This window comes from Manihot esculenta, chromosome 18, assembly GCF_001659605.2.
Source record: "Manihot esculenta cultivar AM560-2 chromosome 18, M.esculenta_v8, whole genome shotgun sequence".
Lineage (NCBI taxonomy): Eukaryota > Viridiplantae > Streptophyta > Magnoliopsida > Malpighiales > Euphorbiaceae > Manihot > Manihot esculenta.
In genome coordinates, this window is record NC_035178.2 from 5,410,244 (window position 1) to 5,463,720 (window position 53,477).

Sequence of the window (53,477 nt, forward strand, 5' to 3'; positions counted from 1 at the left end):
AAGCTACTTAATTTATTATGTCAATTTGAAAACTCCTTCATTTTCTTATAAGTGAATGTTTTTTTCAAACGAAGTCTTAATATTTTTTTTTTACAAATTAATATAAATAAAATTCTTTAGTTCAATGTATTTGGCAAACACAGCATTACATAAAAGAAGAGGTGTGGAGGAATCCTCTGCTTTACATCTCATATTGTATAGGATTATTGATTAAAGCATGGGTGATTAATGCTCCCTCCACACCAAACAAAAGGGCATGAGACTATGCATATTATTATCCCTTTAATTAATTATTGCTAAATTGGGTATATATTAATTATTATTATTATTATTATTATTAGAGGCATTAGATCTTCTTACCTGTTATTTAGATCTGCTTCAGGTGATTAAATCATGGGTTTGCTTTATTTATTATTAATTATTAATTATTAATTTGTTGTGTCTTTTGCCATGGCTCTTAGCTTCCCCTTTTTCATTTTTTATTTTATTTTAAAGTTTGATTACTTTAAGGCAATGGATTAAAGGAGGGGACACTGCCCCTTAATTTTGATTATTTTCCTTAAAGCAGATCCATCAGTATCTTATTGTTTTATATGCTACTTTTATGACTCTACTTATTTTTTTGTTCATAGGAAACCAACACATTTAATATTTAATTAATAATTAAATTATTAATGTTTGTCTCATTAATGACTTCAATTATTATCTCATTCATTTTTTGAAAAAAAAAAAATCTAAGTAAAAAAGAAGTAGCCCTCTGCTATGTCATGCTCTATCGAATGGCTCCCTCTAATTTACACTTGAGCCCACAGAGAGGGTAGAGCTTAACCCACTAGCCAAATGAGGAACATGAGAGACTACAAACAAGCATAATAAAAGTGGAGACATGAACTCCGAGAACCATAAGAAGAAGTGAGAAAATTTCTGCCTCTAATTTTAGAGAAAGATGTAGGAGTATTAAGTGCAGATATGAAGTGATGTACTCAATGCTTACCGAATGGGGTCCCATCATCTTTCTATAATCATACGGTTTGAATGGTCAAGCATCAAATTGTTGGTCTTCATGTTTAACATAGGATACTATCCTATTCATTTCTAATAATCTTCATCAATCCCATTCTCGTTATCCTTCTGCAAAAAGTAATTTTTGCCTTCTTTATGCTTAGAACAATCTTAGAAAAGCACATCAATTTATCCATACCATACAACAACTTCGGTTGTCAATATTTTTATTTAAAATAAATTTAATTTGAAAAAACAAATAAATAGTATTTATAAAATTATATTATCAAATAAATAATATATTTTCCAAAAATAAAAAAAAATTCAAATGCCATGGCAAATATAAAATAGATTTTTCAGAATTATTAAATTAGTTGAATACTAATAATATAAAATTTTAAAAATAAAATATACCTTTTTTTTTTCTTTTTAAGTGTGGATCATAATAACACCCATTTCCATGATAAAGGTGATAAGACATATGGTAAAAAAGTATCATAGTATTTCCATAAAATTGAAAGTAATTATTTTAAAACCAAAAGATTATCTTTTTGCCTAAATCTTTTTTGTGCCATTTGCACTTTTTTAACTAAAAAAGTAGACTTATTGGATTTCAACAGTGAAAGGTCCAACCAATTATAGTTTCTCTTTTTTTCTTTTTTTAAAAAAAGAAAGATGAAACTATAAGTTTTTATATAAATAAGAAAAGAAAAGAAAAAAAAAGAATGGCATGATGAAATTGGTCCGGAATAGGAGGTACAAGTCTAATTAGTCCAAGTAGATTAACTAACTAAACCAGGGTCTATGGTTGGATTCGAACCCAGATCAAACCAAACCCAAGGTCAGAACTCATAATTCTACCACCCCACACGGAGAGAGAGAGAGGGAGAGAGGGGTTATGTTACAGTGCACCATCATTGTACACTAATACCTTGCGTGCACTCCTCACGCACGCACGCACGCACGTATGTGACTTTCTCTTTTATTTTGTTTTTCCTAATTTTTCTAAATTCAATTTAATGCTTCCCCCACCATCGTTCCAGGCTCAGGTCATTTCCGTCAATTTGGTTTCTATATAACCTTAGCTTCCGTGCAGTCCCATTATTTCGACTTTGACTGCTCTCTTTCTCTCTCTCTCTGCAACTGTGAAAGTTAAGCGTTTCTTCAGTATATGCTGGTGGTGTTCGATCTAGATATTTGGTTCTATACAATAGGGTGACTTGAAGATTTCTTCTTTGATTGAATCCGGTTCTGTTTTCACTGTAAGTTCCCTTTATCTCTTTTCTTTTTGTCGATTTGTGTGGTTGATATTCTCTTTTGATGATTTTTCCCCACTGCAATCGTCCTTTTGGCTAATGTGTTCCGATTTGAGTTTACTTCTGCTCTACTTTGCCGTTTCCGTTTTCATTTTGGTTCTCTACCTCACTTTTGGTGATTTCAGCTTCAATTTATTCGTTTTCATTTACCTGAAATTATTTATGTATTGCTCCTTCTCAACTACTCATTTTCTTCTGGATTCCTGTGTACTTTCCATGCTAATTTTCTGTAAGAAGTTCTACTTGTGTTCTTTTACTGCTTTGGTCCATAATCTCATCTCGAGGCTATTGGGTTTATTCTAAATATGAATGCTTAAGATTTTCCTGCTTAGATTCTATCTGCTTTCTAATAGCTGATGTGGTGAAGATGGTTTTGCTTCTATTTCTTAATTCTGTTTTGATAAATACCGACTAATTTTCTCATAATAACTTGTGTGTTATTTATGGAAGCCGTGTAGCTTCATTATACACCGTTTATGTTGTACGTATTTATTCTGGTTGCCAAACTTGCTTGTTTTGACTTATTCCTCAATCACAGAAATAAGATCTAAGATGGTATTTTCCAGGAAAATGTGCATGAGATATGTTTCTGATATGAAAACTCTATAGCAGGGTCCTTGAAGTTGTCTTGGTGCAAGAAACAGCAGTGGCGATCGTTCGGCGAAAAGGAACAGTATGCGGTGGTTTTTGAGTCTTTCTGTTGATGTGCATAGGAAAGTTATCTCCTTGAACCTCTATTGCAGAGTAATCCTGTAATTTCGTTTTCCAATAACGTACCCTCCAATTCTGCAGCTTTGTCATTCAGTCTAGTTTCCATGGGATCCACTTTTTTCATCGTTATTCCCTGCTATGTCCTCCAGATTAGCTGAATAAGGGAATCCATCTTGTTATCTGTCAAATCGTCCTCATTCTCTTGCTTGGGGTTAAATCAGAGTGATTATTGTATTTTGTTGGTCTCTTCTTTCCGGTTTTTTGCTTTCGCATTGTTGTTTATCAGTCTGGTGTTCTTTGGTTCGATTAATATTTCCTTGACTACTTAGCTGCAAGCACTCAGTTAGTTATCCCCAGGAAGATCGTGTTCTTGTTGTTTTTATTATATCGAAGGGTTGGGAAGTAGTTATGGTGTGCCAAGCAGCGAGTCAAACAAATTTTCGGGCATTGAAACACGAAAATGGGATTGCTGGGAGTGCTACCATTATAGTTAGAGTCATAGCATGCTTTCATCCTCTTCAAGATTGCCAGGTTAGTGAAAGATAATTTTATTCTTGAATTAGTCTTTTTCTACAGGAATCAGATGCGCTAGTATATGTGTTGCATCGGTCAATTAATATTCTCTTATTTACTTAAATTAATTTATGAGATTCCTTGGTCTTCTCTTTGGTTTGGTAATGGTCGAAAGTTTATGCTATGCTTATCTTGTGCTGATTTTCCCTTGGATTTTCCTTTCCCAGGCTGAATATTTCCGTCATTTGCTTAAACCTGTCACGTAGATTTACTTGTTGCGCCACTGTTTTCAAGTTAAGCTGGAGCCTTTTGTTTTTATATTATTACTGAAAGAGAAATAGGGAGTAAGCAGCCAGTTTTACTACTGCAGAAATCTTTCTGGTATGTTTGATTTGTCTAATTATGTAGAAATCTAGTTATGTTTCTTTGGATTTTTATAGTACAAGCTGTAAAATCATTTTCTATCTTGCATTATAGGTGATTGTTTTAGTTGGATGGGCGAGGACTGGGGATCCTGGTTTCCTCAGCAACAATTTAATTGGAAGCCCCCCAATTTGAATCATTTGGGTTCTCCATATAATTTTGAGCATCAGAATACAACCCCTTCATTTATGAACGCTGGTACTGAAATGGTTTCTATCAAGGGGACTTTACCTGTATATCCATCCCCAGAGGTACCTCACCCGCATATTGGTCAAGCAAATGAGCCTCATGGCTGGTTTTACTGCTTGCCTCGTTTCCGACAGGCATTCAAACCTGCTTTAAATTCTGGTCTCAAAGAGATATCTGCTACTGCCCTTCGTGGCAGTCTTAACAAGGACCTTACACCCAAGGAAGAATCAGTGTGTCCTCAGAAGAGATTCCTTGTATTTGATCAGTCAGGTGATCAAACAACTCTAATGTTTAGTTCTGGAATTGGGACTAATATCCAGTGCTTTTCCTCTTGGGGTCCAGATCCAACTGCCACATATAATTTCAAGAGGAAAGATCTTGGGGTTAAAGAAAATCTGAATGTTGATTTGGGGGCTCTTGCAGCTGACCAATTTGGAGAAGATTATGCTACTGAACTGCAAAGTGAGATGCACGAGGACACTGAAGAACTGAATGCCTTGCTGTACTCAGATGATGAAAGTGATTCCTCTGAGGATGATGAAGTTACTAGTACAGGTCATTCACCTAGTACAATGACATCTTACAATAATGAAGATTGGTTTGTTGGAAACTTGGAAGATGTTGCAAGTAGTGATGGTTCAACTAAAAGGCGAAAACTGTTTGGAGGATACAGTCATTCACCTGCGCTAATGGACACTGCTAGTTCTATGAAACCCATCAGAAGCTTTCCATGTGACAATGATGCTGAATCTAGGTGTGAAGATGGCTTGAATGAGGCCTCAGGTGAGATGGGTTCAGAACCGGCCATCAAGAGGATAAGAAAAGAAAAAATACGAGAGACTGTGAACATTCTGCAGAATATAATTCCCGGTGGAAAGGGCAAGGATGCGATTGTGGTCCTTGATGAAGCTATTAATTACTTGAAATCCTTGAAGGTCAAAGCAAAAGCTTTAGGACTTGATGCTCCATGAGAAGCAAAACTTCATCAAGTAATATTAGTAGTGTCACTAGGTTTTATCAGTTTAGTTGTTAATTAGATGATGTGTGTGCAGAATAAGGCAGGTAAACATGAACTGGGCATGATCATAGGATTTGCTCAAGACAGAAGAGTTTGTTGCTGTTGATATGCAAATTGGAAGAGAGATCATGGAACCTCTACTGTAGTCTGTAATCAATGATTGATTTCGAAATCAGCAAAAGCTTTGGTTGTCAATATCTTCTATAGTTCCAGTAAAGAGGAAGGCAAGTGCAGCATAGTATGTCCCAATAAAGGAAGATATTGAATGATTAAGCATGTCTTAGGGCTTAGATAAAGTAGCACTCACACCTGGGCGTGGGAGAATGGCTGTGTGAATGAGAAGACTAGTTATTCTAGAGGGACCCTCTTGGAAGGAGGATGAACGCATGCTGCTTGGGACCCAACTTTCACTTTCCCCACCCGTTTTTTGTGTTTTTGACATGTTTTTTTCACCGTTTCCTCTTTGGTGGGGTTACCACTTTCTTGATGTGTGACATTGCACGAGCAAAAGGGTCTACATATTTAATCTTGTCAAACCCCTGGGGCCCCTGATTTGCCATTCCATGCTTCTTCTCAGCACTGGGCTGGCTCATCACAGCCGGTGGACGAGCTTTGTTTTTTTACTGGGTATTGTAATTTGATTATTGAAGAACATCTAGGTTTATCTACTTGTTTCTATATGGTGACCCTGGATTTGCTGATTTGGATGGTTGGATTTAATTTAAACTGTGCTTGGTTTTACTGTTGTCTTTATGTCTGTGTACATACATAGCATGCACATATTTATTGTATGGAGACAGCGATGTTAGAAAGAGGGTGTGGTTCCCTTTTTCTCCGTGGAATGGTGCAAAAACTTTCTCAAGTCCCTCTGGAAATGAGTGGTATTTTCAATAGGGGACCACGGCGTTGCATTATTTGGGAGAGGAAAGAAAGATAAGCCCATGTGACTTTCGGGTGCTATGGCTTTTCTGCTAACTCTACACTCCACTGTGAAATCTGGGAAAAGAAATTTAACATCTAGGACATGGTGTGTGTTCGTGTCTGTTTCTTTGGCTTTTAGATAATGACCTTAAGTAAAATATTTGTGGTCTAGACCAAAACATAAATAAGTTGATGATTTTATGAAAAAAATTAATTGAATTCACTTCAATATCTTTTAGGTTGAGAAATGACCTTTAGAATTTTCTATTACCTTAGATTAGTGTAAATGCCTTATGTCCATTGAAATTATTGGACTTGGAAAAAGAAAAATAACTAAAAATGGAGGACCTTATGAGGACAAAGTATTGAGGTGTGGAATCAAACCACGAGATGATGTAAAATATATGGAATGGATTTGAGGTTTAATTTCTGGGATTCCAAACAGAAAAGGGAAAAAGATATGAGAAGGGGGTTGGAGGGAATATATTCCTCACTGTTGAAGATAAAATGTGATGTTAGTAAATATTGTATGAAAATGTTAGGTATTGTTCCTTGTTAGGATAAGAACAAGGATTGCTTTTCTCAACGTTGAGGCTTGTTCCAACGGGATAAGCAAAAATATTCATTTTAAAGAAAGAGGTCCAAACAACTTTTTCATGTTCCGATTGTGTATCAACCTCAACTCTCTGAGTTGCTAAATAATTTGCCAATCCATAGCAATGCTCGAGTGGTCCCTCAGTACAGTATATCTTTTCCTTTTCTTAAAACTTTTTTTGGGGGATGAAGGAAAGAAGAAATATTTGGCAAACATCAAAAGGTATTGCTTATCTGGAATGACTGTTCTGAGGCCCAGGATCGCAGGCTCAAATACTGCAAACCTTTTTGTTCTTTTGGGCAACCAGTTGTACGTTGTTTTAGCCCAACCCACCAATGACCACATCAAGTTTCACCACCTTTGTTTATGTAATTTAAGACTTGCACAACTGTTGTATTCTCTTTCGGAAAGTTCTTGATTCACTCTGTCTGTAGTGATCAGTCACCTTGAGATTGTTTTGTTTCTAGTAACTAAGTTATTATTCTTTGTTAGGATAGCTTTAGTTATCAAATATCACTCTCTTATCATATTGGAATAACACGATTGCTGCTTTTGATTATCTTGTGTAGTGATTCTTAAAATTGAAACTCAATTTTTTTTTTTTTACTATTGAGATATTGATTGATCCTTTTTCTAAAGATTTTTAAGTACATGATTGTTATTAACCCATCAGCTGTTTGCCTGATTTCTGGTTTCCTTTGTCTTTGTTTTGATTACGAAATATATTCCTTTGTTCCTTTATCTCCTTTTTTTTTTATTTAAAAAAAAGAAATGGAATTTTTTTTTTTGTCTGAGATATGATTATTAAGTCATTGAATAAGCCAGTGCAGGAAACTACAATGATTTTTTTTTTTAAAAAAAAAAAGCTGATAATGATTATAGCAGGTTTCTGTTTTGTTAGCAGCACGTGCAACACGTGTTATTGCCTATAGATAAATTAGAGGAAAATTATGAGGTGAAGAGGGAAAGGCACGTGTTATCCGTGCCAAATAAACCAAATATTTTTGTCCACTTGAGTTTTATCTTAAATCCTTAAAAGTGTAGTTATTAAACCTATAAAAAATTTAATGAAGTTAGAGAGCATATAAATTTGATTTACGCTTAAGAACTCTCCATTTTATAATTTTTAAATTTTTATTATTTTAAAATTATATTATTTTAAAATTATAATAATATATAAATCCACTGTTATAATAATAACAGTCTAAACTAATCTAAATAATCTAAATAATTTTTAAATTTATTTGGTATTTAATTTAAAATAATTAACTCAAATTATTTAAAAAATTCGTATCGAATATTATATACAATTTTATTTTTTATCGCAACTTAATCAAATTATTAAGTCATATCATTTCAAAAAAAAAATTAAATCAGAATTAAAATTTTAAATATTATAGTTCATTAGTATTTTGGATAGTTCTATCTCATTTTGCATGATAGCACTTTTTTCATAATACTAATTATGCATAATTTATTTCAATTAATTTTATCTCATTTCACATATATAGTATTTTTTTCACTGGTTCACTAATTATGTATAATTTTTTAATTCATAATAACCTTTGTATCAATTGTAACAGCTGTTTTAGATTAATTAAATAACTGTTTTTTTAAAGCATTAATTAAATAACTTTTGAAATTACTTATTATTTAACTTAAAATAATTAACTAAATTCATTTAATAGTTTTTTTTAATTATTATATATAATTCCATTTTTTTTGTATTTTTTCAATATGAGAATGGTTTAATAATTTTATTTAATTTTATTCTATTTTTTAAAAAAATTCAAAATATTTTTTAATATTCAATAAAATTTAATATGAATATAATTAAAAAAATTAATAAAAAATATAAAAAATAAAATAAATAAAAATTATGAGATGGAGAGTTGTTATATTTTTATAAAAAATAAATATTATACATTAACTATAAGATTTTTTTTTGTAGAAGCAAGAGCTGAGAATTAATTTATAATTTGGACTTATATAGATATTTTGCAAATTTAAAAATTATTAATGATTTTATTCATATTTATTTTAAACTTTTTTTTTTTCTAAATCTTACATTGATTGTATTGTGTGCAAGCAACAAATTTTTATGGGTTTTCTTCAGCTCACTCTCAATAAAAAATGTCTACGCTTCTATGCACCATCCGATTTCCCCAGTAGCAAGAAATTTCCTTTATGGTATCATACGACTTCGTTTCTGCACGCATATGCGCGTGTAATTATAGTTGTTCAAATTTTTTAATCATATTACGATATAAAATTTATTTTGTTCTACTTTCTTATATTACAATCTTGCTAAATCAACAAGGTTACGTGAAAGGCTAAGTTATTAAAATATTAAAAAAAAACTATATTCTAAACATGGTTGAGTATTAATTAATTAAAATTAGACCAATAACGAGCCTAAGAGTTGACCTAAAGAAGTTCACATGCCAATTTAGGGCAATGGCATCACTTGTCTTACCTAAATCACATTATTATATTTCTTTTGAAACACGCCACACCTGAAATCATTTCCTTATATATTAACGTTTGCCTTTGCCCACCATCCCTCCTGTTTTTTATTTTTATTTTTTTCTTATAAAGTTGTGTGGCAGTGTGCCCAACTCCATCACCACTTCTCTCTCTTTATCTCTCTCTCAAACTAAAAATATGATCACCACGCCCAAAGGAGCCATTGCATCATCAAATCCAAGCCCTGAATGCTGCATGTGTGGAGATTTTGGCCTTTCTTATGAGCTTTTCCAGTGCAAGCTTTGCCAATTCAGATCTCAGCACAGGTACCCAACTGCTAATATGCTAATTACAGTTCAAATTCTTTCTGGGTTTTATCACTTTGATCGCTCAAGATTAAAACTTTCTTTCTTTCTTTTTGTTTTTCAACATGGGAATTCTTTAATCGCATTGGATTTTTCACAGATACTGTAGTAATCTTTATCCCAAAGCCGAGACCTACCAAGTCTGCAATTGGTGTCTGAGCCATGAAACCAAAGAAAAATCACACAACTCTTCGAATTCATCATCATCAAACAAGAACAGCAGCGAAGACGATAGCAGCAAGAACAAGAACAAAGGAGGTACTCTAAAGAGCCAAAGGGGTAGTCTGCAGTTGCAAGTAAATAGCCCCATCAAGAAACAAAGGTCGCCAGAGAGATCACCGGTGACCCGAAGGAGACTCATCACAAATGGTAGATTAGAAGAAAAGCTCATCAGAAGGACAAAATCTGAAGAGATTTCAAACAATATTGGGATGACAAAGCAAGTTTTTAGAAATAAGGTGAGAAGGTACAAGCTTCTTGAAGAGGTTTCAAGCTGATGGGATCTTAATTCATCAGTTAAATTATCGCATAAGATAAGAGTTGATATGGCGTTGTTGATCTTGTGGTGGAAATTTTGTTAAAAAAGTCTGGTTTCCGATGAAGCAATTGGAATGGTACCCACTAGTCTACCGAGCTGAGATTGGACATTAATGGAGGGGTCATCTTCAAACTTGTTTTTCTCTATCTTTTTATTTTCCAAGAAGAATTTTCAAGTGCCAATACCATATCTTCATTAACAGTAAATGCCAGTCATCATAATAAATCGAACATGAATCATCATCATCTTCGTCGTTACCATCAGAACTATATACAACGCCGATGCATATATGTTTCATGCTGTGACCAATCACGGAAAGGTTAGGAATGGTTACTGTTGCGCTCTATATCATGTAGAAATACTGCTCATTCTCTTCCCTACGAAATATATATTTACGATGAATAAGATAATTATTTTAGATTGGATTTACATAGAATTGAATTATAAAAATTATAAAACCCATATATTTTTATTATAAATAAAAGTTATTATTTTCTAGGGGAAAAAAATTAAGATATTTGTGACCCCTGCGATGGTGTTGACTGTTGACCCGAGTAGAAGTCCAGCAGAAACATGACTTTGAGGTAAACTTCTGTTTTTGCACGTTTTCCCCTTTGTTTTTTTATATTAATATTGAAATATTTTAATATATTTCAATCAAGACTGAAGGCCAAATTAATGAAGTTGAAAAATCATCTCCTGACAATCTTCAAAAAAATTAAAAAATTTTAAATTATTAAATACTGATACGATATTTATTAAAATTATATATATATGGGCAATTATTATTTAAATTAAGTTTATATAAATTTATAATTTAAATATATAAAATTTGATTTGGACAGAGTATTTTCTCGATATGTAAAAGAGGAAACACTTCCTAAATGAAAAAGCCAGGGCATAAAAGCATCTTTTAAGGTAAACTTTGATGAGTGGCTGAGACAAAAAGAAGTTAACAAGATATACGAATTAATTCTCGTATCCAACATAACTTTTTTCATATTTATTTAAGAGATTTTTTTTGGATTTTGTCTACCATCACCATGTCTGTAGTTATAAAAATATTATCATAGATGAAAGAATCTTATAAAGTATAAACAAAATAATTATAGAAAAAAAATACTAAAAAAAAAGGAGAAAATTCTCTTTGCAGCCTTCATATTTTTATAAAATTAAAATAGATTAAGATACCATCTCCTAATTTTGCGATTATACTTTTTTTTTTTTTAACAACATAAAAAAATGAATTTATATTTTGATAATTGTTTAATAATTTTCCTTCGTTACTTCTGATTCCGAGCAAGGAAAGCCATGGGTTAAATTGAAAAGAATTCTTAGGGCCCAAAATCTGCTAATGGCTACGAAAGTTGAACCCACCCTCACAGTCAAACCCAAAATGGGAAATTTTGAAGAAGGATTTTTTTAAAAGGATATATTAATTATTATTAATATTTAAAAATGTTTTAAAAAAAGAAAATTAATCTAAACAATACTTTTTAAAATTTTAAATAATTTTATAGAAATTCATTTAATTTTTTTTTTAAAATAAATCATGCGAAATGAGAAAAATAGATTTTACTTATAAATTATTTTAGTGACTTTAATTAGTTATACCTTAGTAGGACAAAAAATTCTCATTTATAATTCTTAGTGAAGTATGTAGAAAGTTTATTAAAAAAAAAAAAAAAACACTAGAAGGTGGATTCTCAATTTGCAGAATCCATTGTATTTCATGATATTTAATGCTTTCTTGTCGTTTTAATTAACTTGTAATTATCAATTTGTAAACTACTACTCGTCTAATGTTTATTGATTCGCAACGTTTGTCCATTCTTTGCTTCTCCTTTACGGCAAGACTTCTTCATAAATGTTCATTTTTTCTCAACAAAAAATAAAACAAATTTATCAATAAAAGTAGATTGATTTATGAGCTTTATAATTGTGGAAGTTTGCCAATAATGTAAGTGTGGAAGCTTTCATGTATTACCCTTCTTTCGTGTGAGTCATTTATAGTTATATAGTTACTATTATTTTATGATTTGTCACATGTCCTGTCCTGTCCTGTCCATCATTTGGAATAAGAACAAAATAAAACACAATGGAGTTATATAATTAAAATGGAATGATGAATAATGCACTGTGGAATAATTAATTAAAAAGGGTTTTAATTGATTATTAATGCCTAATATAAATAAATAATCAATCATCCATACTTGATGGGATGGAGGATTAGGGTTTTAAGTTACTTCTTGTTATGTACAAGCATCTCAACTTCCAATCAAATAATATACCAAGAAAAAAATCTAAAAATTATTTTGGGACATCATGGACAAAAGTTAAGCATTAATCATGATGCTCCAATAATCTAAACAAGTTTCACAAAATCCAAACCTAAGATAACCTATAATATTAGGTTAGACCGAAGCATTGAAGCTTATAATATGGCCCCACAATTTCGCTTCCATTTATATTCAAAATTTTAATAGTTGAGATATGAACAGCGTAAATTATATTTTATGATCGTAAATTTAATTAAGCATGAAGTGAGCAGCGAGTTTTTTTTTTTAAATTATCTTTTTTAATATATAAATATATAATATTTTATTAATATATTTTATTCAAAAACTCATAAATTTTTTTTAATACTATTAATATATTTTATTTGAAAACTCATAAAAAATAAAAAAATTTTGAACACTATAGACTTAGCTATATTAGTGAATTACTGTGTGTGAATTAATTTTTATATTTATTTTTTTAAAATTATATGATTGTTTGATTTTTAATATTAATATTTATAATTAAAATATACTATCACATATTGATAGTATTTTTATATAGTTATTATCATCTTATAATGGTAAATTATTATTTTCCTAAATACATTAGCTAATAAAAAGCTGGTTTAAATTAAATGAATGAAATAAAAAGTATATTTTTATGGGATAAAAATTTAAGATTAAATAAAATATTTTAAAAGTAAAGAAATTAAATAATTAGTTTTATTTTTATAAAATAAATTCCATAAAAATGTGAGTATTTAAAATTAAATAAAATAATTATAATAAATATATATATATATTTTCTTTTATCAAAAGATAAAACTCACAACATGAATCGAATGTCAGATGAAATTTTAAAATTGAGATAACAGTACAGGGCATGTTCAGAGTGAAAAGCTGAAAAAAGGCCCCATCCTCTCTCTCCACTCCCAAAGTGGGTGGGCTGTGCAGATTATAATTTCAGATTTTCAAAATTCCAAGTGCCGGTTATGCAGTGCCGTTTAAGCCATTCAAAGGTTGCTTGTTCAGTTATCTTCCACAAATTCAGTATCCAATGAAACTTTAATTAATTAAAATTAACACTTTGCAGTTATATATTTTAATTACTTTTTGTACTCTGTCTCCTCTAATAATAAAAATTAAAGAATCTACACCAAAATTTAACTACTTCAATGAAACCCATCTCCATTTGGTTTGAGTCATGAATGTACTCACCCCATTTTTTTAACTTTTGGCTTTCATTTGTAAGATAAATATTTATTTTATTCCAACCAGTTCTTACTATTCTTATCCCTTTATTTATATATTACAACCGAGTTATAGCCATCCCATTATTTCTTACCAAATATCTCACCATAACATTAATCAATATTAACTTTTTTATTTTTTTAGGAAATTGGAAATATTTGAATTTGTGATCTCCAAAATAAATAATATATCCTTATCTTGGATCAAGTATTAACTTTTACACTAATATTCGTTGTAAATATTTTAATTTCAATATAATATATTCACATTTATGCATATGTTAAATAATCACGATACTTTAAAAAAAGAAAAAAAGAAAAAGAAAAAGAAAGCATGGAAAGGAAAAGTAAAAGTAAAAGTGAAAATGCAACCCCTGCTTTGCTTTGAGCCAAGCCCGAGAAATTCCTCTCAAAGTTGCACGCGTTTGCATGTAAACACTATTATACAAATCATAGACAACGCCTACCCAACACTTCCATTCAAAAATCTCAAGCTTTGAATTTTCATGTCTAATCTCTCTCTCTCTCTCTCTCTCAACTTGTAAACCAGTAGACGCCTTTACACTACCCTAACCACACCACCACAGTAATGGCTTTTGCCGCTTTAGTTTCCCACCTCTGCTCCTATTTCAATCCTTTTCTCTCTCTTTCTCCCTCAAGAAACTATCCTGAATAATTTATACTCTCTTTCCCTTTCTTTTTTATTTTTCTTTCTAATTATTGTTGTTATTATTATGGGTTATCTCTCTTGCAATGCAGAATCTGCAATTGCCACCTGCGATCCCTACTACTGGGAATGCAAGAGGAGGAAAAACAAAACCAACAGAAACAAACCCAATAAGCCCATTAAGATCAGAGATTTTACTTACCCGGAGCTAGTAAAAGCCACCAATGGGTTCTCCGCTGAAAGCTTTCTTGGCAAAGGCAGCCACGGCACAGTTTACAAAGCTTCTCTCGACGACGGTAGGCTTATAGCCGCCGTGAAGGCGGCCTCTCGAAACCCATCAATAAGCATCCACAGTAACTGCACCTCTTGCACAACTCCTGCAGAGAATGAGATTGAGATACTCTCTAGAGTACAGCATCCGAGGCTAGTCAACCTCATTGGTTTTTGTGTAGATTGTAAAGACAGGAAATTACTGGTTGTAGAATACATGCCAAATGGTTCATTATACAGTCTTCTACACTGCAGCTCCAGACCGCCCGGTTGGACCAGGCGTGTGCGATTCGCTTTGCAAATTGCCAAGGCTGTTCAAGCTTTGCACTCGGCCAACCCGCCGGTTATTCACAGAGACATAAAATCGCCAAATGTGCTGATCGACGAGAACTGGAACGCGAGGCTTGGAGATTTCGGGCTCGCCTTGCGAGGACACGTCGAAGATGTACGAGCCAAGTGCACGCCGCCAGCAGGGACATTAGGATACCTCGACCCTGGCTATCTCGCGCCGGGAGATTTAAGCACCAAGAGCGACGTTTTCAGTTTCGGGATCTTACTGTTGGAAGTGATCAGTGGCAGGAATGCAATTGATGTCAACTATAGCCCACCATCTATCGTCGACTGGGCTGTACCGTTGATAAAGCGGGGGGACTTCTCCGCTATTTGCGATCACAGAATCGGGTCACCGGTGGACCCGGGAGTGATAAGAAATCTCGCAATTCTGGCGGCCAAGTGTGTGCGATCCACGGCGGAGAAGCGTCCCGCAATGACAGAGGTAGTTGAAGCGTTGAAAATGGTTCGCAAGAGAATTCAGGCGCCGCACATATGGAACAGTTTGAGGAGGCGCGTGGGACTAGTGGAAGAATCGCGGTCAAATGAGGAGGCAATTGATTCAAATAAAGAGATTGTTAACGCTAACAAGACGACTAGAGTGGGGAACAGAAGAAACAGGAAAGTATCCAATGTAGAGTACGGAAATGAAACGATTGGATTTGCAGGGGAGCGGGTAAGCAGATCAAAATCGGTTGGTTCATTCAGCGATACCAAACTGCGAAGGTCTGATTCAAGAAGAAAAGCAGGTGTAGCAGTGAAAATCCCGGTAGTGAAGCTGAGCAAGTCAAGGTCGATGGGAGTACTGCAAAGAAGCTTAGACATAGAAATGGAGGGAGTGATAAATTCCAGAGAAATTGAGGCCTCCATGTCTAAGCTGTTGATAGAGTTGGACGAAAAGTCAGAGCAAGAGATGCAAGAGAAGCCATTGGTGATCTCCATCTAAGAAGTCTGTTGGATTTGTTGTGCTTTGATGAATTTTGAGTATACGATCCAGATGGGTTTTGTTTTTGGGATTCATCAATCTACAACAGAAATAGATAATCTCTGTATGAGATGGATCAAACAAAATTCCAAATTCTTTTGCATTGGATTTTAATATTTTATACATTTAAATTTGCAATTTCTTCTGGGATTATTCAGTGCAGTTACAGTAGAATTTGCATGTCAGAATTTTTAGCCGTTGAATATTCATTTGTGCAATGGGAGAGTAACACTTGACATTGTGAACTGAGCTTTCAACTCACCGTAACAATCAGACAAAAGAATATAGTGATTGAGTAAGATAAAAGAATAATTTGGAATGAATATCATATAGTTGAAATAATATCTTGGAAATGAACAAAAAACGTGTAAATCTAAAATCTCAGTTTGAGGAGAGTTTGTAATTATGGGGAAGAAAATTGAGAAGATGTGGTCACTGGCCATCGCGAACCCTCAGCTGAACCCCACAAGAGAAGAGTGGTGTTATCACAAACTTTCAAAAACATTAAATGCAGGGAGCTTATAGTTGAAAATGACTCTACAACTTGATTGAGCCAATATCAGCTCATGAGTGCCATATATCCATTGTTTGGCCTCTTAACATATAAAAGGAAAATTTTCAAATTCATTTTTGTTTTTTATTTAATTTCAAAGGCACTCTTATTTTTTGGTTGTCTAGCGCCGTGAAATTTTTGTCATTGGGTTCGTATTGGATATGCTTATGGGTTTCGATGGGCTCATAAGACCACTTTTCAGCAGGCAGGGCTTTGCTCTTACATGCATTTATTGACCATAATTTTATTATTTTATAAATAAATGTTTACTTTATCAATCATTACCATTGAATAGATCGCTAACACTGAAGACTAAATATATTCAATTTATTTAAATTTTTCTTACAATTAGAAATGTTTTTGGCCATTTTAATTTATGTGTAAAGAATTCTAAAAAAATGGTACTATGCCTATCTCATAATTTTTATTTATTTTTTTAGTTATTTTAAAATTATTTTTTATATTATAATAATACATAAATTAATTATTATAATTTTATTTTATTTTATTTTTAAATTTTTTATTATTTAATAAATTTAATGTCTTTAAAATAATATAATTAAAAAATTAATAAAAAATTATCTACTGTATATTACTGTACCAAGTAGTCCTGACAAATCCGAAACGGCATTTGGTTGACTAATCAAAAGCCTAAATTTTCTTTTAATATATATATTTCAGAAAAATTTTGACAATTTGAAGTTTGTGGTTGACCTAAAAGAAAAAGGCCTTGGGCCAAAGTCCAAGTTGTAAGAAGATAGCCGTTGCGAGTTAGGTAGTGTTTGGACCGGTAACTCAATCTCAACCTGAACAGTGTGGTCCACGTCCAACACTAATTTCAAGCAGAACTCATGGATCCTGTAATTAGCTGGGAATGTACTTTGAGTTGGAGCTGTGTTGGGCATAATTGGATTGAAATTCCAGATATCTTGACTTTAAGCGCTAGAATCCATCCAAAACTTGGGTCACCAATTGAGCGGGGATTGGTTGGTGAAGGGTCCACTAAAGAGAGATTGATAGATAATGCATTGCATGTGTGATTACTAGGGTGCAAGTCTTAGCTCAACAAGGGAAAAATTGAGACAAAAATCCATCATTAGAATTAGGAAATTATTTTAATTTATAAAAACTAAATAAAAAAAAGGCTGCCAAAAGGAATGGAAATGAAGATGAAGATGAAAATGATGTGGCAGGTCCCTTCACCACAGTGGCACACTCCTTTTGCCAGTCATGTCGCAATCCTTGTCTTGGCCCCTTTTCTCTCGTCCTGCAACTTCAATCACAACAAACAAACAAAAGAATCTCCGTTATTGAATAACGTTTTCTTTTTCTTTAAACATCATTTGCCCTTAGACAAAATAAAACGCCTATAAACGGAACGTTAAATCAAGACATTTACACTACAGCCACACAGGCCCTTGTATAGGGCAGTGGCAGCTAACACACTGATCTCTCTCTCTCTCTCTCTCGCACGGGGTAGTTGGTTTCCTGCCAGCTGACAAAGAGAGTGACAGGAGTACGGAGTCAGCGCGTCGCGTCAGAATATATATGCAATTTATATTTATATTTAAAATAATAATAATAATAATAATTAATTATTTTAGCTGTGTTTGGACGCTGTTCAAGTCCCAAGGCATATAACCTCCTCCTCTCAGCAATGCTTTTATTTTAGGCGTTTCGCTTTCGCTGGCCCATTTCTTCCCTATCAGCTTCAAGCTTTGAGCAGATACCCCGCTGTCTTAAATTTGATTCAGGTTTAATTTATTTTAAAAATTAATTTAAAAAAATATTTATAATTCATATAAGAAGTATATTAATTTTACTTTAAATTGACATGGGATTTACCATCTTTTTCTTATACATTTTATATAATTTTATGATTTCAAATTTTTAAAAGCTTTACAAACACTCTCAAAGTGCACATGAACATATTCATAAAGGAAGAGGAAGTGGGAAGTGCGATAGATAATGTTGTTACATGTCCGCGAACACTACCTTTCTGGTTCATGCGTCAAGTTTTTATGTTGACGCTACCCACACGCTACCTCTCTGCCATCTTCCTTCCCCAACCTTAGCTTAGCATTTGTTATTTCTGGCTTCATTTCCACTATTGCTTTTACTTTTACTGTTCTACCAGTCATCACATATACACAAACAAGCAGACAACAGTGCACGCCACAATCATCCAACTCCTTAATTGCACTTCTAGCTTTTGAAGGAAAATGAAACCCCGACCTATAATTTTTTCCTCTAATTAATTTTTTTTAATAAATAAGGAGAGAAAATAGGAAGTATTTGAGAGGCTTTTGAGTAAAAACACCTCCTTTGTGCAGGCCAGGGATTCATGGCCCTCTTCTTAATCTTTTTATCTTCTCTAATGAGCCCTCTTTTATTTTCTTGATTTGGTTTTCTTTTTAACATTGTAATCCCATATCGATAGAGGATTTAGCTGGGTTTCTGCTTGATTATATGGTGGATCTGTTAAAAGAACTGGCCATATAGGAGCTTCCCTGTCAACTAAAAGGAGGGAGAAAGAAGAGAGGAGGAGGGAATGGATTTTGATGAACACGAAGACCAAGAGGAAGACATGCCCATGGCGGCGTCTCCAGTTTATGACACTATTAGCGACTCATCTAGGCTAAAAACGGGTCCAGCTGGTGGAGAAGGTGCGCCAGCTACGGCAACAGCAAACACGAGAAAATCCGCAAGCTCGGTTAGATATAGAGAGTGCTTGAAAAACCATGCTGTGAGTATCGGTAGACATACGGTGGATGGGTGTGGGGAATTCATGGCGGCGGGCGAAGAGGGTACCTTGGATGCACTCATATGCGCCGCGTGTAACTGCCACCGAAATTTCCACCGCAAGGAAACTGATGGAGCCTCGGAGGGAATATATCACCACCATCAGCAACATGCTAAATTCTCTCCCTTATATCGGGCTCCGCCACCTGCTGGGTACTTACACCTGACGCCGGCCCCGCAAATCAGGCCATTAGCTCTACCCGCAGCATCTGCTGGGGGTGCCGGAGGTGCTATTATTGGTGGTGGGTACAGCAGGGAGGAGGAGGATGTGTCTAATCCTAGTAGTAGCGGAGGAGGGGGCGGCGCTTGTGGGAGTTCAAAGAAGAGATTTAGGACTAAGTTTACGCAGGAGCAGAAGGACAAGATGTTGGATTTCGCAGAGAAGCTTGGTTGGAGAATCCAAAAGCATGATGAGGCTGCAGTCGAGCAGTTTTGTGCAGAGTATGGAGTGAAAAGGCGTGTGCTCAAGGTGTGGATGCACAACAACAAGCACACTGTTGGTAAGAAACCCTAATTTTTAGAAAACTTACAAGGATAAAAACAGCAACAACAACAACAATGGAGTAAGTGCCAAGTGCAAAAATGAGGAAGGAAGCTAGAGAGCTTAATACCCAGAAGTGCAATTGATATATTTTCTGAAAGCAAAAATGGGAAAGTTGATTGTTTGTGATGTGAAATTGGTAAGAGTAGTAACACAGATTAGGGTTCTTCAACTATTTTGTCTCTTCATTTTTTGTTATTTCTTTGCTTTCCAATTTAGTTTTGTTTCTGAAAGTAGGAGGGATATTGGTGGAGTTGATGATTATGGTCCTGTAATTTCTTGAAATGCGTTGTTGCTGGTATGGGCCATTTGCTAGCTCCTGAATTAATCAGCATCTCCTAATTCAAGCTTACTTCTTTCTTTATTTTTATTTTAATTATATCACAGAGAAAACCTAGGTTTGTTAAATTTTTTACTCCCTCCTGGCTTATAAAAATTTAAAGCAAATTGTCCTGAGAAGCAAGAAAAGCAAAACTGAAGCTGTGGAGATGATGAAAAATTCATCACAGAATTGAAGTCATAGTTTTGAATCAAACGTGTATAACATGCAAAGCTTCATTTTTTTCGGGTCTCTTCACAACTGTCAACTTCTGCTTCTTTTTCTCCATCTCACCGCTCTAACTTTACTCATTTTCCTCTCTCATATTAATATCTTTCAGCCTCTGTTTAGACTGAAGAGTAGTCTCTACACACTTCTCTTCTAACTGAATAAAGCACAAAACCACCGAAAGGTGCATGGCATGTCGACAAATGTTTGCTTAGGAAAGATGTGGACTTGTACTCTCCTTATCAGTTCATTTCTCCTCTAACCTCGTCCTCCACTGCAAATTCTTCTCGCTCTCTCGTTTTGTAATCCTTTCTTTCACTCTTCTTCTTTCTTTTTTCTTTGTTATCTAGAAAGAAATCTAAGGCTGCAGCAGCACTATTACTGCAAGCAGTAAAGACTCTTGAAGCAGGAAAATTTATTCAATGCAACCGTTCTATATATAACAGTTACATGTTAACTATGGATCTACATAGAACTTACTTTAATCAATAGTTACAAGCAACCATAACAAAGACTTTGGCATTGCAGTAGCAGCAACAGTCTAATTTGCAGTTTCTTGCAGGCTTTAAATAAAACTTGTGATCACATGTAAAGCAAGCTCAAAACTTAAATTCCCCTCCAGTTTTTCTTTTATTTTTGACCTACCTAGCTATTACCATACAAAATAGCTAGTATTTTTGTTGACTGTACCACAATTTCTTACTGTTTGATGATAAAATATATAAAAAATAATCGAAATCATACCGTGTGATTATTACTTAGAATCAAATGTCACTGAGAAAGCTACTCATCCGCCCAAAACGCTCCGTTTTATATTTTAGTAGCTACTAAATTATATATTGCAAATTAAAGAACTCATATAATCAAAAAAAATTTTGTTGTTGAAAAAGGAAATTTATAAAATAAATATAAATGAGAGGGAAAAAAGGGATGAGGGTGGTTGCAACAAGTATATGTAATGTAAAGTGGAAAGCCAAAGTAAAAAAGTAGTAGACAGTAGCAGATGTTGGAGAAAGGCAAATAATGAATAGCATCAAAGGAGCATTTGAAGCTGTCGGAAAAATGATCTCAACTTCGGTCTCATGTTGTGTTGCTTTGCTTTTTATTCTCGTCCGTTGAGAGACATGTGGGCTCTGTTTCTATTTTTATTTTCTTTTAATTTTATAATAAAAAAACAGAGAGAAATCGACAACAATAATGGACTGACATTACAGTTAACGTGAGTGATGCTGAGGTGCTCGTTTCTAACCACAGGAGAAGAAAAATCAAATCTTCTTTCCTTTGTGTTTGCATCAACCTATCTATCTTCTGAAGTCTGAACCTAATTAAACTGGTCTTGTCCAATTTCTAACACTAATAACAAGCACCGACAGCTACTGCTTGTCTACTATCCGAACCCCTCTATAGATTTTGTACCAGCATTTGTCTAATTTGATGCAAAGCAACTCTCCATTACGTTATAATTACTCGATTCTTATTAGGGTTTTGGCTCTTCTGCATCACTGCATGGGACTATATACATGTAAGTACTAGAGGAGAGTATATCTTCATGTTCAAGCCTGCGATGATGGTTAAGATACTAAAAAAGTTACGCGCTTTCATAACGCTGCCGCTTCTGGGCCGATGTGATGCTTCTTACCAGGGGCGATCGTCTGGAAATTACGAAATTTTGCTTGGTAGAGGTTGCTCCTGGTGTTGAAGCTGCTCCTCTCCTTGCTTAGATGCGGCTTTCTCTCACTATGGATACATTTACGGCTACTGGAGGTTCCACTAATTGTGTAAGGCCTTCCGGATGGTCAACTTGAGCTGAATGCTTCCGTAGCTGTTGTGGCTGCAACACGCCTTGGCCTAGTTCTTCCAGCGGCAGCAGAAGCTTGCTCTTTTGTCACCATAGCTCTATAATTTTCCTTTTGGGCCATGGGCCTTTGTATTTACAAGCTTCGCCTTGGCCTAGGGGTTTTTTTTATAAAAAAAAAAAAAAAAATTGCTGTTCGTCATGAGTCTTGACCCCTCTTAAGTAATGTCCTTTAAATTCTGTAGTGTCTTACATAATTAATTCCCAGTTTAATTTGAAATACCATTATTGATAACAAATACGAAATTATTTGCAACTAAGAAAAAAAGGTAAGAAAAGCACATGAGCATCAGAGATGGATGGATATAGCAGAGAGGTATGGGTCTGCTCTTCAATTTCATAATCATAGCCCTGCACACTTGTCTTACATATTTCTGAAACAACATGTGAATTCTCTCTCTCTCTCTCTCTCTCTCTCTCGCTCATGATGATTCTTAAGAAGGGAATTATTGGATGTGATTTTTCAGGTACCTGATGATGAATGGACAGAGAGAGCAATCAAAGCAAAGACACACTTAAAAGGATGGAGATTAGTGGCTTATAAAAAGAAGGGAATTGCTATTCTTGCAAAGCTATGCCTGCATTGGATGCTAAAAAGTAATAACCAAAAGCTATTGCCAATCACTTCTTTCTATATATGGGCTGACATGTTACAAGATGCCACCACAATTAACTCTTAACTCAAGTCTTCTGTTCGCCAACCCACCACCACTTCCCATTCCCAAATCCCAAAGTCAATTATTCGTCTTCTTCTTCTCTTTTTTTGGCAAAGAATTATTCGTCGTCATGATAGAATTTCAATATATTAGTTTCTTCAGGAGAACTATCCCAATTGGAAACAGAATTAATTTATTTATTTATAAGAAAGAATATGATACCACAACTGCTCAGTTCGCTCTTAATTAGAGTTTGAATCACAAATGAATACATAACATTATCATTAAAATACACCAGTTTCACTATAACTGCTGAGATCTTATATAAATTCTATCATAATAAACGATTATGATTCACCGAGTATACATCAACTCCACCAAATTTCAACCAAAAGAATCCACCAAATAAAATTCCACATAAACGCCATAAACAAATGCAACATCCATTTCTGTTTTGAATTAGGATTATCTACACACCAACTTGCATTACCAGATGCTACCTTTGGATAGGGATTGGGAACTTGGTTATTGACACATCACAAGCTGCGGTTCTGCAATACTCCTTGAAGGTTTTTGACAGCACTGTCGTAGTGTACAAAGCCCATGAACCAAAATTCATGATTGTCCACTGAGATAAGCTGGATGTATTTTTCTCCAGGTTTTGCTTTGCTTGCTGAAGGGTTGACAGCCTTCAGTTGGTGTAATGGAAGAACAACCTGTGCATATGGAGAAGGAAAGGGTATACTCCAAATTGTAAGTAGCATGATAAGTATATTAGGGGGAAAAAACACTTCATTCTAAGAGATCGCATGGAAACCACAAACCAAAGCATTGCTTGTTTGTGTACTTCAAACATATATTTTACTGCCTCAACAAACCAAATCCCACCACGGGCAATGTAAGGGAGTTGGTCTGGGACAAAGGACCCCATTAGCAACTTAGTGCATGATTTTTTGCAACAGAAAGTTTCCAAATTTTCAGCTGGGGAAGACTGACAACAGAACTCTCAGCAGGCGTTAAAAGTGACACCCACACCATACCCCAACCCCACCCCCCCCCCCCCCCCCCCCGGGCCAAAAAATGGGGGAAAAAAACACTCCTATGGTGGTAGTAAGAAGGGACTTCAATTGAATGCAACTCATCATGGACCACGGCTCCTCCCTGCTCATTCACTGCTTTAAAATACATTGTCAAACCAACAATATCTCAGGCTTGCTTGGGGGTGCTTGTATCACTTATTTATCTTACTTAAAGTGGAATAATTTGGCAGTGCTATAAGGACCATATTCTATCTCAATGTGATAGAAAAATTATCAATTTTGAAGCTTGGGTGTAAGTCATGATTAACTACTTGACATCCCATCCACTAATGACCTTGTAATAAAATAGTCCAAGGATTTGTGAACCTAAGGCTCAAATTAGATGCATCAAAAATCAAATGCCTAATGCCATGTTCCAATGGATGAAGAATGTTTACACTGTAAACAGGATTTCTATACACACATATTCCTGCATCTCGCTATCCTCCCTCTCCCTCCCAAAGAAAAAAAGAAAAAGAAAAAGAAAAAGAGAAAGGATATGTACCCTAAAACAAATATCACAATCACTGCCGTTATTGAGATGTTTTTTTTTAAAAAAAAGCATAATAATAACTAAAATGATTACCACAATTTCCATTGACGCCAAAAAAGAAGTTAAAAGGACTTTAGAAAGTCCATGCCATAGCAAGACCATGTGTTGCTGGCACCTAGAAATTAAAAATAGCGTGAAACTGTTTAAAAATGTTGAGAAAGCATGAGAATACCTTATAATAGCTCCATTGAGTTTGCTCACCAACTTGATAAGAAAGAGGATTGTCGCTACAAAATGCGAGCTTTGCAGTAGACAAATATAAAACTCCCATAACTGGGCCAGCAGAGGTGGATAAATAGCATGCATATGTCTTCTGAAGTTGTTCCTCAGGAACAGTGTCAAAAGTTTGTCGAAAGATTTTCTCATAACCTCCTTCTGCAAGAACTTTAGTTTGCTGAGCAATTCTTCCCACAGCAGCATCAGCAAAACTAGGGCCTGTTTTCACTGATCAGAACAAGATATATTTAGTGTGTTTTTCCCCCTAAGAAGATACTAAGCCTGAAAATATTAAAGCATAAAAATGCATTAGAAGATTTTTTTACACCAGCTACCTTCAAAATAAGTTTTTCTTTATATATATATATATATATATAAACTACTACTAGCCCTAACAACCATGAGCTCAGCCAATGGACAGATGCAATACTTGTTAGTCACAAGTGAACTTGGATGATAAATCCAGAGGTATAAATTAAACTTAGACAGACAACACGAAGTGGATTAATAGAAATTAAAACATCCTACCTGCCGGCTATAACTGCTAACACTGGGCTCAGAAGTAAAAAAATCTAAAACTGGAGAAAATTCCATCCACATTACACGCTCAGATATGTATTTACAATGCAGAAGCAAGTATGATATTGAAGCCACTAAATTAAAGAGTGAATATCTATCATCGAATTCCGCAAAGCACTTAAACAAAAGCCAACATCCGCCTATATTGAATAATGAACAACAGCAATGCATTTAGCCAGAAAAACTAACAAAGTAAATAAAATCAGATGTGCCGATACTTACAGTGTTGCCACATGTTTCCAGCAAGGTCTTCGGCCTTCTTAGTTGCCTCCGCAGCCTTCTTTCCCCATTTCCCCAGCACATCCTTCACCGCTTCCATCTTATCTGCTCAAATTGAAGTCGCATATTTATTTAAAAAGGAACGAAAATAACCCACTTCGCTCAATTCAATTCCAGTCAAATATAAACCCATAGAAGCATATATCTACAGCTAACGAAGCTTACTCTTGGAGGAAGATGATGCAACAGGCGCCGGAGATACGTAGGGGTTAGACTCGGCAGGCATAGTTGTGGCAGCAGCTCCAGCGATCGGAGCTGGGCCTTCAGCTGGAGCAGGGTGAGACTGTGGTGAAGGACCCATAGATGCGTTACCGAAATTCTGAGGAGGAGGAGGAGCGACGTCGTTTGGATCGAGCTTTGGGTAAGGAGCATATTCGGAGGTGTGAGGATTCTGCTTCTCAGGTATCTGGGACTCTTGGGGTTGTGATTGGGTTTCGATGGTATGATCGGCCAGATGCTTATTCTGATTCTGATCCATGATTCCTTCAGCTGATTGGATCAAAACTCTTGAACCCTAAGTATAATCTATAGAGAGTATCGAACAGAGGGTGAAATTTTCGTTGCTTTGGCTTGGACTTTGGAGTATTAAAACGTTAATGGCGATGAAGATGAATTCCAACGGATAAAAGATGGCTTTGGACAGAGTGTCGTTGGCGTCAAAACGGTCAAATTCGTTTTCTAGATTATTCTATTGGGCTTGGAGCTTCGAATTCGTGATCTACATGTTGACCTTTAAAGCCCATAAACCAACCCAAATATTTGAAAGCCTAATTCGGAATTTGAGCCCAAATTGTCTAGTAAAGATAATCCAACAGCAACCCTAGGGTTTAATACTAATTGGGTCAGATTTAATTGATCTTCTCATTTCTTTTTTAAAATTTTTTAGTTAATTATGCATTACTCAAATTAAATGATTTTAAGAATTCACTATTTTATATCTACCTAATCTAGTCAGTCTTCTCGAATTTTTTAAAGATAATTTTGAATTTTCTCATTATAAAAGTTGCAATCAGAGGTCCATTTGATCGTTTTGTAAATAAATAAAATGTTATCTAATGATTAAGTGATTAGGAAAACTACAAAGAAACAAAAGGGCCTTTGGACCATGGCAAAAGAAAATGGGAAAGGCTATAAATCTAAGGCAATGAACCTATCTAAAGAGCAACAACCCCTCTAACAAGGGAAGCTAGCAAAATTTTTTAATTTTTTTAAATCTACCCAGAAAGGATGAGTTGCAAAGTGAGGTTCTTTTCTAGTATCCTTTGTTTGTTTCAAGCTTTTTTGCTGTTGGGCTTCTGAAAATCATATTGCTTGTTTAGCGGAAATCAAACCATAAAAAGAGGAAGGCTCTTTTATTTGACTCAAGAGAAAGAAACCTTCAATTGTATATGGACAAAACAACTCTTGGAAAAAAAAGGCAACCTCGCATTCCTTAACTTCTGTTTGCTACATGTATTCTCATGCTCCTCCTGTCTTTTCTTTATTTTAACACAATTTGGTATGCCCCAAGTTGGAAATTTTCACCGAGAATTTATGATGAAAAAGTCATTTGGGTTTTCTTTTTTCAAAATTAAATTTAATATTTTTAACTTCTGATATATAATCATGGTAAATTTGATATTTTAGTGGAAATTTTTTCTTCTAATTTTCAATCTATTGTCACGCACCGTTCCTAGCATAAGCCCAAGAACTAAGGGACAAATCTCTTCATACTATTGTTTTTCTTATTTCATTTCTCTGACAAATTTTAGATGAATTTTGGGTTTTAAATAGATATTTATTTTTGGATGCTTTGTAGCTAGACTATACACGAAATCAGAAGATACCCATTTTTTATTTAAGATTTATCACATATTTTAAGTATAAACAATAAAAAAAATTATTTTTTTTAACAAAATTGATACTTCAATTCTTGTATTCTTTCAGTGCATAATTCATTGAGAATGAATATAATATATACAACTTGAAATAAAAAGATTCCCAAAGAAGAGATAAAAAAAAAGGTAGTTAGAAGTACCAAATCAATTATTGAACCAATGATTTTAAATCTTGGTTTGATTCCACCAGTGTTGAATTCATGCTGGAATTATTGATTAACGCTGCTACAAGGAGAGGTAATTGAAATTGGATTGCAAGTGTCCGTTACTTGTAATTGGGATTTTTACAAGGATAGTTCTCTTGTAGCTTAAAATTGAACATAAGGGCATTAGAAAAAATTTTTAAAATAAAATTTATTTATTATTTCTTCCAAGTTTTAACAGATTGATGAGATATGATTATTAAGATTAGCAATCATTTTAAAGGTATGGAAAAAAATAGGCTTTTACCAAGTTACCAAAAGAGTGGAAAAAAATAAGAAAGGTTTAAACTTCCCCATAACCCAAAAAAAGGCAAAGAGGATCTCTAAAAAGAAAAAACTCACAAGCCTACATCTTAATAATAACAATAATGCTTACAAGCCGGTGAGCAATTGATGCCAGTATTTGGCCAACAAACCCACTAACTCACCAAGGTTTACATAAAAACTTATAATGTTTGATTGAGTAAATTTCACATTACAAATCAGATCTAATATTAAATCCAAAATCTATATGTTACATCAGCAACCCCACAAACAAATAGTACATGCCTAATTATTTTTTTTAAATGTTTAATTTTTCATGTATATTGTTTATTTTTAAATTAAATAATATAATAATTTAATTTTATTCAATTTTTTTAATTTTTCTTACTTGATACGAGTCTTTAGTTAATTTAAATTTTTATTAAAAAAATTGAAAATTCAGAGTCTGATGGCCCGGCAGCCACTCTTTACCTAAAATAATCACGGGGAAGTGATCTCACGCCTCACGAAGAGTTTTTGGCGCGTGAAGAAGACAGAAATCTGAGAGTGCCATGTAAGTGTGTCAGCTTTGCTCAGGCGTCAAAGTGAGCCCCATCCTGAAAAGCTTCAGTAAGTACTGGGGCTTTGATTGGACCGTGCTTTTTCTACTTTCACTTGTAAAGCGTAGAGATAAATCTCTCAAATATTCTTTTAATAATTAACAAAATGATCCTTGTCAAATTTGTCCTTTCATTTTCGTTTATTGCAAAGTAAGCCCATTTCCTAATTTAAAATTTTACGTTTTCACCCAATGCCAAAGGGAAACCTAACCCTTTACCAATGGTCCATTTTTTCACTTCACTTTTAAGCCATCTCATAAATTTCTTTTACCAGATGATGAGTGCCATCTCCAATAGTTACAAATCACTCATCTCTTCTCCACTTTCTTTACTTTTACTACTAGTTAGAAAAAAAAAATATTGATAATAAAGGGTTTTTTTTAATAAAAATAAGATGAAATTCTATAAAATGTTTTTTTTATTAGTAAGATAAGGACAACCGATAACATAGTGTTTAATATATTTTTTGATTCTCCATTGACAGCAAAAGTTTTGAATCTGACTTGATCATGACCTCAAGTAAGCCTTTTTACCCTAGAGTCAATGGCATGAAGCTGAACAATGTCAACTAGGTTTTAGCCAATTTATGCAATAAGCCCAATAAAAAGTAAAAGAGTTTGAGAGTGAGAATGATAATGGTAGATTCCAAAAACCACAATAGCTTTTGCAAATTTTTAACAATATGAGGAAGGAGAGGAGAAAGGGAAGAAAACCCAAAACCTTAAAAAGGAAAATTAGAAGAAAAAATGGTAATTAAAGGACAAAAAAAAAAGCTTGTAAAAAGGGAGAAAAGAAAAACTTCCAAATAATGGAGGAGAGCCATTGGATATTGCAGATGAGAGAGAGAGAGAGAGGGGCATGGAGAATCCCAATGCCCTGTCCATCAGACATCACAGCCTACTCTTCACACCCTCTTGTCACCAATTATGCTTACTAAACTAATAATCCCTTCTCCCTTCTATTTCTCCTTCTCACACAATCTCTTGCCTGTTCCACTACTCCAATCAAGCTCTCTTCTTCTTCTTCTTCTTCTTCTTCTTCCAGAATACAGCAGAACCCTTTTCATGATCTGAAATTCTAACTCCCAATCAACAACCATTGCCTTTTTTATGGTCGTCAACAAAAAACCCAGATCGCAGAATCACTCTCCAAACCCAAATTTCATGAGGGAAGATCGAACTGAAATGTCTGAAGACGACGACCGATCTCCGCCTTCTGATTCTGTTACCACCATTGATTCGTGTTCCAACAAGACCCAGACTTGTACTTCTGGTTCTACTTCTGGTTCTGGACCCAGTTCCATCCCTGAATATCAAGCTTCTTTTCCTGACCAGGTCCTGGAAAATGTCCTCGAGAACGTTCTCTGTTTTTTGACTTCACGCCGGGACAGAAACGCTGCGTCATTGGTCTGCAGGTCGTGGTACCGTGTTGAGGCACTTACCCGATCCGACCTGTTCATCGGGAACTGCTATGCCGTCTCTCCGCGACGCGCCACGTCGCGTTTCACCCGAATCCGGTCCGTGACGTTGAAGGGTAAACCCCGCTTCGCCGATTTCAACCTCATGCCGCCCAATTGGGGGGCCCACTTCGCGCCCTGGGTTTCTGCCATGGCTGAGGCTTACCCGTGGCTCGAAAAGGTTCACCTGAAGCGCATGACCGTGACGGACGACGATCTTGCGCTGCTGGCAGAGTCCTTTTTTGGGTTTAAGGAGCTCGTGCTGGTGTGTTGTGATGGGTTTGGCACTAGCGGGCTTGCTGTGGTTGCTAGTAGGTGCAGGTATGTGGGTTTTCGATTTTATCGTGGAGCGCATGCTTATTGGGTTGTTATATACGCAAGTATTGGCTGATTAGATCTGGATATAGTGTTGTCTTTTATGGGTTTTCGTCTATAGCTAAAGGCGATATAGAAGTTAAAAATTTAATTGGGGTTTGTTGATTCGGTTTGTGTTTGTTATTATGCGCTGAATCTAAGTTCAAGAGATTGGCATCATTATTTTCTGGTTTTGCATTTACAGAACGGATGTTTAGATCCTTGTCGAGTTTGAAACTAATCAGAAGTTACTTAACTGGGATTGTTGGCGATTTTTGTGTCTGTTTCTTTAATTGGAGTTTAGTAGAAATATGAATCTAAATAATGTCTATTTTCAGTTGCTGGAATATCAAAGAAATGATTCAAATGATTAAAAATTGCAATGTGAAAAGTTATTTCGCCGATGAACTTGTAACTTACCGTGAATTGCTAAATCCTGTGTACAGACATCTGAGGGTGCTTGATCTGATTGAATCTGAGGTTTCCGATGACGAAGTCGATTGGATATCATGTTTTCCAGAGGGTGAAATATGTCTGGAATCTCTGATTTTTGATTGCGTAGAATGCCCCATTAATTTTGATGCATTGGAGAGGCTGGTTGCACGTTCACCTTCACTGAAGAAACTCAGGTTAAACCGATATGTTTCAGTTGGCCAGTTGTACCGCCTGATGGTGCGAGCTCCGCAACTCACACATCTTGGGACAGGATCATTTCGACCATCAGAGGATGTTGTTCAGGGCGAACAAGGACCAGATTATGTATCTGCATTCGCTGCCTCCAAATCCCTAGTTTGCCTATCTGGCTTTAGGGACATCATTCCAGATTACTTGCCAGCAATTTATCCAGTTTGTGCCAATCTCACTTCTCTGAACTTGAGCTATGCAAATATCAATGCTGAACAGCTTAAACCCATAATAAGCAATTGCCATAAGCTTCAAATTTTCTGGGTATGTCATGTGATGTTTATTTTATTATTATTATTATTTTATGGATTGCATCTTTGGAAGCTGACTCTTGTTTTTTCTGCAGGTCCTTGATTCGATATGTGATGAAGGGCTTCAGGCTGTGGCTGCAACATGCAAGGAACTTCGTGAGCTGAGGGTTTTTCCTATTGATGCTCGGGAAGATAGTGAAGGCCCTGTTTCTGAAGTGGGCCTCCAAGCCATCTCAGAGGGTTGTAGAAAGCTTCAATCTATTTTGTACTTTTGCCAGCGGATGACAAATGCAGCTGTTATAGCCATGTCAAAGAACTGTCCAGATCTTGTGGTGTTCCGTCTTTGTATAATGGGACGTCACAGGCCTGATCATGTCACTGGAGAGCCTATGGATGAAGGATTTGGAGCCATAGTTATGAACTGTAAGAAGCTTACTCGGCTTGCTGTATCAGGTTTATTGACTGACAGAGCTTTTAGTTATATCGGAAAATACGGGAAAACAGTTAGGACCCTGTCTGTTGCTTTTGCTGGGGATGGTGACATGGGTCTGAAGTATTTGCTTGAAGGCTGCCCTAGATTGCAGAAGCTTGAGATTAGGGATTGTCCATTTGGTGATGCAGCTTTGCTTTCTGGTCTGCATCACTATTACAACATGAGATTCCTTTGGATGTCTTCCTGTAAGTTAACTCCTGGTGGTTGCCAGCAGGTTGCTCAAGCATTACCTCGTTTGGTAGTGGAAGTGATTAATCATGAATTTGATGTGAACGTGAGCACTTTTGTTGATACATTATACATGTATCGATCTCTTGAAGGGCCAAGAGATGATGCACCAAAGTTTGTTTCTATCTTGTAGGCATTTGCACTGCAGGAAGATGTACTATAAGTTCTTATATTGGCTGTAGGACAAGTGGCAAGCATAATTTTTGCGGGAATTGAATTCAGGAAGAACAGGTTATATAAGCCCGCAAGGTCTCAATAATTTTTATCTTAGAAAGCTGAGTAAACAACTTCTGACCTTGTCCTGTGATGTTGAAAATGGCATGTGAAGCAGAAGCTCAATGAAGGACCACAATTTTTCTTTGTTTTGGTTCTTTAAGAGGATGTAATCAAGAAGGGGCTAATGCAGAAGGTAGATAGATCTTTCTGTAAGAGTTAGACCGATGGATCTTGTTGTATTGGTATGCTTCTAAAATTTATGTTTCTTTTTTCTTTTATATTCATTTGATCATAAATGATAAGGCTGCCAGAGATAAGGGGTGGGCTTGCGATGTGAAGGCGCACGAAAAATGCAATGAGGTACAATTGTTTATCCTTTGGTATGGAGAAACCAAGATGAGTTGAAACTCGTAATGATGTTGTAAAGGTGAACTAAAGGGAGAAATCAGAGCAATTGCAAGGAGCAAGTATTCACTATTTGGAGGAATTGGCATTATTTTTTATTCAAATGGTAGCTAGTCTTAGTTGTAGCTGTTGAGAACTAAATGCTCAGAGATTGATACACCTTCCTCTTTCTTAGTGTTTGTTTTCTTCAGATGTGATGTTGTAGCAATTGACAGTTGAATTTATAATTGTTATTGTAGCCAACGTTGAGATGGGTAATAAATGCCAAATATTTTCATACATAAATGGACCATATTCCAGAGAGTGTCTTTCTTTTGCGTGCTGTTTTTTTTCCTTGAATGTGGAATGATCAACTGACATAAGGCCATTAATTATGCCTGGAAAGTGTTTGTACAAGTACATGTTGCAGGACCCTCTTTATTACCGTGTGGGGTTCCATCTGATGAGATTCCCAATCCTCAAGGGTATGGATGGTGGTGATCATTTCTCATATCCTCAAGGGATGCTACATTTGGGTTCATGGTAGTCTATGGAATTAGCAAAGCTAAATTAGTCTCCTGGAATGCTCGGCTTATATCACAGGTTTCTTTCTATAGTTGGGGGTGGGACCAATTGTTTGATGATTTGTCACACCCCTGCGTTTGCGTTATAAAGCAGCCAAGTCCACCAATGCTTTGAGTGAGTGTATATATCTCGCTCATTATTAGGGGGGAAATCTATCTGCTTTCTTTGTCCATAGTCTCTCTGGTAGGATGGTAAAAGCAAAGTTATCATGAAAGTGGGATCTGACTGTGCAATTGAATAAGTAAATGGGAAGCAGAAGTTAGGCTATCTTTCTTGTCCAATGTCTATCTATCCATTTGTGGGCGTAGCAACTAGCAAGTGGACAAAATCCCTATGTGTATTCTTGCTCTGCCCACCACCCCAATCCCTGTCTCTTTTATGAATCATTGGTTAAAGTAGCCGTTACCAATAGTTACAGGGCAAGAGAAGAGAAGAGAAGAAAGAGAAGGAACGAATATCCATCTATCTCTAATTTATTTGTGGGTTCAAAGAAAACGATAGAAAGGAACATCTGGGTCTGTGGAGTAGTACAAGTAGGCTCAGTTTATCCAATATTGGGTTAATGGTTATGGTAGCCTCTGCTTTTCATAATGTTGATAATCTCTTGTCACAGTTAGGGGTTTGATTTATCTTTTAAGGCAATGGCAGCTTGTGTTGTCCCCAGAGAAAAAGGTGAATGAAAAAAACTGATGATGACCTTACAGAAAAGGGCCAGGATTGGCAATGGCATAATTCAAAATCTTGGCCCTTAGATAATGTGAAGTTGTGAAGTGCCCCTCTCCATCTCCTCTCCTCTCCTCTCCTCGATGTGCATAGCTTACCTACTAGAACATGTCTTTATCTATCTATCATTTGATTGAGAGACTTTCATTTAATTGAATGGTCATGATTGAATAAGCACATCACCATCCCTCAGCATCCTTTTATTTTTTATTTATTTATTTATTTTTTTTGGGTTAAGCTTAAGCACATGGCTTCCACTGTTTGCTAAGCAGATACATCATGATTATTATTATATATATGTATATTAGAATAATAAAGTTTTAGGCTTCATTGTGGTGGATGCCCCACCACTAGATCAAATCAATATGTGGGCCACGTGTACGGTATGGGAGGTGGGATACATTAATGCTTTTACACGCTCAAAAATAATCTTAAGTATCTCATTAATCATGCATTTAATGATAATTAATATGATTTTGTTTGTTAAACAAAATAATGGAGGAGGATCAACTGGCTAACCAACAAACTAACAAAACAAGGATTCCAACTAATATATTAGATGACAAGAGCCGGCCAGGCCAGGTGGCGGTGGCGGTGGCTGGGTGGTGGTGGAAGTTAAAGAAAAAAGGAAATCGTTGGTGAATGGAAAAAGGGTTTATTCTGATAAGCACATTCATGGCTGAACTAAGCACGAGGTCAACCACTAAAGTATGGTCTGTGGTGGTTCTCCACTTTATTTTTATTTATTTTTTTCCATAGAGTTTCTGTATATAATAATATTATATTTCTTCTATGGCCTTAAAAACTTTTCCCTGTACTATTTCCAGGATTGATCTTATTGCTTTTTTGCTAATGAGACTTTGCTTCCATGCCATTTTCTATTTGGAAGATTGTTTTTCTTTTCTTTTCTTTTTTTTTTAAAACATACAGACAAAATGAAGCATCACTAAACCATCAACTCAATAACATATATATTTTAGTATTGCAAAAAACATACTTAAGTGGTTATAAAAGAAAATGTCAGATTAAAAATCCATACTTTATTAACATTTTTTGAGAGATTTTCAGATGAAAAAATCCGAAACATAGTTCAATTCAATGAGAAAATTAATGGATTGAGATTGATTCAATGAAAAATAAATGCAGGAAATGAATAAGAGTTTATGAATAAGATATTGAGTTTGGAGATGTTAAGATTTCTTGAGAAAGACAAGATGGTGAATTCGGTAAAGGCTGTGGGATGTTCTTGTTTTGGATTAGATCAATGATATATATTTCTAGTTGTTTTGATACCTCAATATCACATTCTATTGAATTGGACAGAAATATTTTCTTGCAGATGTGTTTAGTGGCTTATTAAAAGCGGACAGTTGGTTAACAAATGTGGAGTCAATTAGCTCATACTCTATTTATCATGTACGTCACATCAGTTTAATTTACCGTTCGTCTATTTACGACTCTAGTGATACTACTAATGTGTAGAAAATTGACATCCTATTCTAATTTCATTAGATTATATTTGGCCAATCCAATCTATATCGAAGTAAATTTTCTTAGGTTACTAAAATTAGTTAAATCAAGGACACTTATCTGAATCATAGAGAATCTTATATTTTATATGTTATAGGATAGAATGAACCTAATTACTAACATTTTAAACATACTTTAAGAAATAAATAAAAAAAATATTTATTGAAACTTTAAAATCATAAAATGACATATATTTAAAAATAAAAAAAAATTCTAAAACGACATATTAGAAAAAAACATCAATTCATTTGTAATGAATATGATGAAACCATATTGGTGTGGACCCAAGTTAAATGGATTTGGTATGAAGTAATTTGGAAAAGTATGAGGAAACTTTGGATGCTAAACCTAAGAAAAAGATGCATAACTAATTCTTTTGGAAAATTTTGGGCATAACATAACAATCATATACAAACAAAAACACATTCTGTCACAAACCTAATTCTTTTGACTTAAGTGGGCATTAGGGTTATTATTTTCTTTCAATTTCACCAAAAACATCTATCAAATAATTTGCATTATTTTCTCGAAATCATATCCTAAAATATATTATCAACTAAATGTCAAAGTATAAGATTCTGTCTTCTTGAATCTTGATACTACATTGCTTGCATGCATGCATTCAACCTATACAATTTCGAGCTCAAGTTAATTAGAAGATTAATTGACATTAAAAAAATAATTTAAGTTATGTATTGTGAAAAAAAAAAAATGAAAAAGTTGGCACTGCTGATTTTGTAGGGAGTAGGAAGATTTGTTGACTGAGAAAGCTGCTCACTCTCACCCATGCATATTCATTTACACTCCCAATGTATTACTGTTGATGTCAATGAAAAGCTTCCAAAAAATTTTAAATAAATTATTGTAAAATTATATGTATTTTTATTTTCATACAAATTGTAAATTTTTAAAATTAAATAAATTGATTTTTTTTATTTTAAATAAAATAATATATTATATAGAAATTTAATTTGAGTATACATATTAACAACCGCACAATCCCATGAATCTTCATTATCCAATGATTAAGAAGTTGAATATGTGTAGATGACAATGATTTAACTCCACTATAGTCTCTCAAAACTAAAAGGAAAAACAAAGGCTTTTGAGATATTATGTTTATCAACAGAAACCTTTAGAAATTGTAAGGTCATGCACATTTTCAAATGTTTTTCCTCATATGCTTACAACCAAACGCATCCCTAGTGAAATACTTTCTAATTCTATCAGAACATTCTTAAGGCATCATCTCTCAACTCCTAAACTAAACTTGTCCAGGACGTGGCCACTCACTCAGCAACTGCTCAACCTCCACTAATGGATGGTCATGAGCTCACCTATGGTGAATTTTTTATTTTTAGGAGTCAAATGGCCAACAGAAGGATTTCTTAATAGCTCCAATGCTTATGACTCATGAATGTTGATCAGCTGTACCCACTTGGGAAGAGCTATCTATAAACCTATCAAAGGATCATAGATCTTTGAGGGTTTTTTAGAGGGAGAATATTTATCTACTAATCATTTATTAGGCAACTCAAAGGAAAAAAAAAAAAAAAAAAGAAAATTTCCCCACCTCAGTTGCTTGGATATGTAGTGGGATGCATGATGACAAGAAAGGAACAGGAATTCTAAGACCCTGAGACTGAGATGTTTGATATTCCACTAACTCTCATCTCATCTCATCTCCTTTGAAAAGAAAGTGGGGTGGTCACCCTAAGCATCAAATAAATTGGACTTTCAGAAAAAGGCGTGTGTCAGAATTCGGCTTCAGCTGGTCAAAAGAACCTTGAAAAGAAACTCCTCATTGTTTTTTTTATTTTTTTTAAATTTGTGGAGCCCAGTTTGGTCAGGATCAATATTTAACCTCCTCCAACCAATCCAATATTTTATTACCAACTAGAATCCATTGAGGAAACCTCCAAACTAAGAGACGTGCTTATACTGATTTGAAAAGATCCCACTTCACCTTTGCAAAAAGAGACTCCTACATTTTTCCTTTTTAAATTTTGTGCTATACAAAAAAGGGAAAACATTACTAAACCATGGGAGAGACGTATGAAAAATTACTACATAAAACTATCATATTTATAATTGTTATAAATTGATCATCGATAATAATGAGTTTACATGAAACTCATAAATTTTTTCTTAATTTACAAAGTGAAGACCGCACAATTAGAGCAAGTTTTTTTTTTTTTGTTTTCACATATTCAATCATCCGCCTCACTCGGGCCCAAAACACGGAGATGAAATTTAAGAAAAGCTTAAACAGAGAAAAATGATCTTATGCAAAGCGTTGGACAGGTCAGACGACCAACGAGAGGAGCGGCACCGCAATCATGTTTTTGGAAAGGGTTGCACCTGGTGTTTTTAACCTGGGCTGATCTGCTCATTAAACAGATGAAAATAGAAACATTAAGGGGATTAAACTGAATTTAACCAGCATACTATTAAATAAATATTATAAAGCCTCCAATAATAATAGTTCATTATAATTTAATAGTTTATACGTTTTATTAACAATTATTAATATATATTTGCTTAAATTAAATATTTTTCAAAAAATAATTTCAATGTTTAATAGAACTTTTAAACAATAATATTTATTTCCATTTCAAAAAAAAAACAATAATATTTATTTATTTATAACAAATTTATTTAAAATTATAACTTTTTATAATAGTAAATTTTTTACATTAACGAAAAATAAAATGGTAATATAATATATAATTTAAAATAATAAAATTTGGTGGATATTGAGATATATGTGTATGCAACAGATTTAAAAACAGCGTAATGCGAAACAAATGTTATACAGGCACGTGAGTTAACCCCATGATCCGGCCTTCATCACCTAATGCTGTCTTTCAGCTGATTGATTTTTGCTAGAATCAGAGAACCCATTCAAACCGGCTGGGTTCCAGTTTGCCAGTTCCCTGGTCAATTTAATCCACTTCGTGCCAGTTTTCAGAAATATGGGTTTCATAACTCAATAGAACCGGAAAGTTTAACAACTATGGTTTGTGCACAGCACGGTTAACAAAGTCGCATAATAACAAAGCCCGTAGCATCTTTGGCGAGAAATATTATTATGAATAGTTTGAATTCATCTGTTTGAAATCACACACTTGTAACTATATCAGAAATGCCTTTACCACATCCACCATTTTCGTTGCATGTTATGTTTTTCTTCACTACTAGTTTCACTGGTTATCATTCAAAACCATTCATTCAATAAAATGCAATTCCAAAACCCAATCCTCCAATAATGCCATTCACTTAAAACATATACCTGACGAGTGTCTGATCCATAATCTTATCTCTACCATTGTGCTTCATCAGCGAGTTACTATTTATTACTCAAACGGCTGACAATATACTTCGGAATGCTGTCACTACATGAGAGAGAGAGAGAGAAACATAGTATTATACATGCATACTGCTGAATCAAACAAAATACACAGCAGCAAATAGCAAGATACCATGAATGGCGAGCATCACAATGAAGAAGTTGAAGATACTAGTCAGGGAGCCAACCGCACAATTTTCCATACTTGCTTCCCATTGATCTCTTGGGGGACATATTGCAACCTGCGAATAAAGAACAACACATACATTTGCAATAGGTCCAACTCACTTGAATTGAATACGGTTGTTCAAACGATGTTAAAGCCACCTCCTACCTCCCATTTTCAATAACTATAAGAAACTATATTCATTGAATAACTTGTAGATGCATTATACGATTCATCTAATATACATATAAAATTACACTTATATTTTTATGTAATTTATAGTGAATCTATTTGAATCTTATACTATTCCTTATTGTCTTTAATTTTTCTCAATAATCTATTATTCTAAGTCCATTAAACTAATGCAATTGGTTTGGTTATTGAAACCAGATACTATCGTGGTTTTTGGTTCAGTCAAGGTTTTCAAATATACGATTTAGCAGTTAGCTTGGACCTACTAATGGTATACCATATTGGTTGAACATTTGAATATCCAATTATGTTTATATGGTTGTTTTAAGATACTATAAGTAAATAATTTGTACGCTATGTATTAGTGAAATATTATATTTCCTTCTTGTTACATTTTCTTATTAGCCTTTGTTAATTATTTATATGAGCCATGTTATTTACATAGTTTTTCAAATTCCTTTTTACAATTTTATTAGGATAGAGTTTTATGTGTTTGTATTTATTTACTCATTTGTAGCCATATTATTTACCCCATTTTTATCTTTAGTGTGAATTCATTTGTTCTTTGTCCTTAAGCATGAACTAGTTGTGTCAATAGTTCACCTATTATAATTGCATGGCTTTTTGGTTTAACTGATCTGAACTGTTGTAAGCATTACTTAGTTCATCAGTGAACCGCTTCCAATGGTTCAGTTATGGCTTGAAAATTCTCCAAACTGCTCCTATCAATCCAGTTCAATAATATATAATAATAATGGTTAGAGTAACCAAACCATGCTCACCCCAAAAATTCCAAGGATTTGGCAGACCTCATCCACTGGTTCAGGAAGTTCAGAACCAATTAAGCCCCAATTTGAGAATCAATATTAAGTCCATATCAGCCCTAGGGCTGTGCACGGTTCTTGGGGGTCCTGAACTGAAGAACCGTACCAAACCGTACCGGAACTGAAAAAGAACCAATATTGCAGAAACCGAACCATACTGAACTTATTTAACTATTTGGTTCTGGTTCTGATTCTTTGTCAAGAACCGAACCGGAACCGTATCAGAACTGTACTAAACCAGAACTATTATATATATGTTTTTTAAATGATTTTAGTGATATTATGGTTATATTATGTAATTTTAGTAATATATTTTATATTTTATATATTTTCAATATGATCTTATAGTTTATATTATTAAAATTATAGAATTCTATTTAATGAATTCAAATCTTAATTTTATAAATTATTAAATAATATATAATAAAAAATTGTAAATAAGTTAAGGTATAAACAAAATAGTTATTTAAGAGTTATTCCAAACTTAATAAAAGTTTAATTCCTTGTGTGTATATATACTCTCTTTAATTATTTTTATATTTAATATTATCTAACTACTTTTATAAATTAAATTATTCATATAATTTAAATATGACTCTTTCTCTTAACTATTAAATAGTTACTAAGAATATTATAAAATAATCATATAATCTAATTAGTTATTAAAAAATTTTAACAATGTAATTTAATTAGTTAATCATAATTTATTCTATCTAGATAGGTTATATATATATATATATATATATTTTTGTTATTTCAACTATAAATATATTAATCACTTTATAATTTTTAATTACATTATAGGAGTGAATCATATATTAATAATATAATATATCTTTATATATTAATTACACATGTATTTTTATATTAAAAATATATAATTAATAATTATATATAAAATAATATAATATTTTTACTGAGAATTATATAGAATATATGTTAATATTGATATTATTATTGTTTAAATATTAGTATTACTATTTTTATTATTATTTCAATATTAGTTATTTACTATTTTAAAATAAACGTAATAATATTATAATTTTATTTGTAAAAATCAAGATTTGAATTGAAATTAAAATTAAAGTTAAAAAAGAACCAAAATAAGAATCGGAACATAACCGTACCCGTACTAAAATTGCTTAGAACCATACCGGAACCGTACTGAAATTTGGTTCCAATTATAGTTCCTAAAAATGAAAGAACCGGAGGTTTGGTTCCGGTTCTGGTTCTTAGCAAGAACCGTATCAGAACTGGAACCGAACGGCCCTAATAAGCCCATGTAATAATAGGTTTGAAAGTATCCATAAGCTAGGATTTGTTATTTGTTAACTGGTTTGGAAACTGAAAAGCTTTTCCATTCAATTTTTACCAGCATTATAAAAAAAAAAATAAGGCAGAAGTAATGGATGAAAATCACCTGTCATGCAAGCGAGACTGTTGTCCTTGCCAAAACTCAAAAAGCTCTGGTTTAAGCCTGTATCCTCCCCAGTGTTTAGGTTTCGGGATCAAGTTTCTGCAGCATGAATGAACTCTACTTCTCGACCCTTGTCCAGGTTACAATCAAGGACAAACTTGATCTAATTTCTCTCGACCCTCTCTTTATTCATATTATCATCAGTGTTAAACCTTGGAACATAACTACTTTCCAAATCCTTGGAACATAACCTAATAGTATTTTCCTGTATATGTAACATTCATTGCTTATGTCAACTTGGATTAGAAAGCTGGTTATGTTCCAACACTTGATGTCAATGGCAATATGAATAAAGCTAAGATTGAGAAAAACTGGATCAAGTTTGTGTGTGATCATAACCTAGATAGAGGTCAAGAGAGAGAGAGAAGATTTTATCATTGTCTTCTCCCAAAGGAGTCATATCTCATAAATGGAAAAGCTAATAATAATAATAATAACAACAACAACAATTGTAAATCCCTTAACACAAAATCCACTTTAATAATTTCACGTGAAGTTGCTCATGGAACTTTAGTCATCTTTCAACTAAAGGATAATAGACCAAGAAATATCAAGGAACTCTGTCAAAAGAAGACAAAAAGAGAGAAGAAACTGCTTCAAAATATTGGATAAAAAAAGGAAAGTACAACTTACACGCCAGAGTACTTTTCCTCTAATTCTTTGAATTGTTGGTGTAGAACATGCCTTCCAGGAACTATAGTACTCTGAAGGAAAGAAGCAAGAAAATTATGCACACGGCCTATACAGACATGTAGTACATGTATTGGTACAATTTGATAAACTGAAAGTAAAGGGAACCTGCTTGCTGACTATTGCTCCAATCTGACTTCCTCGAGGGCGGCTATGGAAGTACTGTTCAGATTCCTCATCTGAGACTTTCTGCACATATCCTTCCACCCTTACCTACACGTCATGTCTAACAAAATGTTACGCAATGGATGCTACTAGATATAGATGAAAACACAAAAAAAAGATCCCCTATATTCAGAAAACACACGATGACTACACGACACTTAATGAAGCTTCTGAATGATACCTGTTGCATATGTATATATCTCAATAAAGGCCGTTACGTTAGTTAAAGACCTTTATTAACGGATTCAAAATAATATATACGAGTGTTAATATAATATATTATACATTATGCAAAGGCCTTTAAATATGTTACATTATGTATATATCTCAATAGATTTAAAAACAGAGTAATTGGTTTTAAAAAAGACCGTTTCATTGTTAAAGGCTGTTATTTATAGTTCTTTGGCCTTCCCATTATCGTTATTACCTGTTATTTGAAGACAAAGAAAAAATTGTTCCTATAATGGTGTTATGCCCGTTATTTAATGGTAAAGGTCGTTAATTACCCGTTAAATAACAATAATAGTCTATTATCTCACCTTTTTTTATTAACCAGACAGAAGCAATAACTTTTGAGCTTTTCTCTAGTTTAGGGAGTTCTAAACTGTAATATCTCATTTTCTCTCTCAAATTTTCACAAAAGTTAATTATCTATATACAAATCTTACTTCTTCTCTCTTGAGCTAAAATTATCAATTGTCTTTCTAGTTCGACACATCTATATCTTACATAAGTTTAGTTATTTATCTTCGTTTTTGCTTTTGTTTTTTGCTTATTTGTGGAAGACAAATATGTTTGATGTCCAGTTTTTTCAATAAACTTATAGCATGAAGAATTATTATTTACTATATGTTATTTTAGCTTTAAATGATTATTGCCAATGATGTCCAACAATAATTTAATTAATTTTGATGCATTTATACTCATTATTTGATTATGTATCTTAGTGTACTCATATCATTAAATATCTCTTCATTCTATGAACTTTGCAATTTTCTTTAAACATTTGCATATTCTATGAACTTTGCAATTTCTTTTAAAAAATTTATGTTCGACAAGCCGTCACTATTACGTTACGGCCATTATAGGCCTAATTCCAATACCTACGATTACAAATGTGAGCACGACTGTGATTTCAGTCCATATAGAGAGTCTCACTTCTTTTCCTCCCATATCTAGAAGCTTCATCTCTTCTATTTCTCGTTCAGTGGTTTCCACTGCCCCTTCCAGTAAGGGGGACCTTCCTCTCTTACTTGGAGAATGAGTCTTCCCTCCCCACTTCTGGGAGGGGCTCTATATAGATTTATGGTTCTCTTTTGGTTGGCAGAGCTTGTAGTTCTCAAAGAGGGTTTTCTTTTATCTAGCTAGATTTGGTACTCTATAAGCCAATGGTAGCCTTTTGGCTCTATTTTTGCTTGTGATGTGCATTTTTTTTGGGAATGTAGGGATAGTTTTCTCAAGTGGCTTCCTTTCTTCACCTGCTTGCACTTGGTCAGTCTAGTGGCATCGTCTTGCATTGGAGGGGTGAACATGTTGCATGGATGGAGGTGCCTCCAGTGTCACAAAATCGAATTTCACTTGGACCACCCCTGAAGGCCAAATAGAGCCGCAACACGCTGCCTTAATCCCACTCTATTTTTCTACCTTATGGGGTGATTATTGCTAGCTGAGTATTGGTCCTTGGAGCCGGCTAGGGGTATTTCCTACTTTTTTTTTCTTGCTGGAGATTCCTTCTAGGAAAGCCTCATCTTTTCTCCTTTTCTCCTTTTACCCGATCCACTGGCGGTGCTCCTGTTATAGTTTCCATTTTCGTGAGATTAAGGTCTCTTTTTGGGCCTTTGGCATGTATTTCCAATTGCTGCATGGGTTGGAGTCCAGGGCCTCTTTTGGGGTTTATGTAACGTTAGTTGTATGGATTGGAGTGCAGGGCCTTTTTTTTTTCTTTAAGGCTTAAGATTTCTTAAATATATAAAATATTTGCTTGCATACACAACAGATCAACAACACGTAAGTTAGAACTGTTGCCTCATAATCCTTCCATCTAAGTGAAGCTCCAAAGTCCAATAATATATAAAGGGGGAAAAAGAAGGGAAAGAAAAGGACAAAGAAGTTCATACTAATGTGAAAACAAGAAATCTGAAATACCTGCCGATTGAGACCATCCCAGTAAAAAAGGAGAGATGCTTGAGGATTTTCAGATAATTGATGTGCCTTTCTACTTTGATAATTGGTGTACCTGAAAGTGACAACTTGCAGCAAGATTAAAAACTGCAGGCAGTTCTAGAAACACATTAAGGATTTCACTACTACCATGGCAGTTGCAGAATACTACCAGACAAACCCATCCTTATCAACTCCTTTCAATAATACCATTCTTGATGAGCTGCAGCAGAAAATAGCATGTCATAGAATGATTAATCAGGTCATAACCAAAGGGATAAAATAAGCATTTCCACAAGATAATCAACAACATGAGTAAAAAATGATAAGCATTTTGATCTAAATAGCCAATATCATTGCAGAATGTGATGCACTTTTTCTCTTCATTGATCAGGGAAAACATTTGCAGCATAGAACCACTAATCATCTAATTTTCATTCATAAACGCCAATATGAATCCAAGAGAATTTTGCATTAAAATAGAAAAGCAGATTTGTTCCTGGACAGAAACGACTAATGAGAAAATTTATTTACAGCAATAGATCTTTAGTTTCAACTTGGAGACATTTTAGTTTCCTGTATGTTGGTTATACTGCTAGCTATTCTAGTTGATATGACTTATTCTACAAGAAACTCCATTCTGTATGGTTAAGAAGGTTATTCTTCACTTTGAAGAAATTGTTAAGTTTCAACTTAAAAGAAAGTGATCTGCACTAGTACTGTTGAACAAAATCAAATGCTTGGAGAAACTCACAAAAAACACTGATGCTTACTAGCACTTGCAAATATATTGAAAACATCTTTCTCTTGTTTAAAAAATCAATAAGACAAAATATCAATTAAAAGAATCATTCTTTATTTAAATTTACTAGTTCAACAATTAAGAAGGATGACTTTAGTAATAAAATAAGTGTCAACCAATGAATAGCAAAGAAAAGAAACTTACGGTTTTCCATCCTTTCCAACAGTTGACAAGCACATAGCATTTGGCTCCTTCAATCTAGCAGCCACAGCATCGTCGAACCATTTTAAGAACTGCAAGACAGCAAATGGCTTGATTATGATACATTAAATTGACGTTGACATTTTGTCAAATGATTGAGACTTTTTTTAAAAGAAGGGGGTGGGGGGTTAACTGTCATGTTGCTTAATTGCAGGCGTCAAGGGAAAGAAATTCAAAAGTAAATTACCACGGGTACCATCTAAACAAACCTGATCTATGGGATTAGCCTCCACCTCCTCCTCAAGGAATTCAGGAGAAATATAGTTCTCCCTTAGAGCTGATATATCAACTTGTGGAGACTTTCCAATTCGGACACACATAGAAGTGCCAGGATATGGTGGGAGATGCAGCTTATATTTCTCCACTACTGATGATGGGACAAACCTACCACCTAGAAAGTGATGTGGACCAGAAAATTTCTTCGCGCACAACTTTGGAGCAGTCAAAGAAACCTATAAAATACTAAGTTGCATTAACAAGATGGTTTGCTTCACTAAAATCAAAAGTTGAGTCAATTTCACGAAGTTATAATCAGAAGCTTTTCAGATATTAAGTGAAGATAACTAACGCCCATTAGAAACATACCAACATGTCCGGTTTAATTCCTTCACCACCAACATCGCCTTCTTCAACATGCCATCCAGATGGAATATCTATAGAGACAATAACTGAGGATTTTTGGCGAGTTTGATTGCACTTATGCAAGTAGACCAATTTATGGATTAGATCATCAAAAGGTGGTCTTGGGACACCTGAAATATGTATGATGCTAAAGTTAGAAATTAAATAGGAACAAATGAGGCTCAGCAGTGAAATGTCCATAGATAGATTGCATAGCCAGCCACGCACATCATACAAACTAAGCCATTCATTAAAAAGTCAGATACTTTAACTTCGCTTTTAAGACATGAAATTTTCACAAGTTAAATAAATGAGAAGAGCTACACAATAACCCAACAACTTGAAAAGTCTTAAGAGCTATTGCACTTAACTTTTCTCTTTGAAAATTTGCATCCAATATTCCATGAATAAAACCAATTTTAACTTGTTAGTATATATACCTAAACTGATGGAAACGTATGGGGAAAACCCAACAAAGTTTGAACTGCTCATAATAAAAACAATATTAATTTGTTAGTATATACACATAGACCGATGGACTAGCATGGAAAAAATAAATAATTTTGAATTGTTCTTTCCAAAGCATCAATTTGAGCATGAATTGACTTGAGAAAAAGCTAATAGAGAAAAAACAAATAGTTACCATGGAATGAGAACCCAAACATTGCATCTACTAGAATGTCGAAGTCCTTAGACAAGTCCGAAGGCAGATCCTCTACTGTCAAGAAAGGGACTGCTAGCGACTCCAGCTACAAAATTACTAAAATTAAATAAGAACTATGAAGAACTGTAGTATCTAATGAGTAATTTCAACTTGCAAGTCTATACCTGAGTAACCAAACCAGTATAAAGCGGTTTGGCAGTACGCTTTGGGTAACAAACAAATGGTTTGTATCCAAAGTGATGCAGGTGGCGAGCTGCTACCAAACCATCACCACCATTGTTTCCAGGACCACAAATTGCAAGAACACGGTTGTACTCACTTGGTTTGTAAACCTGCCAAAGGATAAATTAAATTTCAAAAGGCAACCTGAATCAAGTTCATAGTTATTCCAGCAGATCAAATTTTCTTCAGTAATCATCTTGTTTCCTCCCCTCCTTCCACATGAGTCTTGGCAATTTTAGAGGTATTAATGGTGCACACTTACGCATTTATGAACCAGGAAAATTACTCATGGTCAAAATATGCAGTAATGTCAAGATGCGTGCACATGCAAACTTCCAAATTGTTCATCTACGTTCCATTCAAAGAAGCAAGGACAACGGGAACAGTAAGTTTAGCTACATTATTAATAGAAGACCAAGTTTTATGGTTCTTTACCTAAGAAAAAACCTACAGTTAACAAAATGTATTGATGAATATAAAAGTGCAGTAAAACAGATAACATAAAAGTGGGGAAAACAATGGTGGCGTGAAGAATTCCCTGCTTGATGGAAAAGTTTGCATCGATAGATTAACGATAGGACAAATAATTTAGGTCATAATAAAATAAATCAGCGAGAGACAGGTTCAAGGATCAAGAACATAGAAACATGAAGCAAGAGAAAGAACTTCATATTTTCAACATTGGCTAATAATATTACCTTATATACAAATTTAACTATCTCATGCTTTGTTTGAATGGAGGGAAATGAAGAGAAGAGAAAAGAAATTTTTATTTCCCAAAATTCTCTTGTTTGGACATTAAATAGAGGATTAATAGAGAGAATTCCTCAACTCCTTGCATTTAGCCCAAAACATTTATCGTCAAATTGGTGGGAAATGAAGAGAGAAACAAGGATTACTAAGAAACTGCAGCTAGGAAAAAATAATAACGATTATTAGCATTACCTCTGCTATGGAAGTAGCAACACTCGAACCAGCCAATTCCTGTAAATGCCGTTAGAAACATTAGTATAAAGACTGAACAAGGAATTAGTAAGTAGAATTCCATCTAAAAATTCAGATAATAGAGATAAGGATAAGATTTGCGACAGAATAATAGACTCATTGAAAAAGAAAAAGACGAGAGAATCCAATCAGAGTGAGCAGCATGTTAATGTCTACACTGACCATCAACTGATCGACGCTAAAGCCAAGAGGGCCCATGAGAATCTCATCAATCTCGGCGGCGTCACGCTGCGTGAGGTAAGTAATGGACTCTGGATTTGCCATGCTTTGCATTGCTCTAGTAGATGAATTCGAAGCAAAAGAACGAACTGCAGGATGCGAAATCGGACAAGTAGAACCCTGAGGAATAAGTCATGAGAAATTAGATAGCTAATCAATGGAGTGAAGTTTGGCACAGAGAGAGAGAGAGAGGAGCTTCGTATGCTTACCCAAGCGTTTTTGGCGAGGGAGTAATAGAAAGAGCGAGAGGATTTGCAAGTGGATGAAGCGTTATGGCTGTGGGATGGAGCAAGATGGAATACTAATTGGTTGAGAAATAAACATGTCATTGCTCGGCTTCTGCGCATCAATATCATCGCCAAACAAATTCTTCCTTTTTCGTTTTCTCAGTTACCATTTCTGGGTAAGTAAATTCTGCGAAACCGATCCATGCCCCAAAATCATTCATGGACGAGTAAGTCGGCTGTTGCCCTGTTGGCCTTGGATAAGAATAAATTCGGCGGAGAATTGTTATCGGTCTTCAAATTTTTACTATAAAATTTGCTAATCTATTTATATTTTAAAATTAGTCAATTAAACATGTCATTGAACTTTTTAATTATTTTATTAAAAATACCAGTTAATTTATTTTAATTTTAATAAAAATTTAGTTCTATTAGGGTTCAATGTATGAACCTCTACAAATTCAAAGACGAGTTAGACTGAATGCGGACTTACATGCGAGACATGCTTTCATATATTCTTTAGCTCCGTAGAATAATAAATTTTATAATATTTGAGAATATATTTAAATTGCCTTAGATGAAATTAAATATTTATCTTTATCTTATAATAAAATAAAATCATAGAACATTCGTATATGTATAGCCAGTTTAATTATAATCCAAAGGTATCAAAATAAAACGGTAATTACACATTATTAAAAAATTAAAAAAATAAAAATTAGAGACAAATTAAATTTACCAATATATACTTTTAAGTCTAATCGTTATTCCGACATCAATATAAATAAATATTATGATAAATACAACTCTTGATTTTGTTGACTCATTTTTCATGGATCATGATAAAATCGCATTTCACTTCAACTCTTAAGAAAATTGAGTTTCCTATTTCATTTTTGAATGATATACAGTAAATTTATCAATTTATTTTTAATGTAATAATTATAACTCGATTTTTTTTAATAAAAAACATAAATTTCATTAAATTTTAAGAACGATCAACTCAAAAATACAATTAACAGGTGAGAAAAAAATCTTAATCAGATTCGGAATACTATGACTAACTCGAATAAATATATGAGTTACACTATTAGCAGACCTACGAATAAAATTAATAGAAATAGAAATTATTTTTAAAATAAAAGATTTATAATAAAAAATAAGATTATCAAAATAATAATAAATTCTGATAATTGGAATCCATTATAATTCGAATCAAAAGTTGAACGTATGCAATAAATACTACTTACAATTTACTAAAACATTTGTACATATAAATTTACTATTTTAATTTTATAATTTTTTGTACATATATATTTGTATTTAAAACATTACTTAATAAGTTATAATAATATATTATACATTAAACATCTATAAGTTATAAAAGATAGTATATTTTAAAATTTTAATTAAAATATATTTATTATGAGCATGTTTAAAAATAAATAAACATATTAGATAAGCTAATTAGAAATATTTTTTAACACAAGAAATATTATATTTTTTAATTTTAATAATTTATCATCATTTTAAATTGAAATAAATTTAAAATGAAGGCAAGAAAATGTGCTAGGTATAAATAATTTGAAAAAAAAATAGATGAGAATAAAAAATATTGTATTATTTAAATTTATAAAACTTTGTTACAACAAATTCTTTGATTAAAATTGTATATATTTTAAAATTATATTAAAAACATTGAAATTAAAAAAAATAAAAATTATTAAATAAATTAAAAATTAGTAACGGGAATGTCATTGTGCAATATACGTTCATTTTACTGGTTATTAATAAAAATGCCACCTAGGGATGCGTATATGCAAAAATACACTCTTTTACATTTAATTTCAAAATTAAATAAAAATTTCTCTAAATTTTGAAATGTTATTCAAAAAATATTAAAAACGTTATTTATTATGTTTTTATATTTAAAGTAATATATAAACATTTTATGAAAGGATATGCTTATTCTTATTTTTAATATGTAATTAATATTTTATAGATATTAAGGAGACCGCTACTCATTTATTAAAATATATATGTTAAAAATAAAATTATTTAATAATAAATATTTAAATTTTGGTTTTTCAATAATAAAGTAATTACCGCTGGATATCTTAGTCGGGTCATGCTCGGGCCGGATATCATAAATGCTCTCAAAACACTTAACAATTTTTCCTAAATCATTTTTTCACTAATTTATAAACAAATTTAAAACAGCAAAAATAATAATCAATGTCGGCATACATTGGCTTGCAGCCCCGGCAGCGTTGCTAATAATATTGGCCTTGCATCATTCATGCACGTGCATGACTAATTGAGTATGCGGAGTGATATGAGATTTAATACAGAAAAAATGAAAGCAAATGTGTGTAAGTGAGTTTAGTCTGAATGGTTCATTTTCCATTTTTTTTTTTATTTTTTTTATTTTTTGGTGATATATAATCATCATCCTACTATAGTACTATATGTATATGTCATTGTCATGGAAAACCATACGTATAGACGTATTGCTCTTTATATACAGTCTCTTTCATTTTTGTATAAGCCTTATATTTCTCTAGTCGCGCTTCACAGACCTGCTGAATTTTATTTTTAAATTCGACATAGTTCTTATACTCCCATAGGCGCTCCTTGCAAGTCTGTTACACCCTATCCTCTGCAGCTCGAGCATCCTTTAATAAGGCAGAACACCTCTCCTCCAGAGTAGTGACCTCTTGGCGGAGTTATTTCTGGAGGCGAGACTCCTCCGCTGCCAAGGCCATACACTTCAGGTCCTCGATGTGTTTATTGAGCTCCTGCTGGAGGACTGCAGCGCGAGTTAAGGACTCATCACACTAGGCCCTAGCCTCGTCACGTTGATAGCCGGACTCTCCTCTAAAGAGGACAACTGTACTAAGGCCTCGTCCTGTTGAGACTCAGCCGCAGAAGTTCGGTGGGAAGCCCAGGCGACCTCCTCCTTTATGTCCCTCAACTGCTTGGTGAGGTCCTCGATAACTCCTTTCAACTTGATAATTTGCCTACGGGCCTCACCAGTGGTGACGATGTTCTCATCCTGGCGCTCCTCGGTGATGTGCCGCTCCACTAAGCTCTGGAAAGACTGGTTCCAAGTATCAATCTCAATGAACACTTCGAAGGCTTGCCATAAGGAAAGAAAGGCAAAATTAGAAAAGCCAAGGGAGCTACAAATACTCTTGAGGAGAACATACGGCTTACTACGAGGAGCATCTCCCTCAGGCTGTCTTCGAGATCGTCCATGGAGCGAGTATTCAATGCCGCTTGTTGTTTAGTAGAGCAAGCGAGATGGCTGACGAAGGCCAAAAAGCGGGGATCTGAGGCATCTGGAGTTCCCTTAAACATCTTATTGCAGAGCTCCTTGGCAGTTGAAGCTGATGTAGATTCAGGAGTCACCTCGGCAGCATTGAGGAGCTCGTTGTCAGGAGCAGAGGACAACAACTCTATGACTCCTTTCCCTTTGTCAGCAGGGGGGAGGCGCTATCTTTGTAGGCTTTGCGGCCCGAGCCCTCTTGGCAGCCTTACCCTCAGAAATGGGTTCAGAAGTCCGCGCTCGCTTATCGGCAGCCCCCCTCGATCACTATAGCAATGACGATCTGGAGAGGTTGGATATCTAAAGGAGCGACCTCAGCACCCCTCTTAGAACTGCCCTCGGCAGATTCACTGATGGCGATGGGCTCCTTAGAAGCTGCCGGGGATTTGGCTGAGGCCAATGCTTTAGCAGGGACAGAGGACTTCGAAACTGTAGAACGAGAGCCCTTTGCAACAGATGTCAATGCTAGAGCGGGGGCAGGAGCAGTGGTCCGACTCGTAGAGGCGGGGGCAATGACCTGGAAGATCTCGCGAGTCGCATCCGCCAAGAGCTAAGAATGACAAAAGAAAGCATAACCAAAAAAGAAAAAGCAAGAAAATAATTGTTGAGCAATACCAACTTTCCGACAGTCCCGGAGGTTGGACATGAACATGCACTTCTTGACATCATACTTCTTCCATATAAAGGTCAGTTGGATAAGGCAGATTTATTTCAAAGGGTCAGCCGGAAAAGGTCATTGCAACCTTGAGGAACCTCCCCCCAAGAGAGATTAACATTCCAGTTGATCCTCGAGCTATTCTTCAGCTCGATCACCACGAAGGCCTCAGCCCAACCCTTGATAGAGTCTTTATACCCAGCGAAGATGGACAACCCTCCTCGGGGATGAAGTAGTAAAACCCGTGGTTAGATCAGACAAGGCAAAAAAAAGTAGAAAACAATGCAATAGAAGGGGCAAAACCCCAGCACAAACACACTGACTCGAAATAGCACATAAAAGGATAGAATTTAGAGACAACATATGGGGGTCACTCCGAAATGATTAAAAACCTCGATGAAAAAGAGGGTGAAGGGAAATTTCAGCCCAAAGTCGCGTTGTTTAACGAAAAAAACTAAGCTGCGACCTTGCTGGGGTCTATCAAGTTAGGAAGGACAATTCTCTCATTACGAAGAGGAGTCTAATTCTATAAATGGAGGTATTAATGTATTTGCTAGGGAAAAAATTAGAAAGGAAAGAAGGAGTGACAGAGAATATCAAATCCACGACATCAGGAATTCTAACGAAAGTCATGAGAAGAGTGGGACGTATCTCAAAGCAGAGAGATTGCAGAGGCGAAAGAGAACAAGTCAGCGGGAGTAGAGCAAGAAAAAGAGTCAAAAGCAAAAAAAAGAGTTACCAAACACAATAACACCATCTTCTTTGGAAAACTTTGACAACCAACTAAAAGAAAGAAAATAGTTTGATAGAATCTCGCCTCTTATTATCATAACCTTTAATGGCCATCAAACACACAACTCAGGCATGTAGGAAGGAAATTATATAATCATTTGGCAAAAGCGGTCATTTTCTAAATAAGAAAGACTTTGCTCAACCTTAAAAAATACATATAGCTCCATATATTACAAGAATAAAGGATGAACCGTTACAGAAAAGAAATCGTGACAAACTATCAAATCTTGGGTCAAGGGATTTCGAACAGTCGAAAGGTGGCTCCGCAAAAACTATCACCAAGCTCATTTCATCGAACTACAATAACATCTAGTAAAGGCACTAAAAAGTTTTCACTGATAAAATATCGTGAGAAAATAGAAACTTTTCTTTACAT

General features: G+C 34.4%; 7 protein-coding genes across 9 annotated transcripts; 5 read left to right on the plus strand and 2 right to left on the minus strand.

Moving 5' to 3' along the window:
* Positions 1-2,074: 2,074 nt before the first annotated feature.
* LOC110606466 (transcription factor bHLH145) lies at positions 2,075-5,913 on the plus strand. 2 transcript variants are annotated; one of them, XM_043953388.1, is made up of 4 exons: positions 2,075-2,264; positions 2,928-3,560; positions 3,770-3,923; positions 4,020-5,913. In XM_043953388.1, exon 4 carries the CDS (start codon positions 4,037-4,039, stop codon positions 5,123-5,125), a length of 1,089 nt encoding a protein of 362 aa, XP_043809323.1. In that variant the 5' UTR covers positions 2,075-2,264; positions 2,928-3,560; positions 3,770-3,923; positions 4,020-4,036; the 3' UTR covers positions 5,126-5,913. The 2 variants fall into 2 exon arrangements, with proteins under 2 accessions (XP_043809323.1, XP_021600961.2); XM_021745269.2 differs by having other exon boundaries at positions 2,931-3,560.
* Positions 5,914-9,272: 3,359 nt separating this feature from the next.
* On the plus strand, positions 9,273-10,479 carry LOC110606383. The gene is made up of 2 exons (XM_021745167.2): positions 9,273-9,480; positions 9,620-10,479. The coding sequence occupies exons 1-2, from the start codon at positions 9,353-9,355 to the stop codon at positions 10,014-10,016; spliced, it is 525 nt and encodes a 174-aa protein (XP_021600859.2). The 5' UTR covers positions 9,273-9,352; the 3' UTR covers positions 10,017-10,479.
* Positions 10,480-14,060: 3,581 nt separating this feature from the next.
* LOC110605948 (serine/threonine-protein kinase-like protein At1g28390) lies at positions 14,061-15,991 on the plus strand. The gene has a single exon (XM_021744639.2). It carries the CDS (start codon positions 14,321-14,323, stop codon positions 15,797-15,799), a length of 1,479 nt encoding a protein of 492 aa, XP_021600331.2. The 5' UTR covers positions 14,061-14,320; the 3' UTR covers positions 15,800-15,991.
* A 2,319-nt stretch (positions 15,992-18,310) lies between these two features.
* On the plus strand, positions 18,311-20,098 carry LOC110606433 (zinc-finger homeodomain protein 2). Its single transcript, XM_021745233.2, has one exon. The coding sequence runs from the start codon at positions 18,943-18,945 to the stop codon at positions 19,705-19,707; it is 765 nt and encodes a 254-aa protein (XP_021600925.2). The 5' UTR covers positions 18,311-18,942; the 3' UTR covers positions 19,708-20,098.
* A 2,910-nt stretch (positions 20,099-23,008) lies between these two features.
* On the minus strand, positions 23,009-26,145 carry LOC110606885 (GEM-like protein 1). Its single transcript, XM_043953009.1, has 4 exons — positions 25,664-26,145; positions 25,442-25,543; positions 24,597-24,868; positions 23,009-23,508 (listed from the first exon to the last, which is right to left on the minus strand). The coding sequence occupies exons 1-4, from the start codon at positions 25,974-25,976 to the stop codon at positions 23,329-23,331; spliced, it is 867 nt and encodes a 288-aa protein (XP_043808944.1). The 5' UTR covers positions 25,977-26,145; the 3' UTR covers positions 23,009-23,328.
* A 3,042-nt stretch (positions 26,146-29,187) lies between these two features.
* On the plus strand, positions 29,188-32,807 carry LOC110606057 (transport inhibitor response 1-like protein). The gene is made up of 3 exons (XM_021744790.2): positions 29,188-30,218; positions 30,698-31,199; positions 31,282-32,807. The coding sequence occupies exons 1-3, from the start codon at positions 29,551-29,553 to the stop codon at positions 32,038-32,040; spliced, it is 1,929 nt and encodes a 642-aa protein (XP_021600482.2). The 5' UTR covers positions 29,188-29,550; the 3' UTR covers positions 32,041-32,807.
* Positions 32,808-38,395: 5,588 nt separating this feature from the next.
* LOC110606729 (pyridoxine/pyridoxamine 5'-phosphate oxidase 1, chloroplastic) lies at positions 38,396-48,620 on the minus strand. Of its 2 annotated transcripts, none has more exons than XR_002486560.2 (15): positions 48,312-48,620; positions 48,046-48,222; positions 47,824-47,862; positions 46,821-46,988; positions 46,636-46,741; positions 45,957-46,123; positions 45,581-45,823; positions 45,315-45,403; positions 44,541-44,591; positions 44,354-44,444; positions 42,152-42,256; positions 41,987-42,057; positions 41,297-41,692; positions 38,828-38,936; positions 38,396-38,740 (listed from the first exon to the last, which is right to left on the minus strand). XR_002486560.2 is itself a non-coding variant. In XM_021745686.2 (15 exons), exons 1-14 carry the CDS (start codon positions 48,456-48,458, stop codon positions 38,870-38,872), a joined length of 1,617 nt encoding a protein of 538 aa, XP_021601378.2. In that variant the 5' UTR covers positions 48,459-48,619; the 3' UTR covers positions 38,396-38,740; positions 38,828-38,869. The 2 variants fall into 2 exon arrangements, 1 of the variants encoding a protein (XP_021601378.2); XM_021745686.2 differs by having other exon boundaries at positions 41,297-41,392; positions 48,312-48,619.
* Positions 48,621-53,477: the final 4,857 nt, after the last annotated feature.

What these genes read in the sequence shown, in the direction of transcription:
- LOC110606729 (XM_021745686.2), bottom strand. Translation starts at nt 48,458, where the DNA reads ATGATATTGATGCGCAGAAGCCGAGCAATGACATGTTTATTTCTCAAC. An exon ending in GAATTAAACCGGACATGTTG is followed by an intron (nt 45,824 to 45,956) that starts GTATGTTTCTAA and finishes AGTATTTTATAG; the next exon opens with GTTTCTTTGACTGCTCCAAA. An exon ending in GGGATGGTCTCAATCGGCAG is followed by an intron (nt 42,257 to 44,353) that starts GTATTTCAGATT and finishes CATGACGTGTAG; the next exon opens with GTAAGGGTGGAAGGATATGT.
- LOC110606885 (XM_043953009.1), bottom strand. Translation starts at nt 25,976, where the DNA reads ATGGATCAGAATCAGAATAAGCATCTGGCCGATCATACCATCGAAACC. An exon ending in TGGAAACATGTGGCAACACT is followed by an intron (nt 24,869 to 25,441) that starts GTAAGTATCGGC and finishes TGTTCTGATCAG; the next exon opens with TGAAAACAGGCCCTAGTTTT. An exon ending in CTCAATGGAGCTATTATAAG is followed by an intron (nt 23,509 to 24,596) that starts GTATTCTCATGC and finishes CCATATGCACAG; the next exon opens with GTTGTTCTTCCATTACACCA.
- LOC110606433 (XM_021745233.2), top strand. Translation starts at nt 18,943, where the DNA reads ATGGATTTTGATGAACACGAAGACCAAGAGGAAGACATGCCCATGGCG.
- LOC110606466 (XM_043953388.1), top strand. Translation starts at nt 4,037, where the DNA reads ATGGGCGAGGACTGGGGATCCTGGTTTCCTCAGCAACAATTTAATTGG.
- LOC110606383 (XM_021745167.2), top strand. Translation starts at nt 9,353, where the DNA reads ATGATCACCACGCCCAAAGGAGCCATTGCATCATCAAATCCAAGCCCT. An exon ending in CAATTCAGATCTCAGCACAG is followed by an intron (nt 9,481 to 9,619) that starts GTACCCAACTGC and finishes GATTTTTCACAG; the next exon opens with ATACTGTAGTAATCTTTATC.
- LOC110606057 (XM_021744790.2), top strand. Translation starts at nt 29,551, where the DNA reads ATGGTCGTCAACAAAAAACCCAGATCGCAGAATCACTCTCCAAACCCA. An exon ending in GTGGTTGCTAGTAGGTGCAG is followed by an intron (nt 30,219 to 30,697) that starts GTATGTGGGTTT and finishes TCCTGTGTACAG; the next exon opens with ACATCTGAGGGTGCTTGATC. An exon ending in ATAAGCTTCAAATTTTCTGG is followed by an intron (nt 31,200 to 31,281) that starts GTATGTCATGTG and finishes TTTTTTCTGCAG; the next exon opens with GTCCTTGATTCGATATGTGA.
- LOC110605948 (XM_021744639.2), top strand. Translation starts at nt 14,321, where the DNA reads ATGGGTTATCTCTCTTGCAATGCAGAATCTGCAATTGCCACCTGCGAT.